The sequence below is a fragment of the Quercus robur genome, chromosome 1 (genome assembly GCF_932294415.1).
Source record: "Quercus robur chromosome 1, dhQueRobu3.1, whole genome shotgun sequence".
Classification (NCBI taxonomy): domain Eukaryota; kingdom Viridiplantae; phylum Streptophyta; class Magnoliopsida; order Fagales; family Fagaceae; genus Quercus; species Quercus robur.
The window spans coordinates 17,690,100-17,762,188 of NC_065534.1; the positions used below are offsets into that span (position 1 = coordinate 17,690,100).

Genomic DNA, 72,089 nt, shown 5'->3' on the forward strand with positions numbered 1-72,089 from the left:
CCATACAGATTTCCAAGAAAAGCTGTAAACGATATAGTGTCTGTTCAACTCCCCAATGTCATCTGTAACTGTTAGATTTGATTGGCCTCGTAAAAGAAATTTATTAAAGACGCGCCCCGTGCACTGAAACGGCAGGGGCGCATCGTGTGTAAATCTAGAAGAAAGTCTCGTAACCCGGCGCATTTCCTAAGCAGATGAAGAGACACCAACATTAATGAAGGGTAGAGCTAAGCGAACTGCAATAAAGGCTTGGCATCACCAAAACCCTCCTCTCCGACCAAGAGGTCGGACAGCAGGATTTTGAGGGGCTATATTGGGGCCCAATAATTAGTGGCCCTGGCTCATTTTTACATTGGGGCCCAAGACCCGAGCCGAGGAGGGGTATAGCCGAGGACGTGTAATAAAAGTCCAAGTAGTCCTGAGACATAACTGAGGATAATTATGTCCTCGGCATATCCGAGGTCCCCCTGAAAGAAAGGGAAAAGAACGGTATAGGAACAGTTTTGGAAAATACCTAAAATATCTGCGTTGATAGAGAAAGGACCGCTGGACAGTATGACAACCAACGACAAAGGGAAAGCTGCCATTACTGCCATTGAATACTCTGCACCTGACAGAACCATACTCTTCAGCTTTTACAACCACCCCCAACCACTTTGGGTATGGGCTGATGGGACAAGTATCAGTCTTGGAAAGTCGAATCTACACGTGGACGCTGGATGAGGGATACAGGCTAGTATAAAAGGAAAAGTAAGCAATCCAGGGAAAGAGGCTGGGAAAAAAGGCCAAGAACCAGGGCCTCTCAGACCGTCTCAAGGAGAAAGACTCCTCGAAGCGAACATGGCTTACTTTTGTATGAACACCACGACTAACCACTGCCCGGTGACCAAGACCTAGCCTTTTCAAACCCACGCTCTACAAATGATATTGTTAGGGCCCTCTTTACGTACGAGCCCAATATCATCTTGGGGTCGTCACAAATTGAGTCCTTACAATTATTAAGAATACTTTTATTGACTCTAAAAAAAAAAAAAAAAAAATGCTTTTGTTAACGGCTATCATCACTTTCGTTTTAAATAAAAAATTTATTGAGTCTCATTGCATTAAAAAGTAATAAAAACGAATAAACAACTCACACATTATTAAACCAAAAAAACGAAAAAAGAAACTAATGGATTACAACAAAAGAAACCCATCTTTAACTACTACTTTCTTTAAAGAAAAGAAAAATAACAAGCTCCCATAAAAATTAAAAAGAAAAGAAAAAACAGAAGCTCGTTGGGTTTCCACACTTTTACCTGCCCTAGGAAGAGGAAAAAAAAAAAAAAAAAAGAAAAAAAGAAAAAGAAAAAGAAAAAGAAAAAGGAACTGAGGTCATTTTAAAATTTTAAAGATAGGAAAAGCAAAAGAGAGCATAAATATTAAAATAATACCACTGGGCGCGTGAACATCTTCCCCAACACCTAAAAAAAAATGAAAAATAAAATTCTATACTCATTAATGTATTAATTTATTTATATACTAGCACTAATTTAAACTTTTGAGCATACATTTTAGACGACAATTATAAAATAACTTTTATATATAAATTTATTTAACATACATAGTATTACAAATGTTCCTTTGAGATACTACAGATGGCAATAGGTTCAATAAATTTATTCATAAAAGAAAAAAAAAGGTTCAATATATTTAAAGGACACATATTAAATTTTAATATCTCAATTTCATCAATTATATTATTTTTTGAAATTGTTAGAAATTATTACATTCCAATTTAGCCTTTGTTGCTAGATCGGACAGTACACCCTTACATGGGAGGTACTAATTGGATTTAAAGTACTACACTCACAATAGTTTCACAACAAAGTATAAATAGTAAATTATTACTGATTATAATTTGAATTTGTTATGAAAATTTAGTAAAAATGTTGTGAACATAACATTTTTCATATATAGTATTAATAAATGAGATTTTCAAAGTGCAATACATAAGTAAGAGTTATTTATTTTATTATTATTTTAAAGCAAAGCATTAGAAAAAATTAAGGGTCTTAATTTTGATTGGATAGAGATTGTAGCACAAATTAAGGGTCTTTAACCCAAAAAAAAAAAAACAAGGAACTGTAAAACGGCGTCGTTAAATTCGTCGCCGCCTGTGACAACCCTATTGCTAAGTAATGCGTGTGCGTATATGTAATAAAGAGAGAGAAAGAAAAAAGAAAACACATTGAAATTGTAAATCTCATCATCTCTCCTGTTTCCTATTACCAAACCCACCACCACCTCTCTCTCTCTCTCTCTCTCTCTCATTCTCTTTCACTTTCTCTCTCTAACCCAAACCCTAACAAAGACTTTTGGTCTTCTTCTTCTTCTTCTTCACAATCCGATGCTCTGATCCCCTCAAATCTCACACCGTGGATCCGATTCGCTAGGTCAGTTTTCCATTCAATTAATTTATTGAATTTTTTTATTTATTTTTATATATAGCTTTTTGGTTTTGGATTCTGAAAATCGTATTATTCTCTGGAAAATTTTGGGGATCTTGTTTTATTTCTCTTTACTTTTATCTTTTCTTGCTGAAAATATTTTTGTTTTTTTACTATTTTTATTTACCCTTTAGTTTGGATGCCGAGAAAATCGAAGACCAAAAAAGAAAGGGTCAAAGGATTTGGAATATTAATTTGTCTAATTAAGTCGAGCATTGAATGTCAGGTTCAAACAGTTTGCTATTTGTTTAGGGGTTCAGGTAAAAGAAATCATATAAATCCTTGGATTTCTTTGATTTTCCCACATTTTCCTGGCAGCCAAACGGTGGGTTTGTGTGGGAAAAATGGTGGAAGAGGTTTCTGGAGTTACATCCCGTGCTAGATTGAATTGGGGTTTGTTTGAAAACTTATTGTTGACTTTTTTTTGATGTCTCTAGGTTTGTGGACTTGTTGGGTTAGGTGTAATAAATGGTATAAAATATATATGATGTAGCTGTAAACATGTTGCTAAGAGTTTTTTTTTAGCTTGTTTGTGTTCTACATTTTGGGTATGGCTTTGATTTTGCATGTAAAAAGTAATTCTGTTGTTTATGTTTTCGGATGATTTTTATTTAGAAACGATGTGGAGGTCAAACTAGATTTAGTTTTCTTGCTATTGCAGAGTACGAGACAAATTTTGGCCGCGTTGGGTGTCTGAAGTGTTATGAAATTGAAATTTTGCCAATGATGTTTATGAAACTTTTAGAAAGTTAGGAATTAGGAACCATTTGTTGCAGCTTTAGATATTTCAAGGAGTAAAATCTATAAAATCTTCAAGAAAAAGAAAAGAAAATGATATACGTGTAATCTACTAATCCGAATTGGGATTTTTTGTTACCTGAAGGAGCTTTAAGAGGCCGTGGTTTTAGTAAGAAAGATGTTAGCTTGCAGTTTTGCAATTCTACTTGTTGAACTGGACCAGACAAAACGGGGAAAAAGTGTCATGAACAATTTGTGCATGTGCTCAAGTATCTTTGAATGAGGAATTGGTTAAAATTTGATTTTGTTTGTTATTGATGTTGTTGGCTAGTTATAAACTTTTTTTACACGATTGATTTGATGTGGATTGTTTCACTTGGGAATGCACTGTTATTCTTCTCTTTCCTCTTCATCTCTTTATTGTAAAGGTTAATTGTTTTCTTGTTTGTCTTCAAGTTGATGATTGTGTACCTGTAAAAATTTACAGATTAATGCCTTTTGGAATTACAAGAGCATATTAAATGGATGATGATTGTACAGATGGATAAAATGTCTGCCCCTCCATCAAGGGAGCGTGCCCAACGTCTTTATGAGAAGGTATCTACTTTTCCTGTTGTTTTGGGACTTGACTTATTATCTGTCTTAACTTCAACTAATTTATGCTCTTAAAATTTTTAATAGAATTTTCACTTCCAGGTCTCTGTGTGTGTGTGTGTGTGTGTGTGTGTGTGATTTATGTCTTCTTTAAAATCACACTTGTCCTTTATACAGAATATTGAATTGGAGAATAAGCGTCGGAGGTCTGCCCAGGCACGAATCCCATCAGATCCCAATGCATGGCAACAGATTCGTGAGAATTATGAGTCAATAATTCTCGAGGATCATGGTTTCTCTGAGCAGCACAACATTGAATATGCTCTATGGCAGCTACATTACAAGCGAATTGAGGAACTGAGAGGACACTTTAGTTCTGCTCTAGCTTCTGCAGGCTCAAACACATCTCAGGGTGTGAAAGGCCCTGCACGGCCAGACCGAATTACAAAAATAAGATTGCAGTTTAAAACCTTTCTTTCAGAAGCAACTGGGTTTTACCATGAACTCATTTTGAAAATCAGAGACAAGTATGGGCTTCCTCTGGGTTATTTCTCTGAGGAGTCAGAGAATCGAATTGTTATGGAGAAAGATGGGAAGAAATCTGCTGAAATGAAGAAAGGTCTGATATCTTGTCATCGTTGTCTGATATACTTGGGTGACCTTGCACGTTACAAAGGATTATATGGGGAGGGTGACTCCAAAAGTAGGGAGTTTGCAGCAGCTTCAAGTTATTACTTGCAAGCTGCATCTCTTTGGCCATCAAGTGGAAATCCCCATCATCAGGTTTTGCCCTTTACTACCATTTTATCATTGATCCAATCTATTCTTTTATATACAGCGGATTTGTTTTTCTGTTTTGTGTTTTGAATGTTGATCTTTTGGTGTGACAAATTCTCTGGTTGTTATCTCAGCTTGCTATATTGGCTTCCTATTCGGGGGATGAGCTGGCGGCTGTTTATCGATATTTCCGGAGTTTGGCAGTGGATAGTCCATTTTCAACTGCAAGGGATAACTTGATTGTTGCATTTGAGAAGGTGTGATGCTTGTATTTATTGGTCTAGAATATATATATTATTTCCCTGAGAATGTGGCCTTTTTTTCTCAAAATGTTTCATGGTATATATAAGGGTTTATCATATTTTTCTTAATGAAAGCTTTCTTTCTAACTGCAACTCATTATGTTGCGGTTCAAGATCATCCATGTATTTTTTGTTTAGATGACTCATTAAATCATCTAAAACATGTGACTAAAAGTACAAGGGTATGCTCATTTGAGTCGCCGCATAGTAATTTAGAAGAACTTTCTTCCAAAATGATTTTGGAGGAAAATTCTGTCCTTTTTTAGTCTTATATGTGTAGAATTGTCTATTGTGTCAATATGCATTTTTACTCATTCTTTAGTTTTTTAGATGAGGTACTGTTTTGTTATGTGAAATGCTTCCCTGGTTATAAATCCTAAAAGTTGACCGATTAGTATAGAGATAGGAAGTAAGGAAAGTAAGGCTATTTTCATTTTCTGTTTAGAAGTTATTGAAATGTAGACAACGTAAAACCAGTTAGATAATTAATAACATGATTGTTGGTTTGGAATCCAATTCACTGTCTTCATTTGAAAGAAATAGACATAGTAAAACATTTTATTTTGGGATAATATTATTACATAAGATATAACTCAAATAAACTAAACTAGGCCTTAGTACCACGTAATTGGGGTTGATTATATGGATCCTTTTCCCTCACATAAGATCCATGTTCTTAGGATCTGCCGCTAATGTATGACACATGCAGGGTTATCATGACTTGAAAACTGAACACATATGTATTTTGGCATGGAAACCACATGAAATGATCTTTCAACTGCAATGATACTAATTTCTCAATAAAATAGTCAATTTTTTTTTAATAATCAAAATAAATCTGGAGAATGTGCTTCTTTGAAGTACTAAATAGTTGTTGACTCTTACATGATCAAAGTTTATTCACAGTTTGACATCTTTTGGATCTCCACACATGGAATGAATAGATTAGAAGAATAGTAATGACTGCTTAGAGATTTGCCTTTATTGGGTTTGGTCATGCCAATTGGTGGTTAAACAAATTGTTTGATGAAATTGTTGAAGTTTAGAGTAGTGAACTCTCAAGCAAACCTGTATGTTTGGTTATGTTGTTGCAAACTAAAGGCTACTTTCTGTGTGATGCCTGTGTCTTGACCATAGGGTCATCATCTCTGATCCCATAAGAAAGTTTGTTTTAATGTTTGACTATGCTTTTTATTATTATTATTATTCTTGCCAGAATCGTCAGACTTACTCTCAACTACCTGAGGATGTTAAAGCTTCTGTCGTTAAGGGGTCACCTGTGCGGGTGACTGGCAAAGGAAGAGGGAAAGGGGATGCAAAACTTGCATCAAAAGATATCAACTCAGAAAGTAGCCAGGTTAAGGAGAGAGCATCTGCTGTGCCTGAGACGTATAAATCCTTTTGCATCCGATTTGTTCGTCTAAATGGCATTCTTTTCACACGTACAAGGTATCAAGTGGAATCTTTACTAATTGGATTTTATAATTGACCACGCTTTTTGGACTGACTGTTTCTCATCTTCTATGGATAATGACATTAATTCTGACTTTGTAATTTACTATTTTTAGCCTGGAGACATTTGCGGAAGTTCTTTCTTTGGTTAGCAGTGGTTTATGTGAGCTTCTGTCTTCTGGGCCCGAAGAAGATCTGAATTTTGGTGTGGATGCTCGTGAGAATGGACTTCTCATTGTTAGACTTATTGCCATCCTTGTATTTACAGTTCACAATGTAAGAAAAGAGGCTGAAGGTCAGACTTACGCGGAAATTGTACAGCGTGCTGTTCTACTCCAAAATGCATTTACTGCAGTTTTTGAGCTGATGGGACGCATATTGGAGAGATGTGTGCAGCTACGTGAACCTTCTTCAAGTTGCCTCTTACCTGGCATTCTGGTGTTTGTAGAATGGTTGGCGTGTTGCCCGGATATTGCAGCAGGCAGTGATGCAGATGAAAAACAGGCAACGATTAGATCAAAATTTTGGAACCATTGCATTTCTTTCTTAAACAAGCTCTTGTCCAATGGGCCAATGTCCATAGATGATGATGAAGATGAGAGTTGCTTTAATAACATGAGCAGGTATGAAGAAGATGAAACAGAAAACAGGCTTGCTTTGTGGGAGGACCTTGAGTTAAGAGGTTTCTTGCCACTAATTCCAGCTCAAACCATTTTGGATTTTTCAAGGAAGCATTCCTTTGGAGGAGATGGTAACAAGGAAAAAATGGCTCGTATTAAAAGGATTCTAGCTGCAGGGAAGGCTCTAGCAAATGTGGTTAAGGTTGATCAAGAAACAATACATTTTGATTCGAAAGTGAAGAAATTTGTTATTGGTGTTGAGCCTCAAGTCTTGGATGATTTTATGCTTCCAACCACTTATTCAGGCATCCCTAATACAAACAGTATCATGATTGAAAAACAAACGGAGACATCAAAGAATTTGGGTGTCCTGCAGCCAAATCCTGAGCTACTTATGGAAGAGGAAGAGGAGGATGAAGTTATTGTTTTTAAACCAACAGTGGCTGAGAGGCGGACTGATGTGGTTGGTTTAAAATGGGATCAGTATGGGGGCCTGGAGCCTGGTCAAAATGCTTCTGTGGGTGATCTAAATTTTCTTGGTAATTCTGTTTCAGCTCCTCTAGGTAATCTTCAGCAGCAGATTGCTCTTGATGTGGGTTCACAAGTGCCTACATCCTTTGGTAATATGGTCCCCCAGCATTTTCAATCAGCTCAGTCTCATGCTTTGAAGTGGCCACTGGAAGGCGAAGCTCTTCTTGCTAATGGTTTCAAAGGTCTAAGCTTTGTGGAGAATGGCCATATAATGAAATCCGAGCAACAAGATTTTGGCATGTCCACTCCTGCTGCGTTTTCGGCTTCCATCCAGCAAGCTATCGGTCCTAATACTTCTGGTATGTCTTACAGTCTTGCAAAAGTCCCAGAAACTGTGATACCATCTAAGATTGATGCTTTTGCATCTTCTGGAGCCATGTCTGACAATTTGTCTGTAAAGACATCATCAGCATTGCCAGTAGGTTTGAGAAAAAGTCCAGTTAGTCGGCCTGTTAGACACATTGGGCCTCCACCTGGTTTCAGCCCTGTTCCTTCTAAACAAGTGAATGAACCCATTTCTGGTTCAGATTTGGTGAATGAGAGTCCATTGATGGATGATTATAGCTGGTTGGATGGATATCAGTTGCCAGCATCAGCTAAAGGCTCTATGTCAAATAGTTCGGTCAATTACCCATCTTATTCAAACCCCCAGCCCATCAGTATCAGCAATGGCATGAATGGGACTGTCAGTTTTCCATTTCCTGGAAAACAAGTTCCAGCCATGCCATTCTCAGTAGAAAATCAAAAAGGCTGGCAAGAATACCAGATGCTTGAGCAGCTAAATCTACACCATGAACAGCAGTTGCAGTTGCAGCAGCAGCAGCATCAACTTGTTAATGGAAATCAGCACTTTACTCCACTGCCTGAACAATATAAAGGACAGTCTGTTTGGACAGGTCGTTACTTCGTGTGATGTCGGTACGAGAGTATAGGTGGTAAGATCAATTTATTTATTCTTTGAAGTCATGGTTGGTAAATATTTGTTATTCTTATTATTATTAGGAGAAACTGGTTCTGATCTGACATTCTGACATTCCTCAGGTCCTCAAGAATGATTCTGGTGAATGTACTGCATCCTTTTGCTACCAAATTTGAACTCCAACTTTGCAGCCTTGTCAATGTTGAATTTTTGTTGGAGCTTGGGTGGCATTGGCTTTGTTGCAGGCACTTGCCATTACACAAGTGAGTATTTATATATTTAAGTATTTTTCACATATGCCATTGTGTTTGGTTTTCTCATTCCTTCTCTTCAATATGTCTGGGTATTTGTGGTGCATGTTTCCTACTAGTTGTGGTTTTCCATTATTTGGATTGAATCCCCAATATCAATGAGTACGAACCCCTTTCTGGTTCAGAATATATATATACAAGGACAAAGGTTTCCTCCAACTTTGGGGAATATCCTCCAACCCATATCATTGCAGTTTATAAGACCTTTAATGTGTATTGATTCACTTAAACAAAGTCACATGACATTAGTACACATAATCTTTTGAGTTGCCATGTAGTGGGTTGGAGGAACTTTTTGGAGGAAAACTGCATCCAATACGTACGCTCACACATATTATTTGAACAGATGCTTTATTATATTTTCTTACTTGGAAATTAGACATTGCAATGGTTTTGGTTAGAGTTGGGTCATTTTGTCTGATTCTAAATTATCTGTTCTGAGTCTAATGTGGTTGTGGAAATATGTAACTGATTTAGAATACTTAAAAAAAGTTTGAACTAATAAATTTTATTTTGTTCAGTAGTATATCTGAGCCTAAATTGAACCAAAACTTCCTTGTTGGGTTGGATTCGGGTTTCCACAAATTGGTTGTGTAATGGTTCACCCCAACTTGAATGCTTTCTTTTCTTAGGTGGTACTACTGGGTGGGTCAAAATTTGCTTGCCCATGAGCGAGCAGTTTTGTTGAGATCAGTGTGTTACATTTTGATGTATTGGTGGACTTGTAAGGCATAGTTACATAGGCTATCTTTTAGCTCTTTCCAATTGACTTGCTAAATGTATAAAAGATGTATTAATTTGCAAAGAAACTGGCTAGGGATAGAATGAAAGATTGTTTTGGTCTCTCTCTCTCTCTCTCTCTCTCTCTCTGGTTTAGAACCATATCCATCTGATAACTTTCATGGATGGCTCTCTCGCTCTCTCTCTGCTTCAGCCACATTTGTGACTGTATATTGCAGTAACCTGTGATGTGTTTCTACCCCACAATCAAAATCAACAGTAAGGAAATTTTTAGAGTAGTGTCAATTGAATTTATTTATGGGGATGTGGAGCTTGACCACTTCCATCTTATCCATATACATCATGCACACAAAGACAGACTAATAAACGGTTCCATGCAATGTACATGCATAGTTTATTGTTTGTTTGGGGCCAGAATCAGAATTCGTGGCTTTCTTTTTCTAATTTTCTTTGTTTGGGAGTGAAGTGTGGTGTTAATTGTATATTGATTGCCTTAATTTTTAACAGATTTCGTCAAGCTCTCCAGCCCGGAGGAAGAGAAATATGGAAACATCTAATATGATGCGAAGTTCATATGAAGTAAATGCCTTGTCTGGTTACTTGGGATGAATAGAACGTGTTAATAAGATCTTCTGTTGGCGTTGGGACTTATGTCTCAGTCGTCTAACTGGTGGAATAAAGATGTGCTCCTCATTATACTTAACTGTTATGACAGTCTAGCTGTCAAAAATCACTGTAACGGTCTTTCAGCTAGCTGCTGATAATAAATAATGCTACTCCGATTTCTTCACTTGTGAAGCTTTGGAGAGCTCCAGTGGTTGCTGGTTATGATCTTTGTTTTGGTATCAGCAAGTTGGATAGTGCGATCTGGTAATGACGACAAGAAGAGTCATTTGGGTGAGTGCCGGTGTGATGTCTATGGTCGTTGTTTAAAGATCTTTTATGTTATATTTATCTTCTACTGGGTTTGAGTATATGATAGGGTCATAATTCAATAACACTTTGGTGTTGAAGTCGGGATTGTCTCGAACTTTTTTTTATTATGAAAATAATCTGTGGAATATACCTCCCATGTTAAAGTGATTATATCTCATGGTATATTGGCTTTTCGTTGCTTTGATTTCTTACTATTACTTTTACTTTCTTTTTTTCCCCAGCCATTTTTGTTGGGGAGTTGGACTTGTGGCTTTTATTCTAAGCGTGAGTTTGGCATTCTCAATTTTTGGTAGCTTATTTGCTAAAAAATGAGACAAAAAGAAGTAAGTTGGTATATATATATATGTATATATATATATATATATATATTTTTTTTTTTTTAACTAAAAAAATATTTATTTGTTTGTTTGGGGGGAAAAAGAAGTGAGACAAAAAGTACTGAAAGCGAGCAAAAAAGACAAGTCATCAAACGGACGCCAAAACTTGTTGGGCCTGGTGCAGTGGTGCTACACACAAACGTATGCGGTCCTTAAACAAGAGTAATTATGCAACATTTTGGGTGCAAACGTTGCTTAATTATGAATTTAACTAATTAAATCAACAGTAAGACCTACTGTTTATGTGAGAGGAGGGAGAGGGAGTATTGCTTCAGAGTCTGAGTGATTTTGCCTTTACACAAATGATTTGGCACCTTTGGTGACACACAGATGTACTTGCTTCTAAATAAGAGTAATTATTCAATATTCTAGTAGTAAGAGCAAGTGTTGTTTCATTTTACAAAATAGTTACTTTGACTAATTAAATTTATGGTGAGACTTACTATTTATGTGAGAGGAAGTATTGCTTCAAAGTATTAAATAATTTGTTTCTCAAAAAAAAAAAAAAGTATTAAATAATTTGCCTTGTAGTTTGAGAGAGAGAGAGAGAGAGAGAGAGAGAGAGAGAGAGAGAGAGAGAATTGTTTTGATGGCATTTAATAGCCAAATTAGCGATGGAGATAAATGGAATGACCATTTTGAAAATATTATTAAACTTATGGGAAAAAATGAAGAGTCCAAAACTTAAGGAATTAAATGAAAATAATCATGAACTTTAAGGTTTACAAGTGTAATTTGGTTAAAAAAATTGGGAAAAATGTTCATACACCCCCTAAACTTTCAACCACTGGCCAAAAGACCCCCTCAACTTTTATAATAGCCAATTTACTCCTTAAACTATTCACACTTGCCAAATTAATACATCTGTTAGTTTGGTGTTAGAAAACTAACGTTTAAATCACGTGAGAAGCACACAAAAATTACAAAGGTGAATCAGCTTAGTTGGGAGGGAAATAAAAAGCCAATTTAGAGAGAGAAAGACGATAGACTGTGGAACCAAAATCTTGAACTGCCATGATAGCCTTCTCTCCAGTGTTAGAGTTTTTGTCCTGCAATCTCCTTGCCACTGGTATGCTTTTTTTTTTTTTTTCCTACTCTCTGCTTTTCTAATCTCAATCTCCCTGTGCGAATTTTTCCAATTTTTTTTGTTTGGTTTAATATTCGGGCTTACCCTTTGCAGTTTACACTTATCCAAGTGTTTCAAGATCTGCATTTTCTTGCTCATCACGATCATATAGCGTCCTAGGCAATTGTTGCAAAGTTTCTTCAATCTCATTTTCATAGAGGTAAGACACCCAAGTGCTGGAGTCTATCAATCAAGTTTAGTTTTTGTGAGGGCTTCTCAACTGTTGATATTAGCATTCTCCTCACCTCTTCCTTTATTTCCTGAACTTGTAGCTTTAAAATGTCCTCAATTTCCTACAAAAACAATTAAATCAATAAATATCATGCACACATTCAAAGGGACAACTTAATGAACTCAGAAGCATATGTGTGGAAACGGTCACCCCAAATGCTGGGATAAAAACAAGAAGTTTGGCAGTACCCGTGGCTAGGCCACACATCCATATTTCATTTTCATCCTTCCAGAAAATATATACATACGCAGATAAAAATTTAATAATTTTAAGTTTCGGAAGGTAAATGAACTGAATAGCTCGAAGTCATGTCCTTCGAAAAAAATCATATTTATCTATCGGACCTATTGGTTATTGCTTCTTGATGGGATTTGTGTAAACTGCAAAGGGTAAGCCCGAATATTAAACCAAACAAAAAAAATTGGAAAAATTCGTACATGGAGATTGAGATTAGAAAAGCAGAGAGTAGGAAAAAAAAAAAAAAAAAAAAAAAACATACCAGTGGCAAGGCGATTGCAGGACAAAAACTTCGACACTGGAGAGAAGGCTATCATGGCAGTTCAAGATTTTGGTTCCACAGTCTATCATCTTCCTCTCTCTAAACTGGCTTTTTATTTCCCTCCCGACTAAGCTGATTCACCTTTGTAATTTTTGTGTGCTTCTCACGTGATTTAAACGTTAGTTTTCTAACACCAAACTAACAGATGTATTAATTTGGCAAGTGTGAATAGTTTAAGGAGTAAATTGGCCATTATAAAAGTTGAGGGGGTCTTTTGGTCAGTGGTTGAAAGTTTAGGGGGTGTATGAGCATTTTTCCCAAAAAAAATTTGTCTAAACATGCATGTTGATAATTAGCAAAGACTTGCTAATAAGCAAAAAAATTACAAGGAGCATATACTTTGACTGGCTTGGTAAGGGATCAGACATTGCTTATGAGGGTGAATTATTCTATTTCAATATTCTCTCTCATTAATTCTATCATCAGTATACATACCTAACTCGTGAGATTTAGGCTCCGTTTGGGAGTTCATAAAGGAATGGAATGGAATAGAATGGAATGATCATAAAGGAATGGAAAGGAACGGAACGGAATGGAATGTATTTAAGCAAGAGAAAGGAATGGAAAAGAATGGAATGTAATGGAATTAAGTAACCTTGATTGGATGTTTTAAAATGAAGGAATGGAAAGGAATGGAATGTAAGTAATTTTGTTTGGGAGCAACATGGAGGGAATGGAATGGATTCATTTTATAACAATATTACTATTAGACCCTTATTTTAAAATAAATAATTGAATATACAGGGGTATTTTGGGAGTTTTAGTAAAAAAATCATTAAATCTAATTCCATTCCCTCCCATTCCTCCCAATTTCGGGGGGAATGAAAATTTGAGGTTTTAAGGGAATAGAGAGGAATGAGTGTTCCCTCCTACTCATTCTATTCCCTTCTATTTAAACTCCCAAACAAGGGAATGAGCTTTCTATTCCTTCCATTAAAACTCCCAAACAAGGGGAAGGGAAGAATATTCTAAAATTATTCTTTTTATTCCTTTCCATTCCATTCCATTCCCTCCTCCCAAACGAGGCCTTAAGAGAGGTGCGTGAGATTTGAACGTAAAATCTTTTTTTAATATAAAGATAATTTGTCCCAAATATTTGAAGCCTTAAAAACAAAGAAGGCAGCGTTTGTTTAACGATAGTAATCGCTTGCAAATGCCAAAGTCTTTCACATTGTTGCAAACTTCCATCTCTAATTATTTTTTACATAATACAAGAGCAAATAGTTTTTTTCCCCCCTAAACTACAAGAGCAGATAGTTGACTATTATACTAGGAAAGAAATATATAAGTAGTTAAATATTACACATTTGAAGTTGGCACATAGGACTAATATACAAGAAAGAAATATAATTACATTTACATGGCTCAAATCTCAATGTTAATCTTGCAGAAGAGATATATCTACGGACACTAATTTGTCTCCACTTGAATTTTTATTTTGTGTAGTCGATATATATAACATCTGTCTCTTGTGGCGTGAATCTCACAATTGTAGAACCTATTCCCGTATAAGAGAAGATGTCATATATTCCTTTACATCAAATACCGCCACCACTTAGACCACTTGGTTATATTTTACCATCAAGTCAAAACTAGTCATTGGCCACTTAGTTGTATTTTACCATCAAGTTAAAACGTGTGGATTTTTAATCATCTCATCCGACATAAAAAGAGTTATTGCCAATAATAACAAAAGCAGATATAAAAAGGGAGGAATAAAGCATAGAGGATAGAACATGCCACTCCAAATTAGTAGTATGATATAACACCCAGCAAGCCAAAGTATCAAGTTAATTTAATTAATCAAAATCCTTGTTTGAGCTCGGACTCCAACTCGTATGAACATGAAGAAAACATAAGTTTAGAGTAACGTGGAAGATGAAAGCTGGGTCGCAATCAGATTGGCTGCATTTATAAATTGTCGCACTCAGCAATCAGCATGCCTTATGGGGAGCATGTGCCTTTAACTTTCATTGACATTGATGTAGTAATATCTTTTTAACAATTTGCTTATGTGGTTGTTAGTTGTTAGTTGTTTCCAGCTAATCTTCAAGCAAGTGCGTGGCAGCAAAGGACATAATCTACCTTTATTTCAACATTTTCTACTTTGTCTTTGAACTTTAAATTTGTCAACTTCTGTCCGTTAAAAGAGAAGAAGAAAAGAAACAGGATAGAGAGCCTAAGGATTAACATCCGCAATGCAAATTATTTTATCATTTTATTTTACAACTCATCTAATATCTTAGTTTCTATTTTTACATACAATTATTAAAATAAAAGTAAATTACACTCCTAAAGTTTAGTAGTTTTTAGATTTTACATCCTAGAATTTCAGAATATGAAATTTACCTTCTGAAATATAGGAGTTTTTGAATTTTACACTTTGACGTTTTAGACTTTAGATTTAACCTCCTAAAGTTTGGGAGTGTTTGGATTTTATACCTTCAAATTTTGAAACTTTAGGGTGTAAAATCTAAACACCCTCAAACTTTAAGGAGTAAAATCCAAAAACTCCCAAAATTAAGGGGGTAAAATCTAAATTTTAAAACGTTAGGGTGTAAAATCCAAATATCACCAAATTTCAGGGGGTAAAATCCAAATTCTGAAATTTCAAGGTATAAAATTCAAACACTCCCAAAATTTAGGGGTGTAATTTGTAATTTACCCTTAAAAAAAAAAACTATACTAACAAATAATATAAACAAATCAATTCTCTCTCTTCTCCCTTTTCTGCTCTTCCTCTCTCACTCCATTAAAACATGTGTTTTTATTTTTACAACCCATAAATAGTAGGGTTGTATATATACAACCTTATTTTTCACAGTTGGCAAAATATTTTAGGTATCCATACCCGAGTAAAGCCCTCTTCTAGTGTCTTGGTTGGTAAAATAACCATTGGGGTGACGGGAGGGGGGAAGGGGGGGGGGGGGGGTTTACAACCCCCAATGCTAATATTTAATAGAGTTTAGTCTTTAGAATTAATAGAGTTTTATTTTTGATAATTTAATGCTTGGAAATGAGAGGGATTTGAACCTCAAATATGCTTCTATTTAGATTAAAAATAGGTGTCAGTTGGGCTGTAAGGCTCTTGACAAAATTAATAGAGTTTATATAATTTATCTTGTTAAAAAAAATGGAAAGTGATAAATTAAATTTAAGTGGCTGCATATTCTGTTGTTTGAAAAAATAAATGGTGGAATATGCTTTGCTATTGTTGACAAATAAATGAAATGGTACACAAAATGTTCATAGATAGAGCCTAAATGGAGATTAATTTCAAGTACCCGAAATTGGATTAAGTTGTATTTAATATTTATTCACCTATACAGGCTATACTAGATATTTATCTCTTAAATCAATATAGGTTGTCAAATAAAAAATATAACTTGTCACTAAGTTAGTATGTGTTGGTTTTCTCAAAAAAAGAAAAGAATAAAAGAAGTTATTATGTGCTGGTACTTGTTATTAATACAACTGAAAATTGAATTATGGCTCGTATTAAATCTAGTATCAAGTTACTATTTAAAATTTGTTATGAAAATGTTGTAAACATATCATTTTTCATAATATTAATAATAAAGAAATACTTTATTATTATTATTAATAAATAAAAAGAGAAATAATCATGGAAGGAAGGAGCTCGGCTTCTAAGTTCTAACTAGACAACTAATTATGGGTTCTAGTTAGCTTAACTGGTAAAGTCTCTGATGATTGAATAATAGATCTGAGGTTCAATCCCTAGCTATCATCAGGAGTTAGCGGATATTATAGATTGAAACTCTCCTTAAAAAAAGAAAAAAAGAAAAAAAAAAAACCTAGACAACTAGTGAGTAGAGACCATTTTCCGGTTCAATGCAACAATGATAAATTATGTTAGGTGGGATTATCTTCTACCATGACATCTCTGCATTTGTTGTGCTGCCACAATTTAGAATTTAGGCAAAAATACAATTTTGGTCTTTACATTCTGGAGTCATAGTTAATTTGGTCCCCACGTTTTGATAGCAGTTAATTTGGTCCCTGTTATTTTCAACTTGCAATCAATTAGTCCCTACCGTTAAGTCATTAACGAAAAATTTCTACATGGCAAACAGTTTACATTGTTAGCATGCATAATATTAAAAAATTAAATAAGATGCTGACTTGTTTAAATTTTATGGCCATATTAGCACTTAGATGGCAAAAAAAGCCACATCATCTTTTAAAAATAATTTTTTTTACCAATTTTTTTTCTTTTCTTTTTTTTTTTCTTTTATTTTTCTCACAATTTCTTTAAAATTTTATTTTATTTTCTCACATTCTTCACTGTTCTTCTCCGAACCCAGATAAGGCTACCGTCTCTCTCATTAATTGCATGCACTTATACTCTTCTTCGTACAGAGATGATTTGGTTGAGAAAGCAATCAAACCTCTACAAAAGTTTCTCTAGCATACCAAGTCAAATTACTCAGTGAACCCAACTCCAAATTTCTCTTCTTTATCTTATAAAAATGTGAGTTTGGTGTCTTATCACTTTAGAGTCCATGAGAAAGCTTGGACTTTTTGAGCTAAAAAATTTCAATGCATTAGCCAATAGTCTAGAAGAGAAAAAACCCATAAGCACAAGAAACTATCTTTCATGGAGTCCAAGCTTTGTAGCTCCTTTGCCAACAAGGCCAACCCCATTACCATAAATTGCTCAACCCCCACTTCACTCTTTTGTTGGTTACTCTGCTCCTGCCATTGTCACATCCCCCACTTGTCCAAAAAATTTACAGATTTGGGTTCTAATACCCTAGTGCATAGTAGATCCTATCCCACTCCTCTCAAAGCACAAAACCTAAGTGGGTCACAATTTTATGCTGATCTAATAAGTCCACCCTGTGAATCCTATCATCACTAATGCAAAGAAAAAATTGGTAAATAAGAGAAAATTATTTTTAAAAGATGATGTGGCTTTTTTACCATCTCAGTGCTGATGTGGCCATGAAATTTAAATAGGTTAGTGTGGGGGCCAGTCAATCAATAATTATTAAAACCGTGTTAACTGGGCCTGTGGCCCATTCGAGGACGTTAAACCATCCGAAAAGGCTCACATAAGGTTATAAGGGGAACCAAATGAAAAGAGGAGTAGATATCACATGAGATGGGTCCAGTATTCGTCCGAGGACAAAATCATTCTTGGCAATATGTGTCCGAGGACGACCTGAATGCCGTCTTGTTACAAACACACTTTGAAGCTACATTACCACTAAAGGTGGGACATGGGGCCAAGGATAAGAAAGAAAAGATAAATAAATATCTTTAACAACTGCTGTCTTCGCATTAATTATCTCTCAACCAACTCTCTGGCCACATTAATGTGGAGGTGATGCTTGAACAATGATGAAGCAGCCTTACAGCTGCTGGTTGGAGGTTCCAAGAGGTGTTGGATGGGACAGGAAGGGATCTCCCGAATCCAACCTACACGTGTGTGGTGAAGATGACACCAAGAGGGCAGTATATAACAGGGAAGAATGCATTAAGGAAAGGAGGATCAGAACTTCTAAACAATTGATGCTTAGAAGAAAATCTTACGAAATAAAGAACTTAGCTTGTTTTAAGGATAAATTGATTGTAATATCTGTATTAATCCATCTAGAAACGTTAAGTTTAATCGTTTTTATTCTGAAGTTAATCTAGTTCTTTTATATCCACGCTCTACAAATTTATTATTTGGGCCTTTAGCGTTCGAACCCAATACGAGTTTGGGATCAACACAAATTGAGTCCTTACAGTTAGCATCTTATATAATTTTTTTAATATTAAGCATGCCAACAATACAAGTTGTTTGCCACGTAAACATTTTCCATCAGTGACTTAACGGTAAGGACCAAAATGATTGCAAGCAGAAAATAATATGGACCAAATTGATTACTATCAAAATGTAGGGATTAAATTGACTATAATCCCAAAATTTAAGGACCAAAATAGTGTTTTCGCCTAGAATTTATTTCCTTACCAAAAAAAGAGAGTCTATTACTCCTAAAACAGTGCTCTAAAATAATTTGTTAATTAACAAAAAATGTTTCAATTATAATAAGTAATTTTGTGGTAAAAACAAAAACGTCAAGAAGGGATTTTGCTAGATAGTAACCAAAGTATGAAACTTAAAAGGTTAAAAGAAAATATATTTGATTTCTCGAAAAAGAAAAGAAAAGAGAACATATCTGAAAAGGACTTATTACTAGTATTTAGTACAATGAAAATATTTTAAAATATAATTGTTTAAATAATATAAAAATAATTTCTTATTTGAATTTAAAATTTTCAATTGTGGGCTATGTCCAGGATTTGGATACCGTTGAAGTTATGGCTGTGAGGTGAGCTATCAATTTAGCAATTGAGAATTTGAGACAAGATTCAAGGAATGTCAATTGTCATCATATATGGAGAGAGTGATTCATTAGGTGTTTTTCCTTTTAGATATTGGCAACAAAACAAAAAAAGAAGGAAAAATATCCATAAAATTTTGGAACTAGATTTTGGCAACTTACAAAAACAATGTAGTCATGTACTCATTATGCCTTTTTTTTTAAGCAAATCATCAAGCTTTCTTTGTCCACACAAAAAAGGGTAAAATTATATTAAATCTCTAATGGAATTTTTACTTGTTCGTGGCCTCATATATAATTCCCTTTCAAGTTCATGAACGTTTCATTATCAACACTGCCCATACAATCAGGACAAACAAAAATACAAGAGTACTGTGTATCTTCCTTGTCGCATGTACCATGCCACGTTTCGTATAACAATTTTTTAAGCAAGTAATGCAATAAAATATTTATACTTCTTTTATTTCGGAAAATCTAGTAAAGGTAGTTTATTTGTGTTTTTCTGTTTTTGAATATAAAAAAACAATTGGGTGAAAGGAAAACTATTTCTTGACTTTTATTATTTAACTTAGCATGGGATAAAGTTATTTTTTATTAAAATTTTCTATAAAACAACTTTATCTTACACAAAGACAAATAAGAAATCCATAAAATAATATTTCAATTCATTTTAAGGTTGCTACTAAATATAGAAAAATGAGATAGTTTTCTAAAAATTTCATTTTGAAAAGTGATTCATTTTTTAGAAAAATGTTAATATTTTAACTCTTATGCTCTACTAGACACATAATATATGCCGACACCTTTTACTCTCTTGGCTTTTATATATTGGCTATTAGTACTTTCTTGCCATTTACACATTATTTTGAGTCTTTTCTCTTTCTTCCCCATATATATAAAAAATATTTTATTATAAATTTTATTAAATTTAAATGGTAATTAAGAAAATAAAAAAATTTATTGTAAAATTACATAGATCATTTAAATCCATGCTTAGATAGAAGTTTAAATGGATATACATTGAGTAAAAACTTTACTTAGGTGAAAGGTTAAAGAGTGACACATGGTGGTAATTAGAAGATGATAAAGTTGAAGGCTAAATGAAAAAAATTCTCTAAAAATGTGCCATATGACAACACTTCATGTTCTCATAGATGAGGTTTCTATTTATGTAAGGTTTCTTACATGTTTTTTTATTTTTATTTTTATTAACTTTCCTTGTAAAGTAAGTTTTTTTATTTTTATTTTTTTATACACTTATAATTAAAGTAAGTTTAAAATGGAAAGTAATTAATACATGATATATTACATTTGGTGAACCATAAAATAAAAGGTCTGGTTAACGAGTGTCTTTAAGGCATTTTTTAATGGATTATTTTATTAAAGTTTTGATACCATTTTTATGAAAAATATATAAACTGTAAAAAAAAAAAAAATCAGTTATTACTTTTTTTTTTTAAATTTTTTCATAAAAAGTGTAGGGGCACGATTTGGAGCCCAAGCCCAAATGTATGGAATCTTGGTCTAATGAGCTCAATACAATGAATTTGTAGAGTATGGGTCAAAGAGCTAGGTCTTAATGAGTTGGGCAACAGTTAATGTTGAATTAAAAGACAAAGCACAAATAAGAGACATTGGTGTTAATGGATTTTTGGTCCGAGGAGGCCAAAGTTCATGTATACTGATCACAGTTGGATATTAAGATAGTTTAGTATGCTACAGTATTCTCTCTCTATTTTTCACCGCCCCCTCTTATGGGGGTTCTTCCACATTATATAGCTCCTTTCTAATCATCTAGACCCTACACTTGTTGATCATCTGGATCCCCACTTGAGTACCAATCCCATCAGACACTTCTTTCAACCTTTTGTGAGTTGTGGTAGTCAAGGCAGCACTGTTCAGAGGTCTTTTCCACATTAATGCGGCTAGAAAAGTAGCTGCAGTGCACTTAATGCAGTGGTAGCAGTTTTTCCTTAGATATTTCAAGTTTCCTTTCATCTCACATATTCATGGGGCGCATTTCAATTGCTAGAGTACGTACTTGGACTGCATTTGTCATGTCCGATGATGAATTCCTCATCGGACCTCCTTCCCTTCATCTCCCATTGATGAGACTTTTGTTAGAAGTTATTTAATAGTTATCTCCTCCTTCTCGGACTTGTTAGTGTTCTCGGACAAGGCCCAATGCCTAATACATTATTTTAGGCCCTAGTCCCTACAAAAAGTTTTTAAAAATATTTATAAGCTAATGCTCTTAGAGTATTTATTAATTTTTTCTTAAAATAAAACATGCAATGAATCTATAGATAAACCCAATTTTATATGAATCCTTTGCTTTTTTCGCACCATTTACAATCCACAATTTCAACACTTTGTCAAATTAGAATTAGACTTGTTTATAAAATTGTTGTAAAACAATAAGACACATGATTTTTTTATTTAAAAGGAATTGAATAATACTAGGACAACTTGTCACATGATAAATTATGAATAATAAATCTATGGACCTATTATTTTTTTCCAATCACTTATAACTCGTACGTGGCAATTTGTGGTAGAAGTCGTGAACTTTGATACGATTCTATCATTTTTCAAAGAATTTCGATGGTCACTAGTGTCCACTAGTTGTCCTTAAAAGGAGCTCACAAGTGCCGCAAGACAAGCTCACGGGCTCTATCTCTCTTTCTTGGATTTAGCTTAGTCCCACATAAACATACACACACAGTACTGTTCTCTCTCTCTCTAAAAAAATGGGTACCAAAAGAACTACTCCAATGGCTACCAAAATGTTTTGCATTTTCTCACTCATGCTCCTCCACAGCCCAATTCATGCAAGACCCATCAAAACCATTGTTGTCCTTGTGATGGAGAACAGGTCCTTTGATCACATGCTGGGTTGGATGAAGAAACTGAACCCAGAAATCAATGGTGTCACTGGCTCTGAATGGAATGCACTATCTGTCACTGACCCAAACTCCAAGCGATTCTACTTCAACAACCGGTCCCGATACGTGGACCCTGACCCAGGCCACTCTTTCCAAGCCATACGTGAACAAGTGTTTGGGTCTAATGACACCTCAGCTAACCCACCTCCCATGAATGGCTTTGTTCAACAAGCTTTCTCTATGGATAACACTACCACCATGTCTCAAGATGTCATGAATGGCTTTGACCCCGACACCGTTCCTGTCTACAAAGCTCTCGTCTCTGAATTTGCAGTGTTTGACAGGTAATTGATTTTTTTTTTTTTAAATTTTTTTTATGGGACAAAATTAAAAGAAATTCTAAATGTTCACATGCCTGGTTTGCTTTCAAATTTCAAATCAAGCTTCTTACTTTTTTATTCATTATTGATCATGATCACCTCCACATAATTAATCACACATGCATAACCATTTAGCTTCCTCAATTTTATTTTTCGAACTTTTGGACTTCTAGATCCATTTAATTTTCTGAATTAATTGAATTTTAGTGAAATGAATTCTTTCAAATTAGCGGAACAAGTCCACTCAACCTTATTAACTGACCTTGTGTTTGGACTTTGGATAGAGGATTTGGAGCGGAATTTAGGGAGGAACTAGAATTTAAAGATGTCATTTAACAAGTCCTAGATTTGGATAACTATTTGAGGAAATTTCAAGTTTCTGCTTAGGACTTTTATCTAGAATTTAGCATTTATTCACAACAAGAAACTAATTTAATTTTGACATATGCCAAAGAAAAAAAAACTTTTGAGAGAAATTTATTTATTGATTTTTATGAAAAAAAAAAAACATTTTCTTCCATGTCCCTTTCCTTCCAAAAAAATTCTGGTTAAAAAAAAAGAGAGAAAAGAATAATTCCGTATTTTTTGTCAATGTGCCATATATGATAACTTCTTAAGTTCAATTATAACCTAATCTCTTTTCACCGGTCACACTCACATATTAATTTGGACAAAACTTATATACAATATCTTAGGTACTGTTTTTTAGGTTCATTTTTAAAGATTCTGCCATATGGCTATTTAACTAAAAAAAATATATTTTTATTTCATGAGAAAAACACCTTAGTACTATGCTTGAGGAACTTAAGAGGAGAATTTAAGGAATAATACCTAAGTACTATGTCTAAGTCTTGCTCTATTAATTTATTCATAAATTATTTCTTAATTATTGTATAAAGTAATATAATAGAAATATTACAAATTTGACCATGTAACCTTAATAAACCAATCACAGCAAAGTACATGAAACATTTGTTTATTATTATCGACATAGATATCAATTATATTCATTATTACATCAATTTGTATGCATCTTAGGTGGTTTGCTTCAATACCCACCTCGACACAGCCGAACAGGCTTTACGTGCATTCAGGAACTTCAGCTGGATTAACAACCAACATCGCCGCAGAACTATCAAAGGGACTCCCACAAAGAACAACGTTTGAAGACCTTGCCGATGCCGGAATATCCTTCGGCATATACTACCAGTCTCTACCCACAACCCTTTTCTACAAAAACCTAAGGAAGCTCAAGTACGTGGGCAACTTCCATGAATACGACTTGTCGTTTAAGAATGATGCAAAAAAAGGCAAGCTCCCAGGTTATGTTGTGGTGGAACAGCGTTACTTTGACAATAAATTGTCCCCAGCCAATGATGATCATCCATCACATGATGTGTACAACGGTCAAATGTTTGTGAAGGAGGTGTATGAGACACTGAGGGCTAGCCCACAGTGGAATGAAACCCTTTTGGTGATCACGTATGATGAGCATGGTGGGTTCTATGATCATGTGCCTACACCAGTGAGTGGGGTCCCTAACCCTGATGGGATTGTGGGACCTGAACCTTTTCATTTCAAGTTTGATCGATTGGGTGTTAGGGTCCCTACCATTGTCATCTCTCCTTGGATTAAAAAGGGCACTGGTAAGTAATTAAAGTCTTACCCATTTTTGCTTTGTTTATGTCTAAATCTTTAACGGTAAATCTTGTTGCACACGAATTATCACACGTACATACAATAAGGTACATGTTTTCTTGAATTTTCAAAATACAATTTTAGCTTGCGTGGCACACTCATTGTGTGATAATCATTACCCAATTTTTAATTTTTTTAAAAATATAATTATACTTTAAAAATTTCAATAAAAACTAATCTAAATGCACCCTTTTTATTAATAAAATGACAGTTAATCCAAATGTACCTTAATCAAGATAAGACTAATCTATTATGAACTTTACAATCGCATCCATGTTTTGTGCAAAAGTCATTTTAGTAGAAATAATTAACTTGACACTCTTTTTTTAATAAAAAAAAGACACATTTGGTTTTTGTGTTTTACTAGGAAATGGGAGGAAAGTCATGCCTCTTCTAGATGAAAAATATCTTAATGTTCTTGTATATGATTTGGCACTCTTTGTTTTAGAAGTTTATTTACGTACTTGTTAAGAGTTAATAAAGTACGAATATACTTAAAAAAATTTGAGGCTTTAATAATTGTACACGAACAAATAATATAGTAATATTTATATATATAAAAAAATAATATAGTAAGATATTTTTAGGCATAAAATGTCTTTTCCCCCATGGATAAAAGTCTCTTTATTTTGTTGTTATATATAATGGTTGTCAACATCACCATCCACAATCATATCTATACCAAAGCATAAGTCTTATCTAAGGTAAGTGAAATATTGGACCACTCACCAATCACCAATATGAAATAAAGAACGCATGCAACTCTCACCAATCACCAATATGAAATAAAGAATGTATGCAACTCTCTAACAATATATCGTCCTTTACTTTACAACCCTTTTAATTACGCATCTCCAAGTAATAATTTCTGATTGCAACAGGTTTTAAGAATCACTTTTGGGGTTTCAATCTGAATATTTTGGGTGTAAATAAGTTGATACTTTGAGTTGTTATATACTATTTGTCTTGTATTATTTGTATTTTATTCTTGTTTGTAAGAGTTTATGTGAAACACAATTTTTAATTCACATACTGTATATATTATTCATGGTCCTCTGACAAAAATCATGTATCTTTTCCAATTTGTATTACTTCAACATATTATATAATTATATATTTGTAAGCATTAGATTGATCAATTTCATGATGAACCTCACTTTCTTGGCACTATCTTTAAGATCTTCTGGTTACCATTATGTCTTGCTTTCAGCTAGGCCCCAAGTCATATATTGAAGCTTCCATTTTCACACTGCTTTTTAAGAATAGTATAAATGGCAGACATTGGAATAATGGGAACCTCACCCATTACTTTTTCGTTCTTATCTGTTTTGTCCAAAAGCATGGTGGGAAACCCTAGTCATTATTATAATACTGATATTTTTGGTTTATAGTTTATAACTTGTGATGGTGGTAATGATACAGTTGTCCATGGGCCCAATGGTTCACCATTTCCAACATCAGAATATGAACACTCATCCATTCCAGCAACAGTGAAGAAGCTTTTCAACTTGTCCTCACCCTTTCTAACCAAGAGGGTTGAATGGGCTGGCTCCTTTGAAGGACTTGTCCAAACAAGAAAAGAACCCAGAACTGACTGCCCAGGTTAGTCATTTTAAGAGCACCTCAGCACATGTAAACTTTTGTAAATTTAAATGGTTGCTACAGTATATATAATTACTATTATACATATAAATCTATTTTTAATACTTTTTTTACCTATATATAGATAAAAATGATTTGAGACAAAAATAAAAAAATTGATAAAAAAATTATTTTAGTGAAATTTAGTGTAAAATAGATAATATAAAGTAAATATTTTTGAAAAGCAATTATATATAAAAAAAAAACAAGTTCTTATGTTAAAATAGACATGAATTTTTGCATGAGCTGATGTGAATGCTAAATAAACTAATTAGAGAAACATTGTGATGCATAGTGAAAAAAACCCACAATTGTAAATGCTAGTGAGTAGTGACGCGATATTTTTCACATTTTGTTTTTTCAAAATTGCTGACATAACATATTGTAAAATTTTAATTAGAGTAACATCACATTTACCTGACAATCTAGTGCTGTTAGTACTTTTATTATGTACCAATTACGATAGGTCATGTTGATAGTCGTGAAAATTATTGTTTCCTTAGACTTATTGTTGTAAATTTCTTGACCTATCGTGGTCTCTTTGAATTAATCACAATATTTTCTCCTGCTATTTCAATAGTTAAACTTCCTACTCCAGTGAAGATTAGGAGTACTGAGGCTAATGAAGAGGCCAAGGTGACTGAATTCCAGCAAGAGCTATTGCAGCTAGCGGCTGTCCTAAAAGGAGAAAATGTCTTCACAAGTTTCCCAGACAAAATAGGGAAGGGAATGAATGTTAGGCAAGGGAAGGAGTATGTAGATGATGCTGTAAAACGCTTCTTTGAGGCTGGGCTATACGCCAAGAAAATGGGAGTTGATGGAGAACAAATTGTCCAAATGAGGCCCTCTCTCACTACAAGGCCATCAAAATCTCCAAGCAAAAATCCATAAAGAGGATGATGCTAAATGAAAAAAAGTGATAGAAATATTTGTTGAGAAAACTGGTAGTGTATCACTAGGTACATATGTACAAAACTACTACTAGTTCTTTGTATCTATTCAAATTGAAAGAAAGGTGAAAAAAATGATAAGGTAAAAGATAGATTACTGAATAAAACTATTTATTCTTTACAAGGCATGGTTCAGTGGTGCTAAGTTGTTAAACGATTGATTGTGTGCATAGACCTTACAAAGATTAGCACTTCTAATTTTTTTATGAGGTGAATTAGTAATTGTCTACTTGAGCCAACTACATTTGGGCAAGGGGCACTAGTGAGTTATAGCTATAGGTACTGGTCCTTAAGCCCAATTTGCATTTTTATCTAGATCCTATTACTTACGTGTTAGAGAACACAAGCCCAGAAGAGTTTGAAAGGGCATCCAGCCTTTTTATAGCTCAATGTGCATCCAATAATTTGACCAATAAATCTATTGTCATTAGTCTCCAAATGTCAGTGAACAGAACGATTTAAACGTCATATTCTTGACCAAAGCAAACAAAGTTCCAGCAAGTTACAATCAATAAAAGTAGTCACATAAAGAATTTAAAAAATTGAAATGTCATGGTTCAAAATAGACCCTTTGGTTTCCTTTTTGAGCTTGTAGGAAAATACCAGCCTATATAGTACTGTATGTGTGTGTGAAACCATTCATAGTGTTGAAATATTTTTTGAGGAACAAAGTGTTGAAACTTGAAACTAGTCAAATCGAAATTATGGAATGTGTATGTCATTTTGACAATTTCATCTAACTATGAAATCATCTCTACTTTTAACATAGAGGATCTTGCATCTCATAAAGGTCCACTTTTGATGGATCTTCACATGACTATTGCCAACCAAGTATTTGATCCAGCACTACCAATCCTTTAGCCAGCACGTAAAGAATATATTGGTGCTATTTTAGATGAATAGATTGTTCCGCTAGAGATAGAGAAGTTCAATGCTTTTTAGTTGGTTGGAGGTGATGACCATAGTTAGGGTATGTTTGGATGGGGGGAGATGAAAAAAGAGAAGAGGGGAGAGGTAGGGTGGTTGGAATATTCACCATCCAAACCACACGTGAATCACTCAAGATGAGCTGTAATGGCTTGACCAAGACCTACTATAAACTATTTAGAGCTAGTGAGCTATCAAGAATCCAATGAGTGAATATCATATGGGAATTTATAAACCAATTCTGGCAAAAGAATATAAAATTAAGGCTAAATTACAGTGTTGATCTCTCAAGTTTACTTTGTGTTGATACCCATTTTCGCGACACATTCTTTAGAAGCCCAACTCAATCGAGCCCAACCTCATTATGGGCCCAATTCATGTATTATATTATTTTTTATTCTTTTAAGCATGACTCAAGCCCATGCAATATATGAGGAAAATTGAGGAAGTGTGGTTTGGAGGGTATGAGTTAGTTCCTTTCGGACTTTTTGCATGAACTCAACCCATTCGTGCTACTAAGTGGGCAAGGGACACTGGTAGCACCTCAGGCTCATGGAGGAGGTCTTGTACTCAAAATTTCCACCTCAAAAGAGCTTTTATGCTTTGGGTGACTGTGCCCCTAATTTTCAACCCAGCTCCATTTTCCACACCAATACACAACTGACTCTAAACTAATTAGCTAGTCTATTGTAGCCACCAAATGCAGTTATCAAAAGCCTACAATGACAAGGAAACAATAGCTAATGGAGTCAACCATTTTATTTCCAAAATCATGCTAAAAGTATGCTAAACTCTTCCCTAAACAAAAGCAACCTAAGCTAAAACACCAAATTAGTATCATGAGGGATAAAAGTCTCTTCCACTACTCAAAAACAAGTCATTAGCAACACCCTAAATTCTATATAAAACTCTCTCTTCAGCTTAAAAAAGGACTAACCACATTCTACCCACATACCAGAAACTTCAAAGTAAAAGCCCATTCAACCAATCAACATTCTCACAATTTTGAACCTTAGGGGTGGAAATATGGGTACATGGGAACCTTCCTTCTCTTCCTCACAACCTCTCTCAATTTTCTTTTCTCGGTGAATGTGGGTCGAAATTTCAGACTTGTTGAACCACGTTCTACTCACATACCAGAAACTTCAGAGCAAAAACCCATTCAACCAGTCAACATTCTCACAATTCTAAGCCTTAGGGGTGGAAATATGGGTACAGGGGAACCTTCCCTCCTTTCCTTACAACCTCTCTCAATTTCCTCTTCTCGGTGACTGTGGGTTGAAGTTTCAGACTTGTTGAACCACGTTTTTCCCATAGAGTTGAAACTTGAAAGTTAAAACCCATTGAACCAGGAAACATTCTTACAATTCTAAACCTTAAGGGTGGAAATATGGGTACAGGGGAACCTTCTTTTTCTTCCTCACAACCTCTCTCAATTTACTCTTCTCAATGACTGTGGGTCAAAGTTTCAGACCTATTATGTTTTTATGAATTTTCTGCACTTTTGTTATTAGTATTTTGATTCTCTCTTGTCAAAGCACCATTAACCTTTGTTTTATATACATTGTGAATTCTAGGCTTGATTCTCCCTAAATAAACATTTCTAAAGAACCCAAGGGGAGATTTGGGCCGTTTTCACATTTTCGGCCCTTGTCGCAAAGACGTCCCCGATACTTTGCAAGTGCAAATGGTCCCTCAAGTTTCAAGTGAGCGCAATTGGTCCCTCATGTTTTCAAATGAGTTAACAAAATGACTTATATTGGTCAATTTGAAAACTTGAGAGACTAATTGTGCTTAGTTAAAACTTGAGGGACCAATTCTGCTCACATGGTAAATTTGAGGGACTAACATTGTAGTTTCAACTAAAATTAAATCACAAAACATTCACTCAATAGATTGTTATATGGTTGACTTGGTATATATATTATAAGATATATATGTATATATATATCCCAAGATTCAACACTCCTGTTTGATTTGATTAATAAATTACCATTGGATTTTTTTTAGGTGGGTATACTTATTTCAATCAACTCTAATTGCTAGGTGTGTGTATATAAAAAACTTATGAAAATAAAAAAGTGTGTGTATAATAAAAAAAACGTTTGTGTGCATATATAGACATGTGTAAGGGGTTGTTTTAATAAATATATTAGCACCAAACTTTGCCCCAAACAAAAATTCCTGTTGCCCCTGTCCAAGTAATAATTGCTGATTGCAACAGGTTTTAAGAATCACTTTTGGGGTTTTAATCTGAATATTTTGGGTGTAATTGTGTTGGTATTTTGAGTTGTTATATACTATTTGTCTTGTACTATGTATATTTTATTCTTGTTTGTAAGAGTTTCTGTGAAATAAAATTTTTAATTCACATACTATATATTAGTCATAGTCCTCTGACAACAATCATATATCATTTCCAATTTGTATTACTTCAACATATTATATAATCACATATTTGTACTATAGTTAGCAGCATTAGATTAATCAATTTCATGATGAATCTCATTTTCTTGGCACTATCTTTAAGATCTTCTGGTTACCATTATGTCTTGCTTTTAGCTAGGCCCAAGTCATATATAGAAGCTTCCATTTTCACACTACTTTTTAAGAATAGTATAAATGGCAGACATTGGAATAATGGGAACCTCACTCATTACTTTTTCGTTTTTATCTCTTTTGTCCAAAAGCATGGTGTTATGGCTGCGCACCAGCTCTCTGACATGACTTTGAAAGGATGGCTTCCGCGCACCCTTACAATTCCACACAATGATATTCATGATAAAAAAAATAGCTTGGGGTGGGGCACTCATCAAAAGGCGGCAGCAGCTTCGCCTCTACCTTCAAGTTCCATCCCATCACAGGCCTTGGAGAAATTTGAAGAATTGTTCCCCACACCATTCGTCTCTTCTCCCTTGCCGTCGGCGTGTCTGCCAAGAACACCCACCATGGGTTCCTCGCCTCCATCCACGTCAACAGGAGGATGCACTTCCACGCCTTCCTCCATTTTTCGTTGACCCAACCCATGACCATTGTTGCTTGCACTTCTAGGATCACCACTGCCACTCTGGCCATAAAGATCGCCCACCTCTGCCCTAGGCTTGCCTGTGAATTGAAACTTCGTAGTTCGTGGCTTACGGTCTCCATTAACGCTTAAGAAGGATTTTGATCCAAATGAAAGCTTCTCGTGTGTTCTAACTTTCAGCTGAGTGTGTTGCACTTTATTGTCTCCTTCAACGGCGTCAGAGGCACTAAAGGTTGAAACCCTATTACGTGCAAGGTCTTTCTTGCCCCTTATAGAGGCTTTGTTGTTGGGTTTTTGGCTAATCACATCTTGCCTAGGCCGAAACACATGAGCCTCCAACCCGCCTGGCCTTGGCCTCTCATTATGCGTGTTGTGGGCCTGTGGGTTGGTTTCTTCACTTGAACCCACATTTAAAACACCTGACTGGGCTCCACTAATGATCCTAGCAGGAGAATGTTTCCTTTTTGCCTCCCTAGGTGACCCAATATTAGAATCACCTAAACTTGCCCCCACATTTGTATCATGCTGGCCATCCTGCTTTTGTCGTTGAGTGGCATTACCTTGCTTGGTGTAGGTCCCACCACTTCTGTGGCTTCTTGTCCTGTTCTTCCTGCGTGTAACCATGACCCATGGTCTGTATGCCCCCTCTACTTCCTCCTCATGCACAAGATCAAGCGCACTACTTGCGGGCCCCTCCATATTCCTAGCCATGTCAATAGCATGCATGCTGCATGACCCCGATGCTCCCTCACTATGAATCTCCGTACTTGTCGTCTTTAGGTGTGGGTCTTGCCGGATGGTTAAAGGACAATTTTCTTTATGGTGTCCCAACCTTCCACAGCTGAAACAAAGATGTTGAATCCCCTCATAACAGACCGGCTGCTCAACCTTACCAATTAAAATGGCTGTCACAAGTGGTTTAGTTACATCAACTTGAACACACATCCTAGCAAACCTACCTCTAGCTTCAAAGGCCGTATGAGTGTCTACCCGAAGCACACAAGTGGTTTATCTCTTTCAATTTGATGTTCCTGCAGAGATAAAGGCCATGATTCAAGCAACTCCAGTTTCAATCACAAACCGGGGAGGTGATAAGCTAGTCTGGAGTGGCAATCCTAGAGGGTCATTTGACTTGAAGAGTGCTTATTCCATCACATTAGATGTTGAATCTACTTCCCCAGTTAAATGTGGCTGGATATGGAAAATTGATTCGCTTCCTAGAATCAAAACTTTCCTATGGCAATGTGCCCATGATAGTATAGGTGTCAAAGACTGTTTGGTGAGAAGAGGAGTAGGGGAAGATGATAAATGTCTTTTTTTGCCACTTAGAATCTGAATCAGTTCTTCATGCCCTTAGGGATTGTCCAAGGGTCATGGCTGTGTGGATTTAGCTAGGGGTGGAGGCTCGGAACCAGGAATTTTGGAATTCCAATCTCCAAGACTGGCTGAGCACAAATGGGAAAGCAAACAACAATTCTATTCGGGGCAAGCCTCATTGGAGGTTACTTTTCCCCTTTGCCGTATGGTTAATATGGAAGAGTAGGAACCAATTGGTTTTTAATGGGATAAACCCAAATCCAAATTTGCCATCAGTCATTAACAGTCAAGTTGTGGAGTTCATGCATTGTGTTCCGTCACCTAGGCAGCCCACTCAAAGCGTAATAGGGAGGGTTCGTTGGGAGAGACCTCCAAGTGGTTGGAGAAAATTGAATACTGATGGTTCTTGTATTGGCAACTCGAGGAGATCCGGATGTGGAGGAGCTGTGAGGGATGAACATGGAGAATGGATTGCTGGTTTCTCCAGGTATATTGGGACTTCAAGTAGCATTGTAGCAGAAATGTGGGGGCTGAGGGATGGGCTAGTCTTATGTAAAAATCTGAATATTCAATGCTTGGTAGTGGAGCTGGATGCTAGTATGATTGTGGAGGTCTTGACAAAACCAGATTATGCAAACAATATAATCTCCCCTATCCTTGATGACTGTAAGCAGATGTTGACTTAGTTCCAGCAAGTTCAGATTTGTCATTGCTTTCGACAAGCTAATTGTTGCGCAGACATGATGGCAAGGAAGGGAGTTGATCAGCAATTAGATTATTGTGCTTTTAGTAGTCCGCCTGTGGACGTGTTAGAAATCTTTAGGAAAGACTTGGATGGCAGGTATTGTAATAGGCTCTGTCCTGAGGGAGTTGTGTGTGTTTAGTTTGTTTTAATGAATCATCTTTTAACCAAAAAAATAAACCCTACTTATTATTATACTGATATTTTTGGTATATGGTTTATAACTTGAGATGGTGGTAATGATATAGTTGTCCATGGGCCTAATGGTTCACCATTGCCAACATCAGAATATGAACACTCATCCATCCCAGCAACAGTGAAGAAGCTTTTCAACTTGTCCTCACCCTTTCTAACCAAGAGGGTTGAATGGGCTGGCTCCTTTGAAGGACTTGTCCAAACAAAAAAAGAACCTAGAACTGACTGCCCAGGTTAGTCATTTTCAAAGCACGTTAGCAAACAACCAAAGTTAGGGTATGGTTGGATGGAGGGAGATAAAGGGAGAGGAGAGGTGGCTGAAATATTCACTATCCAAACATAGTGTTAAAATGCACGTGATTCACTGAGATAAGTTGTAACAATTTAACCAAGACCCTTTTTTTTTTTTGAGGAACACTTAACCAAGACCTACTAGAAACTATTTAGAGCTAGTGAGCTATCAAGAATCCAATGAGTGAATATCATATGAAAAATCGATAAACTAATTCTGACAAGAGTATAAAATTGAATTACAAAACATTCACTTATTAAATTGTTACATAGCTGACTTGGTATACATATTATAAGATATATATATATCCCAAGATTCAGCACTAGTTTGTTTGATTTGATTAATATTTTTTCATTGGAATTTTTTTCCAATGGGTGGGAGACTTATTTCAATCAACTCTAATTGCTAACTTCTAGGTTTTTATCCATTTTTTTACTAATTTATTTTGTCACCAATTGGTGTTTACTACTAGGTTTATCATTTTTTTTTGTTCTTTTCTTTTTAATTTTTTTTTTTAAATTTTTAATCCCCTTCTTTTTTTGGTTCTTTTATCAGTTTCCTACAAGTTTAGCGTCCCCAAAATTGCTCTGTGCTGCATCAAAGAAATATAAGAATATGTTTAGTAATTATTTTTTCCTCTTATTTTCTGTTTTCAAAAACAATTTTTTATTTTTTAAACTAAAAAACTTGTTTGGCAATTTAAAATGGACAGAAAATAAAAACTATTCTCAAAACTCAATTTGTGAAGGAAACTGGAAACATGCAAAATGCTATTTTTAGTTTCTAGTTTTCAAAAGTAAAAGAAAATACACATTTGATTTAATGAATCTGTCTTATTTAATGAACTAGCATTAGAATTCAAATCCTAAAAACAACATATTTTAGTATTTTATATTTTTTTCTTCAAAAAACTTTTTTCTTTTTTATAATTTCAATTAACCAAACATGTTTTTAGTTTCAAAAATACAAAAAAAAAATTTGTTTTTTTATTTTTTATATTTTCAAATACAAGTTTTTAAAAATAGAAAACAAAAACTGTTACCAAACATAACCTAAGGATATGTTTAGTAATTGTTTTTCCTCTTTTATTTTCAGTTTCCAAAAACAATTTTCTATTTTTGAAACTAAAAAACTTGTTTGGCAATTCAAAATGAACAGAAAACAAAAACTGTTCTCAAAACTCAATTTGTAAAGGAAACTAAAAACATGCAAAATACTGTTTTCAGTTTCTAATTTTCAAAAATTAATGAAAACACGCATTTAATTTAATAAATCTCTCTCATTTAATGAATTAGCATTAGAATTCAAATCCAAGTAACAACATATTTTAGTATTTTATATATTTTTCTTCAAAAAACTTTTTTTTTCTTTTTTAATTTCAACTAACTAAATATGTTTTGATTTCAAAAATATTTAAAAAAAAATTGTTTTTTCTTTAATTCAAAATGAACAGAAAACAAAAACTGTTCTCAAAACTCAATTTGTAAAGGAAATTAAAAACATGCAAAATGCTATTTTCAGTTTCTAATTTTCAAAAATTAATGAAAATACGCATTTAATTTAATAAATCTATCTCATTTAATGAATTAGCATTAGAGTTCAAATCCTAGTAACAACATATTTTAATATTTTATATTTTTTTCTTCAAAAAACCTTTTTTTTTTTTTTTTTTTTAATTTCAACTAACTAAACAAGTTTTTTGATTTCAAAAATATTAAAATTTTTTTTTTCTTTATATTCCTAAAAAACATGTTTTGATTTCAAAAATATAAAAAAAAATTATTTTTTCTTTATATTCCTAAAAACAAGATTTTGAAAATAAAAAACAGATACGATTACCAAATATCACCTAATATTCTGGTCCATTTAAGTGGTCAAATTATACTTGTTCACAGGGTACAAGCTTCCTGAAATTTTATTATCATTGTTATACACATTGGAAATCATTACTATGTTTTTTTTCTTTAACAAAGTATACTGTTCTGCATCAATGTAGAGGTTTTAGCATTTTATACTTTTTGCGTGCTTATTATAGGGTTCTTCCAATAAGGCAAAACTGAGTTCTCAACACCCAATAAATTAAAACATCAACCTAAAATTATGACAACATTGGCTAACAAGGCTGATTTGTTTAAAAATTGTTTCTTGAACGCCAATGGCACACAAAATTCTGAATGCTGAAAACTTTCAATGTAGAAATCAAAACTCATCTAGTAATCTAACATATATGTATACAAAAGAATTAGTGCCCTTCATGCTTATACTTCATTGCTAAAGAAAGATCTGTTATTTAATTCATCCAGACATTCCTTTTCTTTACCTATACTGTTCGTTTTGTAAAGTGTAATTTGTATTGATGGTTTTCTTCAGGTGGCCACAGGCTTATTGTGTTATTCTTGGCCTGAGCCACTCGTTAACGTGTCCCACCCAGGAATATTTGCTGTAGCCTCATTCACCATCTTCACAAGTCTAACCTGCAAAAAGAATAGTGAAGGATCCATGAGAGAGAAAGAGGGATCACACGTTGCATTCAAATCGATAATGTGCAAATGGAAATGGTAGAAAGGCTATGTAGCATGCTAATATCAGTCATCAACAAATGCAAGAGTAAATTCATAAATCATATACATTAGTAACAAGGTGTCATAGTCAAAGCACTAGGTAGGCAAATCACAATGATGATCAGGGCTAGAAAAGACATTCTTTGAAGATACAAGGCAATGACATCCCAAGAATAGACAATGAGCCATGTGGATCCCAAAAGATCAGATAGTAATGCACCACATATATGAGTGCAAAGAGATACTTGGCTTGGGTATCATAGAATTCTATATAGGTATGTAGACATTTTTGTCTGTAGAAGTTTGAATATATTAAAAAAGAAAAAGTGGTTCAACTGAAAGGAAAGAAAAGAAATCAGACAAATACAAGGGCTACCTCCTAAAATTTAAAATACTCAAGATAAAATGATGAGAAAGAAAAGCCAGCTGATTTAGGCATCAAATCCAAAAGCAAAAACATGAGCTTATATGTAGGAAGCTCAATGGAACTCATATCGTTCCTCTTTTTTTCTTTTTTATAAGTAAATAAGTAATAAATCTTATTAGAAAAATTAATTCAACAAGTACACCAGGAGTATACTAGCTGAGAGTTAAATGAAAGTTCTAAAATTACATTGATCAATAACCTCAAACAAGTTTGAAAGAAAAAACCTCCCTCAAGCTCTCACCCACTCTAGCAAAGTCTTCAAAAAAATAAAAAAAAATAAAAAACACTCTTTTAGTTCTAATAATGCCCATTCACACCCTTCAAAACTCCTAGCATTTCTTTCCTGGTAACTCCTATTGTTCCTCTCCCACCATGGACACTGTGATAAGAAGAAGCACAAGACACAATCCTCTCACACCCTTCCAAACCTTCCTTTCTTACTACCTAATCAATACCTCAACCACTGATATTGTCATTACCCCAGAGATCCCAAAAATAGAGAAAACCAGTCCCTAGTAACAAAGCAAGGTATCTGCTCCTCTCCACACTCACGTATAACATTATTTCACTATGAAATTGACAGCTTTAACATGATTTACGTTGAAAGATATTGGCATCCCAAAACTCTTCCATGGAAATGCGTAATCCCTTTTAACATCTGATTGTCAGGGTTATCCTCAGCTCCCACCCTTAGAAAACCTGTTTTCCATCCTATTGTTATCTACATAAGGGATCTTCACTAATGCAATAAAGGCAAAGAGAGAAATATGGCAATGTAGCTAAGTCTGCATCAACCCCATTGGAGTTCTTAGAATGTAGACCCTCTTATGAGTTATTATTAATTTATTGTATATTCTAAAACAAAGAAGTCCCATCCTTTCTTTCACAAATCTTGTCAATAGCACTTTTATATTCAAAGCAACCACGTCGTCAGAAATATTTCCTTTCTCTAATTTCTTAATGGTTAGTCCTAGCAGTTGACAGTTTTGGGAGGCATATTTTGAAAATTCTTGGTCTATTTTGCTGGCATGATATCCTTATAATTTTAATAAAATAGATAATCGAGTTTCTTTCAGAAAAAAAGGGTGTAGCCCTGGAGGCATGCAGGAGATATGCAAAAGAAATGAACAAAACAAAATCCTAGATTCTATGATTACAAAGATCTAAGAACTCCAAAAGAACTGAACCCCCTATGGCCCTCATCCAACTGAAAAGGAGATGAGAAACAAAGACTTCAACCCCCTGACTGTGAGCTTCAACCTTCAAGAGTAACCTTATTATTATAAAAAAAGCTATGTTGATGCCACCAAAAATTTTATATATGGGGATTCTTTGTTGGCTTTTTAACAGGAACAACTAGACAGCAGTTGCTACTAACAAAGGAATTCTCTTTTTTGATAGGTAAACACAACTCATGCACCCAGACAGGAATGAATTTGTGAGCTCAACATTCACCTCTATTTATAAATGGAGGATCCAAAGACATTGGCTTAATAACGAAAGAATTCCTCTCAATGAATCTAGCTAGTTAACTATCAAAAACTGTAACTTGTCCTTGCCATCTCCAATTTTGCAAGTTGCATCCCCATCATTCAGCAAGAAAAAGTTGGAATCTCCATCACTTTCAAAGTCCAAAAAACTGAGTTTGTCTCAGCCTCTAGCAATGAAAAGGGGAGTCGTATTTTAGTATTTTGAGAGGTGTAGAGTCAATTTTGAGACAAACTGAACAGTTACTGATCACAAGTAGCTCACCACACTTTGTGGCTCAATAGTCGTGATTTGTGGTGTAAATCAGTAAATGATACATTCAATATGCTTCTTGTTTTCATCCCTTTCAATCTGAGAGTTTGTTAAAAACAAAAAATATTTTGAGGTTAACAGTGACACCATACTGTGGTGTACCAAAAACAAAACTGAAGTTTCCCTAGCTTCAGACAAAATTAGATCTAATAAAGATACTATTAGGATTATTCAATTATATAATAAAGTAGGGTTCCAGATTATAACCTATATAAATACAATTTTGGTTCAAGTTATTAAAATTCAATTTTGCTTCTGAAACTTGCAAAAACTCAAAATGACCCTTTCAGATTTTCATTGTTTTATTTTATAGGCAGTAACAGGTATTAAAGCAAAGAGTGACAATAGACACCTCTATGCTGAAAAAAGAGTAAATTTTTGGAGCAACTAGAACATGAATCCATAATTACAGTTGTTGAATTTGACAAAAATACATGGGACTCAAGATTTAGGCTTGCACAAATAACACCGACAACATTTTCGTTTGATGCGTGTATTCATCAGAGCCATAAAATTAAGTTATGGAGCATGTGTTAAAACATATGGACTTTTTGTATAAATATCCAACATCTTAAGCTTAGCACTTTGTAATATTGTAACGCATGATCAATAACTTCATTTAAAACTTCATTGCATTTCTTAAAACACCATCATTGTGATAACTAAGGGGTATGCCTTTTGAAATAAAGGAACTTGCCAATTGAATATGTCTTTGACTGAACTGGCTTTATTTTCCTGTTTCTCAAATTGACAATTAAAAGATAAAAGTTACTAATGAACTTACCACAGTTTCAGGAACCCCTGGAGGGGGTAAGGAGAGATTTCTTGGTGGGGGAGCACTAAGAAATGATCTCTTGTCAAAACGCCATTCTCCTATCTTTCCATATGTTAGTTCTCCCTGGATGATTACCAACTTGGAATAAATGACTTAAAAAATAATGACCAACTGAGCAAGATTTTGTTAGAAGAAATGAATAAACAAATAAATATAAAGTTTCAGAACCATAAGTCCTTCTATTTGAGTGTGAGGGGGAGAGAGAGAGAGAGAGATCTGTTCACCTTTAAATTATAATCACATCCATAAGTATAATGGATAATGAAACTCTTTCCCACTTCCAAATCCCACGGAGGCTGGAAACTCAAAATGATGCATGTTAATGCGTATCTATGAGTTCATGAAATAGTGAATATGAAAAGGATCATATAGTATCATTCACACCTGCAGCATAAAGTCTTTGCGAAGAATATGCCGCACACCATGCAATGCAGATGCTACAGCATATGCATACCTTAATTTGACAAAGAAATGGAAAAAAAAAAAAAAAATCACAAGATACATCAGATGTCATAATTTGTTACCATCCACTAAATAAAACTAGCATACTGAGATCTTCTCGAATAATACTTACATTTCAAGCACCCATCCAAAAGTCTTATCGGTCTCTGGATCATCTTTCATTCTCAAGGAAATATTCACCCATGTGGGAGCAATATCTTCCAGCATGGACTGAAGAAGAAAATTTAGTGATTACCACATCATAAGGCAATCACAGTAAAAGCAAAAAGGTCAGCCCAATGACAACACAATTATAACTCTGATGATGATGACCACAAAGTCATTTTTTAGTACTACTGCTGGAACTCATTCTTCTTTTTCTTCTATTACTACTACTTTGTAACAATAATTTGCACCTTCTAAATTTTCTACTCCTATGAAAAACCTACTATGAATTGCTGAAAATTCAAATAAATATAGTTGTAAATCACTTAATATAAATGCGTTAACAATCAATGTCAGGTCATTACACATGCTACAACAGTAATAAAAGATTTTACCCTTCTGATGATTACAGGAGAATTTCCTATTGGATCAATATCAGTCACAGGACCACTTTCTTCAGGATAAAATTTCCTAATTATTTTCTCATGCTCAGTTGGTTTAATGTAGAAAAAAGGATATCCTGCTGGTTGGCTTCCATATGCCAAGTTAGGTATAGGTTTTACAAATAGGTGGTCAGGCTCTGCCATTAGAATGTATCTGCATCAACCACAAAATGCGCTAACTTTTGGATTTCCATCAAGGAAGAGAGCAAACAATCTTGTAAGAAATCAAAGTTTTTATTCTTACTCTTCTTCAATTGTTGCTTTCTCCAGCCATTGCACAAACGCCCATGGTCTATTTAGAACAACATAACCCTGCATAAGACATTAAATTTAAACATGAATAATTTTATATTTAGTCAAACAGGATTTTGTGATTGATAAAATATTCAAACTAGAATAGGACAAAAATAAATAAAAAAAGCAAGAAGAAGATAAAGAAGAAATGGTGCCGAAACTGATAAGTATTAGCTTTATACTACTGGTGATGTGAATACTATCCCAATGAAAAAAACTGATGGAGATCTATTAAACTTACAACACCAGTTGGCCTTTGGTGAGTTCTATTATGTTAGATGCTACTCTGATGTTGATGTTAGATTACAAAACCAATATATGTACTTTATAAACACAATCTAAACTTCGTATTTTGTTCACCACCAGTACCAGCAATCCACAACCTATAAGATCATCTAAGAGAGCTGATACCCAGCCTATATCACTATAAGCAAATTTCCACAAAATGGTTTCAATTCTTTTGAACCATGCAAAATTATTTTTTTAGCAGTATAGAAACAGAGCAATAGTGGCTTTATTTTGAAATCTACATGGCATGTTCATCAAAGCAACCCAAGGAAAATCTAAATTACTGAAGACCTGGCCAGATCAACACATGTAGAGGCATGGATACATGTATAACACAGGGAGACTGTGCGGCCCCATTTCATTGGATGAAATAGAAAGAAACTAAATATTTTTGTCATTTGCATGAAACCTGAAAATTTTATGAAATTCAGAGGATGTTATTACATGAGAAAATGACTCAAAATTTTGTAGAATGCTTTAATGGTCATGATATTCAAACACAAGTATAATGTCTATTTGACCCAAAAAATTGCAATTTAGCAACTACCTCTACTTCTCATCATAATCAAATGAAGCCTAAGAAAAATTTTCTCCTTCATTTTGAAAAGTTAGAGTCTATATTAGTTTGGGAAGACTGGATGCAAATTGTTAAAGACACTTTTTCTCTCCAAACTCTGGTTTCCATAAAACAAATGAAGAAATAGACAAGTGTTGTATACAAGACATTAATTCCCTCCTCCAAAGACAGGCTGTATACTTCATTGGACTTTCTAACTATGAATTTAAAGGAAATTCATGAAAGCATTTGAATCTACTATATATTTTTTGGAAAAAAAAAATTTATGATGAATTGACAAAATCAACAAAAATAATCAATGCAAATGAATTGAAGAATACAACAAAAGATATGAGAAACCATGATACAGCAGCAATAAGATTCTCACCCTATCCAAGCCCTCAGGAAGAGGATCAACCACAAAACTTGGAATCTCCTTCATCAACTTGTCTGGAGCCCCAGAATGCAAAATCCGGGTAAACTTTCCCATGTCTGATCCAGGCATGTCTTTTGTCTTCTTATACCAGTAGTACATAATCCTACACTGCCATTGGCTATAAGGAGCATCTGTTGCTGTAAGAGCAACATGGTATTTCGGTTTCAAATCCCCTGAAGAGTCCAATCCATTCGACTCCCAACTCCCCAAATTGGAAGCTTTGTTGTGTATTATCATAGTCAACAAATTATATGTTGCAAAGAAAAACCCAAATGACAAAAGCGCCAAAAGTATTGGAGACACACGCCCCATGTTTTTCCTTTCAATCATGCCTATGTCTTATTACAGGAAGATCAAATTACAAATCTTTATAACTCAACTCAACCCAATTCCCCTATCTACAACAGTTTTTGAATGCAACCCACTAAATCCCTTCAACACCCTTCCAAGTCACAGCTCCAACACACAATTCTAAGAAATAAACAATACCCTTTTATAATTTCTTAGTGATTGAGTGAATCACAATCCACAAACCCAGACAATTGCAACAACCTATTCTGCATTACAATTATAAGAAAGCCATTATAAGTCAATGTGATATGAGTGAGCCTAGCTACTACTGTTCTAACAAACCAAATAAATGAGTATAAATATTGAGAAGGATGCTTTATTTTTTATTTCCCAACAAAAAAAAAAGTCCCACAAAACAATCCCATTAATTCATAAGAACCGAGAAAAATGAATCATACATAGATCTGAGTCTCTACTTCAAAAAAACCAAATGGGCACACCTAAAACTCATTTCAGAACAGAAACATAACAACCAAGTTAAGCGAGAGAGAGAGAGAGAGACAAGAGGCAGTTATATAAGATATAAATTGCACACACACAACAACAACTGACAAAATTAAAAGCCAAAATAAATGTTCATAAAAAAAATAAAAAAAGCAATACCTGAAAAGATAAAAAAGGTGCACAACAAAGAGTGTGAGAGAGAGAGAGAGAGAGAGAGAGAGATTTTGGGTTGGGACTTGGGATCGTTAACGCTTACTTGAAAACGCGGAGGTTGGTTTGTTTATACAAGTTGGAATATTGAATATTTTGGAAGATTTGAATCTTTGTGAACATTTTTGATTGTTGAATGACAAAAAAGAATATCTTTTTGAACGCTGGACTGAGTGTACTTTGGTGGAAACTGATGTGTGAATACTATGAAATAGACAGAGAGAGCAACATGAACAAATGGGGACCACATTTTGGTTAAAGACATGTTGCTTTTTTATCTTCTTTTTTTGTCTAATCCTACATCATCTACCATTGCCAAAGCCAATTGCAATGTATATTCCTTTCTTCCAGGCCATTCATGCTTTTTTTTGTTCTTATCTATTTGGTTTATTATATGAAAAAAGTTTGAGCCAATTGCAAACTAAAATAGGACTTCCATTTTGATTGAACAATCATACTTCACCAACCAAAAAAAAAAATCAGCTTCCTTTTCATCGAATCTTCTTACATCCAGATCTACACTTGTAGCCTTTTCGGCTTTTTGGCTTAGTGACATTATTGTACATATTAAATAGTGCTGCACATATTAAACTATAATATCAAACATCAATAATTACCTGCCTTTTATTTCCCAATCAAGATAAATGAACTTCTTTTTTGGCAAAGGAGACATGTTAAATTTATAAATTATACATTACCCAACTAAAGGAGTGCGCAACATATGGTGAGCTTATTTGATTAGCAACAATTTTTTTAAATCTCATATTTAAGTACAATAATATTTTTTTGTAGATTTGTTTTTAAATTAAATTAACCAAGAGAGTAAAAGATTTCAAGCACACATTATATCGTATACAACTATTATATAATACTGGTACACTTACAAAAATCCCATAGGAGATCATAATACAAAAGGTTAGGACAATGACACTATGTGCAACAAATCTTTATATTCTATACATAAAGGCAAGAAACTTAGTTGTAGTAGGCCAAGGTTTATGTGGCTCAATTATTATTATTTTTTTTAAATGAAGGAGAATTCTCTTTATTTAGCCTTCCACCTCATCAAGACTTTGTATTTTATATCAAAACATTAATTAATTATCATGTATCAACTGCTTCAAAAATTCTTATAAAATAAATGTTTCAAAAATAAATGGTCATGCATTAATGGGATAGTTGCGTTTATTTTTATGTATTAATTATCTATAGATGGTGTAGTAAGTTTTTTTTTTTTTTTTTGAGGAATCAATGGTGTAGTAAGTAGTAACTACATTTATATATATATATATATATATGTGTGTGTGTGGAAGGATTTTGTTTTGAGAATCATATATGAGGAATTCATATGGTTATTTTTATAAAAAAATTGTATAATAAACAATTTATTTGAAATAATTATTATTAAAAATTGATTAGAAATATGACATTTTTTCTTGTGTTTATTTGCTTTGACAACCGTCAAAACAAAAACTAGTAAAACGAAAACAAACTTAATAGCACATGCAAACAATAGTATTAAAAAAAATGCTTAAATTTAGATGATTGATGGATGCTCTAAGGGCACCCGTTAACCTGACTTTTATATATATATATATATATATAGAGTCCAACTTTCATGTATGGTAGATGTGATGGATGCATGGTGTGATATACCCTCACAAGTCACAATGTATCAGCTTCATTTGAGTTTCAGGTTACAGGGTTTTTCACTTTTTCTTAAATTGGGCAACATATATAAATTATTGAGTGTAAAGGTTTTTTTGTTTTTTTTTTTTTATAAATAACATGAGACAATATTAGTTTTGTTCTTTTGAGTCATATTTCTCTAATGTAGCTTGTCGTGTTTTAGAATGCAGGGATGACTGATGAGGGATCTAGAACCATTTCATAAGATTGAGACAATTTGACAAATACAATTTTGGACTAAACTTACATGAATTGTCCAATGGTCCACACATTCTAGATTAATCTTTGTCTTTACTTCGGATATGCGTGAACTTAACTGCAGAAGTGACTTTATGTTATGTCCTTAAGTTAGGATGCTTTACGTCAGCTCATCTTAGACTTTTATTTTTATTTTTATTTTACATATATACAATATAGAAATTATACTTAAATTTAATAAGTGTATATGTGTGTGAAACTCTCTCCTAAAGACTTGAACTCCAATCCTTGCCTCCCATCCCAAAAGAATTTTGTACTTGTGGAGTGACCATCACGTCAATGGTGCTCATTAGTCATCTTAGACTTAGGTACAAAAATAATCAATAGTTTGATCGTAATAATTATTCTTGTGATTAGTCTTAACGGATTGGTTCAGTGGTTTCTTATTAGTCTGCCCTAATTAGACTTGATTATTGTGTTTTTTACTAGCTTATATTTTGGTAACTTATTAACTTAAAGATAAGGGGAAAAAAAAAGATTAAAAAACTAACTTTTTTGCGTAAAATCATTTTCTACCTTACTTTTAAGTTAATAAGCTATTTTTGAGTCCTTGTTGTATTGTCATGTGTAGATCTTGATTCTCGATTGATGAGTTCTTGGAATCGAGTTTGTGATAACAGAGAAATGAGTGTAAGTAATAGTTTGCATAAGAGGATTATAAGTTCATAACCAAGAGAAGGCAAAAGTTTGGTGAAGAGAGAGAGAGAGAGGAAAAAGGGAGTTTCAATTGACTAGTAATTAAAAGAGGACTTGATGCTGGACCTTTTGAATGTGAAAAAACGGAGTATTTGTGTTGGAAATTAATAGAGGAAGAGAATTTTTGGTAAGAAGTTACCTGTTGAAGACTGGTTAGCTTTGCTTCTTATAATGATTTTATGAAAAAGTCCTTGTGAATGAAGAGGAAACTTGTTAGAAAAAAGGGGTATTGGCAGAACTTGTACGTTGAGCAAAAAAAAAACATAAAACATAATATTCTAATATAAAACATAATTTCAAATAACACATATTGACTTTTAAAAATATACAATCTAATATATTAATTCTATAATTATCTAATAAAACATTATCATGTCAAATTTTCTTGCGTATCGCGTGAATCTGTGACTAGTTTTATTAGAAGATGATTACTTTTTTTTGATAGGTACTAAATGATGTGCTTTTCCTACCCCAATGGAAAGAAAAAGAAAAAGTTGCAACTGGGATTAGCTTGACTCAAATCCCTAATAATTTATTGAAGGTTGTGACTATTCTCAAATCAGTAGCACAATCATCAACTCGAACTGAGTACCCATGTGAGAAGAAGATTATTGGGAGTAGACGTATGTTGTATGAGTGCAAGTCTTAGATAGAGAAGAAGTAAAAAAGTTAAGGAACTAATATAACATAATTGATTCTAAATCCATATCCTTAAGTTTTTAGGTTAAATAATGCCCCTATATTTTATATAGAGCCCATTATATGATATATGTGAGGAAATATTTCATACTTTCTTTTGGCATGAGATAGTATAAAATATTTTCTTGGGAGGGAGGTAGTATCAGGTAAGTATACAAAAAATCATTTTTATATATTGTCATATTTTTGCAGCTATTGGTCTGAAAATACTTTCCACATAAGTTGCATTAAGGAAGCTGATCATTGATTCTAAGAAAAAAAAAGAAAAAAGGACGCTGATCATTATACCGGATATATAATAATTAACTAATTTTCTTCCTTTTAATAATTTATAATGGACCTTTTAGGCTTTAGTAGTGCAAGTAGCAATCATAGGCGTTAGTAACTGTAGGGCTACAGAACCTTAATTTTCTAGCATATTATAATTTTTTTTGTAGCTAGCATATTGCCAATATAACATTGCCAAATAAGTAAAATTTTATTGAATATGAGAACCTGGGAAACCTTATAAATTAAGGGCATGTTCAATCCTTACTTTCACACGCCAGTCACAGTTTACAAACAAAAAATATCAGTTCATTGGAAAGAAATTAATTTTGGCTTGTGCTGTTAAATACTCGTCATTTCGGCATGTAATCTCTATTTAGTGTATCAAACGTGTCCTATTCCAATCGATTGGACTTACGGTTTGCATTGATTTTTTTTTTTTTTTTTTTTTTTTTCCTTTCAAATGGAATTGAATATATCACTTGCCAGTTAACTTCATTACACAAAAACATCTTGGAATGTTTCAAAGTACTATTAGTATGTTTTTGCAGAACAAGAAGATGTCATTCCCCTTATAGAAATGAAACATACCAAATTGAACCAGATTAACCTACCTGTCAGATGCTACACAAAAAGAAACCAAGTCAATCTTCTATAGATTGCATTGCTCAACGTACAAGTTCTGCCAATACCCCTTTTTTCTAACAAGTTTCCTCTTCATTCACAAGGACTTTTTCATAAAATCATTATAAGAAGCAAAGCTAACCAGTCTTCAACAGGTAACTTCTTACCAAAAAGTCTCTTCCTCTATTAATTTCCAACACAAATACTCCGTTTTTTCACATTCAAAAGGTCCAGCATCAAGTCCTCTTTTAATTACTAGTCAATTGAAACTCCCTTTTTCCTCTCTCTCTCTTCACCAAACTTTTGCCTTCTCTTGGTTATGAACTTATAATCCTCTTATGCAAACTATTACTTACACTCATTTCTCTGTTATCACAAACTCGATTCCAAGAACTCATCAATCGAGAATCAAGATCTACACATGACAATACAACAAGGACTCAAAAATAGCTTATTAACTTAAAAGTAAGGTAGAAAATGATTTTACGCAAAAAAGTTAGTTTTTTAATCTTTTTTTTTCCCCTTATCTTTAAGTTAATAAGTTACCAAAATATAAGCTAGTAAAAAACACAATAATCAAGTCTAATTAGGGCAGACTAATAAGAAACCACTGAACCAATCCGTTAAGACTAATCACAAGAATAATTATTACGATCAAACTATTGATTATTTTTGTACCTAAGTCTAAGATGACTAATGAGCACCATTGACGTGATGGTCACTCCACAAGTACAAAATTCTTTTGGGATGGAAGGCAAGGGTTGGAGTTCAAGTCTTTAGGAGTTCAAGTTTGTTAGGTTCTAAAGACTTAGGAACTTATGTATTTAGAACTCTAATGTTTATTGTTGGCAAACCATGATCAAAACAAGTTGTTTAGTCTTGTTTAGACTTGCTCAAAGTTGTGTATTTTTTTGTAAAGTTGGATTTAAGTTGATGCAGATTTAATTAAGCATTTCGGCTTGGTTCGATCGATCGAAACTTAGACTCGATCAATCGAAATTCGGGCAGAATACGTTTTTCTGCAGAATTCCAACTTAGCCCTAGTTCATTTAAAATGTTTAGGGTTTTGTATTTTTGCCCTAGGTATATAAGGCAAACCCTAGCCACGTTTTAGTATGGCTCATATTGCTGTTTGTGTAAATCTCTTGTGAGATCTGTGAGGAGCTTTCCTTTACACAAGCTTAGGATTATCAAGAGGAGATTCGTTCAAGAACTTGATGATCATTCAGTTGCTGCCATAAGAACTTAAAGAAACACAAGCGGGTATGCTTGTACTTGCTGGAGAATCCAAGAAAGAAGGAGTCTGTGATCTCGGAGCTTGCACGTGGTTGTGTCAGTAAGTTTCTACTAGTGGGTAGCAATATGATGTTAGCGGTCTAAGTCCTATTGTAAAACTTCGATTCTTTCATAGTGGATTCAGGTTTACCTTGATGATAGCTAGGTTAAATCCTCCCCAGATTTTTACCGATTTGGTTTCCTAGGTGATCATATCATACTGTTTTTTATCTTTCCGCTGCTTTGCATGATATGATTGTTTGATTGTGATAACCTAGATTTGGAATTTGGACTAAGTAATAACTTGGCTAATTAACTAGGTTAATCCAATTGTGTTTTAAGTGGTCTAAAAACCATCATTTTTTTATTAAAAAAAAAATTACAGTGTGAGAACTATTAGACCAAGTTCTAACCATGTATACTTTGTTCATTACTATATAGATGTATGCGATTCAACATTTATAGGTATATTTTTCTCCAAAACATAGATCCACGTCTCTTTCTTCCATACAATTGAAACTAAGTGAAAAAGTATATAAAGATAACTATGCAATAGATCATATTCAATAAATCGTATATCATAAAGTGGAAATATAAAATAAAATAAAATGCAAAGAGCAAATTTTATTTCATCATATGAACATATGAATAAATCTCACAATATATAACTCTTCAAATTCATAAACCACATGCTTACTTAGATTTTATAGTAAAATAAGACCAATCCATCCATCATGATATTGCAGTATAGTCTAGATATAATTATGTAAAAATCACGTTTTGTTGATCATGTTTCATAAACCAAAAGTGTCATCTATATATCTAATAAAATCTATAAAGAGTAACACATGAGAATTCTTAATTTGAATAGCCGATTATATATATATATATATATATATATATATATAGAGAGAGAGAGAGAGAGAGAGAGAGAGAGAGAGAGAGAGAGAGAGAGAGAGAGAGAGATATGTAGACGGTAGTGGAGGGGGGATGGTGGGGTTTGAACCACAAATAGGGGACACCATAAAGAATGTTGCTAGGCTATCACTTGAACCTCCCAAAAATTAATCTAAAAGGCTAGACATAAGGATAATAGGAATTCTAAGAAAAAATTAATCAAGTTCCTTAAGTATCTATACATAAAAAAAATTAATAGCATAATGATACTCTAGAGTAAATTATATTTTGTCTTATTCTCTTTTTGGTCTTTTTCCTTAAAGATGATCAACTAAACAAAGTAAAAACTTACCAAGAAAGCTTAAATTAGCTAAATATTTAATGGTGGAGATGTCTATTATTTGTAGTAGAATGAACAAAATAAAAATCACAAACAGATTTGAGAAAGACGTATAAGATTTCTAAAAGAAAATTTACCAAACACATGGGATGCAACAATAACAAAATTACTACACTGAATACTTTTTGACTTTTTGACACTCTACAAATAAGCACAAAAAATGTTCATTATTAATACGTTTCATGTCAACATTAGGAATTTCCACAACAATGATAGGCCAAATAAAACTGCATTAACAATTCTAAGTTGATTAAAAATAACAAAAGTCAATATCATTGAAAATTTTGGAAAGGAAAACAATAGAATCACTTCTGAAAATGCAAGAATACTAAAAAGAAAAAAAGAAAAAGAAAAAAAAAGAGATCATTTTTTATTGTGTGTTTTGTTTACCTCAATGGTTATCCTAATGTTGCCTTAACTTTGAAAGTTTCAGACAAATATAATTGATGTCTTCTCAAAATGGTGAAAACTAAAACTTGATTGAAAAATATGGAAAACAATTAGTATTGTGCTAATTTTTGTTGTTGTAGATGATGGGTGATTGTATCTAGAATGTGCATTGGTATATATAACATTGTAAAACTTAAATAAATAATCAATGTATGAGTGAGAGAGAGAGATAAGATTGTGAAAAACCAAAATTTTGGAAGAAAAAACACTATAACGGTAGATAAACAAAAAGACACTTCATGCTTGATGTCTTCTCAAAATGGTGAAAACTAAAGCTTGATTAAAAAATATGGAAAACAATTAGTATTGTGCTAAATATTTTTTGTTAGATGATGGGTTATTGTATCTAAAATGTGTATTGGTATATATAACATTATAAAACTTAAATAAATAATCAATGTATGAGTGAGAAAGAGATAAAGTTGTAAAAAACTGAAATTTTGGAAGAGGAAACACTATAACGGTAGATAAATGAAGGGACACTTGAAATGTTAATTTTTCCACTAAAAAGATAATGAATTATTCAATTTTAAAAATTACTTGAAATTAGAAAGAAGAAAACGAAAAGTTGAAATCAATTTAGGTAGCTAAATAGTCAAATATTTGTATTTAATTATTTTATATAAAAAAAAAATTAAAAAATCATAAAGAGAAAAATGATTTAAAAAGAAAAAGAAAAAAAAGTATGATGTGGCGGATGAGGTGGCTCAATAGGAGTATAGCAACATTAAATGTTACGTCTCAACTTTTAGATATATATAGATATAGACTACAAAGTTAGTTACTAATTTTTGTCTTCCAAAATTGATATCAAAACTGGAATGTGATACTGTTATTTCTAGATGAAGCTTACAAGTTTGCTGGATTACAATTTCATCAGTATTTCTAATATTTTCTTACAAACATTACAAGTTGATAATTGGGAATTACATGAATTAAAGTTCATTAGTTAATTTGCTAGATGCATCATTTATATGAATAAGAGAAAAACAGCTATCTCCACTGTAAAAAAGTTCATGTGCCAGTTTTTGTAGTGAATATATGGTAACTAGCAATGCTGTGTTGATGATGATTCAAGATACAAACTCATTCATTATATTGTCGTTTTGGAAGCTCTTCGAGAAAGAATGATCCAACAAAGCACACGATAGAACACAAAGAAGCAAAACATGATCCCCACATTCATCCACCTAGTGTCCTTGTCGAGTCCTCTACTCTTCAACACATCCAATCCTGTCAGCAAACACTGGGAATGATCTTGATCCTGCCAAGAAAAACACTCACTTCTCACACTCCAGTATTCATTTATGAGAAGTGAATCCAATGGGTACCTATAAAGGGACACATAGTACATAAAGAGCCAATATTTTGGGATGATTTCTTTTGGAATGAAGTAGCCAGAGAAGAGGAAGTAGGCTCCAAGAACTGTGCAGATGAGAGAATTCCCAGAAATGAAATCCGGTGAGACTGCACTTAAGAAGAGCACTAGGGAGCTAGCCATCAACAAAATAAGCCAGACAATAAAGGTGAAAAACGCAAAAGCAGTGATGGATGAATTAAGTCCTACAAGCCAATATATTGGAACAGCAAAAAGAAGAGCTACCACAAATAAGAAGGGCAGAAAGACAATAGTATTTGCAATCAAGTAGGATGATATTCTATAGGCGCCTCTTGAGGCTTCCTTCATCAAAACACGCCGCTCTTGAAGGTATATCGGGAGAGCTTCAACTGTGGAAGAAAGAAGAAAACTAAGACTGAATGCAAATAGTCCCAATCGTTCTGTAACACCTCCTTCATCTTTTCTCACTTTCAAGTATACGCTTCCCAAACCAAATCCCCCCACAATAGCTTGCATTGTTCTTGCCAAGAACAGCTGCTTTGTTCTATAAATAATCTTCCAAAATCTTGAGCACAAAAACATGATCTCAAAAAAAAAGGAAAAATAACAATTACCCATTTGTCCGCCATCTTTGTATTGTGGAACTCTGCCTAATGCCCCTGCTGGCCACATCAAGAAGGAATACTGCCCCTCCTCTTCTACAGTAGACATGATTGCTTTGGAATATGAATCCTCTAGTGTAGATATAATTTCCATGGCAAATTCTAAAGCATTGAGTTGCATTGGAATTTGATAGCCCAGTTCATTTATAATTCCCTCAAGTGATTCAAGGCTACCATTATGGACAACCGAGCCACGAGAGAGGATCAAAAAGTTGGAAATGTATTGAAGAATTCTATAGCTTGGTTGGTGAATAGAAAAAACCACTGTCCTTTCCTTCCCTTTTGCAATTGAAGAGAGCAGCTCAATTACTTGTAGCGCTGACTTGCTGTCTAGGCCTGAAGTTGGCTCATCCAGGAGCAAAATTGGAGGGTCATGAATCATGTCAACTCCAATAGATACCCTTTTCCTTTCTCCACCAGATATCCCTCTATTCTCTTCATCTCCAACAAAACTATCCGCAACATGCAAAAGACCAAGCTCTTGCATTAAGCTCTCCACCCTTAATTCTCTCTCTTTAGCATTCATTTCTTTGAGCCTAAACTTGGCACCGAACATCAGAGTTTCCTTTACAGTGAGTAATGGAAGTAGATTATCTTCCTGTGCCACAAAGCCACATATCTTTCTCAACTGAGCTGGACTACTCATACGCTGATCATTGATTGAGATAGTTTTAGGATCAAAATATTTTTCCTTAACCCTTCCTGATATTACTTGGAGCAAAGTAGATTTCCCAGTGCCACTTGGGCCAACAATGGCTAGAATCTCTGAACTCCTGGCAACAAAGGAGACTGACTTGAGTATGTTGATGGGCTTAGGCTTTTGTACCAAGTGACAAAATGAAGTGGCTAGTGACCCATGTGGGTGAATAGTGTAGGAAAGATTTCTCACAGCTAGTTTGTAAGTTGTTTTGGAATTTTGAGGTGCTGCACTTGGTGAGTGATAGAAGGAAGAGGAAGGGCTAGCACTGGATTCTTCTGGGGAATTAGAAGTTGAGAAGAGTATCACAGAGTCATCTTCGATGGGCATCTGCCTAAGGCAAGAAGGCATTGTTTCGAGCTTAATTCTGTGTAGGAATTAAGTGCATGGGAAAAAAGAGGTGGTGGATGAGTCTTTCAAGTGGGATTGTTCAAGTTGAGAAGAAATGGTGGTTAAAACAACCAAGTTGATAGCTTAAAAAGGTTCCTTATTTTCCATCCAGTTGACACACCTACAAACGCCTTTGGAATCATTGTGGCAACTTCTAATAGGTTCATTTCCATGAAAAAAAAAACTTGGTGAAACATCTAGACTAGAATGAACCAAACATGCGCTTTGTCAAATTTTAACTTAGTCAAATTTCTCAGATCACCAAACGCTGCCAACCACTTACCACCCTCACCAACACTGTTGTATTCTTTTGATTCTGGCATTGACTATCATGATGGTAGACACCATTCTATAAGCATCACCTCCACTGAACCTGCCACATAACCTTGCAACATTTTTCCCCATGCCATAGCCTCAGAACCGTTGCAATAAAGATCACATTGAGTCAGTGACTACTATAGCAGAATTGCCACAGCCACAAACACAACCTCATTGTAACAATAAAGACCTCATTGTTTTTTTGGACATCAGACCAGCTCCCATTCAATTTTAGCACATGTGGCTGGACTATCATTGCCTGAAATCCAAGGGAAAATATTGAACTTTAATTTTTTGCTCACCAGTTTTAACAACCTTATTGAATATGAAGGTTGGTCTAATACACCTGGAGGCTATACAATACCGATTGAAGTTGAACCAACCTATCTTCCAACAAATGAGATGCTTAAACTATTGATAGAGTGGAGCCTTTTCTGTTTGGGCCTAAATGACAAATCTTTTAAACCTACCAAAAGGCTTGAATTTACTCAATCTATTACAATGGGCCTATAAAACAAATGTTAACCAATTCTGACCTCAAACCTTACAAAAAGGCACGATATTTACCAAATCCATTGCAAATTCACAATGGCCTAAAATTCATAAATCTCCATTACAAAAAATGGCCTAAAAATAAAATTCACAAATCTTGTTAGTTTAGTTAGCTCAACTAGTAAAAATTGTTATCTGCGAATAAGATATTTAGGATTCAAACCCATCTACACTTAAAATTGATTAATATTTTAGCCTAATAAGAGCAATTATCATGAAGTGTATGCCATAATTTGAAATTCTAGTATTTATATATATAAATATTCACAAATCTAATTAAGAAGCTTTAATACAATAGTACAATACAATTAAGAAGCAAAAATAACAATATTCTCTACGATGAGCCTAAAATTAAACTTCAACAAATATAAAAAAAATACAAATCCATTAAAAAAATACAAAGTGCACTAAAAGGATAAAAAGTCTACGACTAAAATTTAATAAGTCCTTTACACCTATAAGTACAAACCAGTTAAAAATATAACTTGAAGGTCCCAACATTACATAGTCCAAATAAAAACATCAATGTCCAAGTACAAAGTCTAAATATCAATAGTCAATACATTAGTGCCATTAAAAAAAATACAAAGTGCACTAAAAGGATAAAAAGTCTACGACTAAAATTTAATAAGTCCTTTACACCTATAAGTACAAACCAGTTAAAAATATAACTTGAAGGTCCCAACATTACATAGTCCAAATAAAAACATCAATGTCCAAGTACAAAGTCTAAATATCATTAGTCAATACATTAGTGTTTCAAAAACATATAATACTTCACATAATAATGTTTAACATATAAATTACAATTCCCTAAAATATAGAACTCCATAAATACAAATGTCTATTGATAATCCTTAATCATCATCTCAATAAGTATGGGTGTGGTCGAATCCATTGAACTTGCAACTTTTCATTCATAAGTTTTATACATAAAAATGAAAAGGCACATAGACACTGATTTCAATCATTTATTTTTATTCTTTTAAAAAAAAAAAGACATATTCCAAGATATATATAAGTAAATCGCATCTATTGGATTCTCATCATTCGTACACTTTGGAAGGGACGTTTTGTAGCATCCATTTAAAAGAAATCAAGAGTACATTAATGATCATGAATTCACATGGTGCAAACATGTCTCTAATTTTACACATACGGAAACAAGTTTGATTCATTGTACCATACAACCTAAATATGTTAAACACATTCAAGCAAGTTGGGCACTAGGGCTTCAAATAGAATTTGGGTTTTGATGATTCGTGTCGATCGATGGTTCAACCTCATTAATATAGACACCTGTAAAAGGAAAAACAAAATACTAGAGATTTAAGAGAGTTATATCGACAGAACACTCTCCGATACTTAAAACAATAAAGAATCCATTCTTGAATGGATAAGAATAAACTAAAAGGACAATTTGTCGTATTTTTTCTCTAAAGACTTTACCTCATATTATGTTCCATCATCCATCAAAAATTAAACGGATTCCTCCTCATCATCACAATGCCATTCATGTGGAGCAAATTCAGAGAGCAAGAATTGATGAATGTGACCAAGAAACACTGTGACCCCACGATAATCAGGCCGTTAATAATTTAGGTGGATAATGCAAAAATGAACAAACAAAAGAACGTACAATTGTTGTTTTTTTTTAAAGATATCTTCGTTCCTAAAGTGGAGGGACAGAAAAGACAAAAGAGTCCTTGGATCACTGCATGTGCACCACGTGTCCATACTTGTTTGTTTGGTAGTGCTGCTAGTAATTGTACCATTGTCTGCTTCGACTCCGTACATGTTTCCCCCACAGATATAATCAATGCTCTCACTGTTCCAAAAGATAAGGACCTTTATGTACACTTACCTGTTTGATGCCGGTAAGTTTGAATAATGGTATTTGTAACTTTTTGAAATAAGTGCTGATGAAAAAATGTACGAAAATATATGTAGGATTGTTTAAAATTTAAAAATGTGAGTTTGAACTTATCTAACAAATAGGCTCTTAGATCATTCACAGTAGAGGAATTAAAAATTTAACTATTTAGTTTCACCAAAAGTTACTTTATTTATTTTACCTATATACATACTGCAGTAATGAATCTATTTTAGCTTTCAACATAATAAAATAATATAAACATCACAATAAAATAATATATCTATTATAATAAAATAATTCATCTCACTATAATAAAATAATATATTCACTACACACAACTATCATAGCCACACACACAACCACAACCACAACCACCGCCACCACCACCACAGCCCACAACAAAGAAAAAAAAATTAACCAAGTTCACACCCACTAGACCCACCAGGCAACAACCACATCCACCACCGCGAAACCCACCCGAGCCACCACTACGAACACACCGATCTACCCATAAACCTAACCACAACCCAGCCACCCACAGAGAAGTCTGAACTCATACATGGTGGGAGAGATGGCTTGAGTTGACGATGAAGCTTGGATTGGCAATGGAGCTTGGATCAGCGATGAAGCTTGGGTTGGCGATGGAGCTTGGGTTGGCAATGGAGCTTGGATCAGCGTTGGGTGAGCGGTGAGATGGAGGATTGGGCAAGATGGGTCGGCGGCGTGGGGAGGTGGGTTGGCAGCGTGGAGGATTAGGCGAGATGGATTCAAGGGCGGCGACAAGGGCGTGACTTGCGGAGATAAGGGCGTGACTGGCGGCGACAAGGGCAAGACCTGATCTATGAGATGAGAGAGAGAGGAGCTTTGGTCTGAGAAAGCGGAGCGAAGTAACGTGAGAGAGAGAGAGAGAGAGAGAGAGAGAGAGAGAGAGAGAGATGAGCTGTGAAACGGGAATAGAAAAGGAAAGCGAAAAGAAATATTATTTTAATGAAAAGGGGAGTAAATTTTTTTTTTTTTTTTAGCTCTCATGAACAGTGCACATCTATCTATAGATGTGCACTGTAGCAATGGAGTTAAAAAAAAAAAAGATTTAGCTCCACTGCTAGAGCATGCTTTTTGGTGTTTGATGAGCTAAAAAATACAAATATACTAATATAGCACCACTGCTGTGAGTGCTCTTAGAGTTTATTTCTGGACAATGTGCATTGAATTAGCTAAAGTCTAATTGTGTTTTCTAAATTTTAGATCATTTTAATTTTAACCTTTATCTTTAAAAATATAAAGCTTTTATCCCAAAGGTTATATAACTTTTTATTCAAATGGTGGAAAGAAATTGAGTTAGATTTTTTTTTTTATGAGCAAGATTTAGGTACATTATTTAAGTGTTGTTCCTTAAATTTTCCTTTTAAGATTTTGTCATGTGAATTTTTTCTCATGGGATGGAAGTGTATTTTTTAATTAAATAACAACATTGCTGAATTTTAAGAGGGGAATATAAAGAATAACACTTAAGGTACTGTACCTAAGTTTTGTTCTTTTTTTATATAGTCTTTGGATTTTAGATCATTGTTTCAATTTTAAATCTTTTGAAAGTATATAATTGATTTAAAATAATTAAATTGACGTAACATTATTTGATTAGAATAGCTAGCACTCGTAATTGGCTACGCTTAAGATGGGAAGGCTCGAATTAAAGCATAATAAAAACGTTAGAGATGACCATCCAAAATTTTAAATATAAGGGAGCAAAATCAAAATGAATTCAATTAAATGATGTAATTTACAATTTAATATAAAAAAAAGGAAGAAATTTGAGAAAAATTGTGGTGATTATAATCACTAACACAAGGTTTGACTTGGTGGAAATAAGACGGAAAAAATAGGAGATCAGCTAGGTAAAGAAAAACTTATTGTTATTAATTCGATTGGTTGAGGTAAAGAAAATCTGAATGGAAGCGATGGGGAGCGAAGCAACATAAGGAAAAATAACATTTACGTTGTTTGGTTGAATAGAGAAAATGGACTGAAAGTGATGTGGAGGAAAGCAAAGTAATTAAGAGGACAGAATGCGATGGATTATGGAAAAAAATCTTAACCTGTTGGTTGTAATAAAGTGAAATTACTTTATCGCATTGCAATTTGCACTTTGCACATATTCCTTTACTAGTATGTAGCTTTGTGCTTATGCACAGGTACAATTAAAAACAATCACAATTATACGGTTCAAATTATACATTTTTTTTAGAAGAAGTTCAAATTATACACGGTATTAGCTTAAACTTTTTTAAAACTATAAAATTTTAAAATATGTATTGGTTTCTCATTATACATATGATTTAGAATTTAATCGGATTTAGATTTTTTAGTTTTTGCATCCAATAATTCACTCACCATAAAAATTTAAAACTTAGATGGACACGTGGCGGAAAATTAGACTCTAATTGAAATCCAATTTAGAATCTAATTGAATTTGAACTTTTATATTTTTACACTCAATAATTTACTTGACATAAAATTAAAAATTAAACAGGACACATGACACAAAATTGAAAATCCAATTTAAATCTAATTGAATTTTCTCTGAATTTTGGATATATATATATATATATATATATACTAGCATGTAACACGTGCTTACACACGAAAACATTGAATAGTAGTGAAAACAAATTTTTTTTTTTGAAAACGACGGTGGTGAAAACAAAATTTGATTGCTATTACTAATGTTAATATTTTTATACTAAGCTTGTCCACATTTTATTGTGAAGATTGACAGATACAACCACTAATGAGACGTAATCTCATGTTTGCAATATTAAATTTTCTTCGAATCTCATAACATCTATAATATTAGTATGTAATGAATGAATTATTGTCAACAATCCTAAAATCTATAATTTGCTAGCTTGAGTCTAGAACTTTACTATCTCATTAAACGCCGAATATCCATAGTAATATGTAATAAATGAATTATTATCAACGATCGGAGGGCAAACAATATTAATTAATTTTTGGGTAAACTACGTATTTGGTCCCTATTCTATACACCATATTTCAATTTGGTCTCTAACTTTTCAATTGTGTTAATTTGGTCTCTAACCTTTCAGTACCGTGTTAATTTAGTCCTTACTATTATTTTTTGGATGAAAATTGATAACACGTCTAATGGTCAAAATAAAAAATTAGCTTTCGTTGATGTGACAATACGCTATAATTTTATTTTAACCGTTTGACATGTCATCAATTTTCATCCAAAATATAACAATAATGACTAAATTGACGCGACACTAAAAGGTTAGGGATCAAATTGACACAATTGAAAGGTTAAGGACTAAATTGAAATATGCTATAAAGGATAGAGACCAAATATGTAGTTTACCTTTAATTTTTCCTACAATATCTCTTTTTAAGTTTTATTTTTCCCTTCTTCCCCCCCCCCCCCCTCCCCCAAAAAAAAAAAAGTTTTATTTTCCCCCATTGTTTGGACTTTGGAGGGGGAGGGGGGAGATGCAATTTAAATAATAAAAAATGTCTGGATCTTTTTATTTGACAAAAATTCTAGAAATTTTTTTTTACTCAAATAAAGTTGTGCTTTTCACACTTTTAACGTCTTACTATCTAGCAAACTACCCCATGATCTACTATTCCTAAGCTTTAATGTTCTTTAATTTTTCATGTTGAGATAATAATTTTAATGATAATCGTGATAGTCACAATTGAATGATATTATAACTCATCAAAACTAATTACTAAATATGGATCTATACAAACTTTAAGAGTATCATCATATTATGTTCAATAACAAATATTTAATAAAAAAATCTATGAATTACCAAATCCAAATCCAAAAAAATAAAAATAAAAATCTTTGAATTACAAAGGGATGCCCACGGGTCTAAAAATGTTATAAATAAGGCAAGCACATCTCTTGTGTAATCAATTGACCTCTTGTTTTTGTAGCATATTATCATCTAAATAGCTCCAAAAAATTTGTATTTTATAACCTGCATTTGAATCTAAATTATTATAGAAAATTTTCTATGAACAAAAAAGGAGAAAACACCTTAAGGTGAAAATTTTCATTATTTTCAAGTAAATGTACTGAACATCTAAAACAAACTCTAGTGAAAACATTTAAAAAAAACTTTGATACTGCAATAATTTCAAGTGCAAAAGCTCAAAGAAAAAGGGAAAGAAATTCTACAATTGACTTTTAATAAATCCAAATTTTAGTGACAAAGGTGATGATCCAAAGAAGCCAAATACCTACTGCTTCCAAAATAAACTCTATTTTTTTTTATAGCATTTATGAAGTAAATCATCATATGTTGTTGTAAGGGCAGATTTTGGGGCCCAGGCCCAGCAAGTAAGTGGTTCTGGCCCAAAAGACCCTAGACAATGAATTTGTAGAGAGTGAGTTACAGAACTAGGGCTGGACGAAGTGAACGTTAATTAGTTGTATGCCATGCAACAGTCTGAACGTGAGAATGTTTCATTTATGTTCACAGAATACTGGTCTGGGGAGACATATGAGTGCATCTCTTGCTCTGATTACAGAATTCTTTAATCTCTCTCTCTCTCTCTCTTTTTCTGTGAATTTTTCCAATCCCTTCTTCATGGGGATTTCCTTCTCTTATATAGCCTCCTTAAATTGATAAGAGCCTTACACTTGTTAATCATCTGGACCTTCACTTGAGTGCCTGTCCCATCGGACATCCACCTTATCTTTCTGTGAGTTGCTCTGGCCAATGTAACACTGTTCGCCTGTCTTCTCCACATTAATGCGGTTGAAAAAGTAGCTTCCTTACATTTAATGCGGTAGTTGTGGCTTCTCCCTGGACGTCTTACATTTTCCTCTTTCCTGCTGTGTGAGGCTCATTCTACTACTCACGTTTGTCTGGGATGGTTCTTCACTGTGGAGGGGGCGCACATTTGGGCCCCTATTTGTGTGTCCGAGGAGACATTCCTCCTCGGACGTCCTTTAAATAAACTGGGCTCAACAGGATTGGGCTAGCAGTCTTTTGGTCCCCCTTTCCCCTTTTGGTCATGGTTGGGCTCCGTGCGAGGCCCAAGGCCCGTTGTTGACTTTGGGAATTTCACCCCTACAGTTGTAATGATGTTCATCATATGTGGTTCAAAACACCCAAAGGCACCCACCCAAAGCAGATTAGTTGCAAATTAAAGCCTTTCATGATGGGCTAGTGAAGTTTTTTAAGCCTTGGGTTTATAAACAAAATATAGCCTAAATTTCAATAGGTGTTAAGTAAGCATTGCATTTTTTTCACCCTTCAATTTCTAATGAAAAGCTGTGTTGTTTTTCAAAATAAAAAATGTCAACCTTGTCATGCCAACACTTATGCGAACCAAGCTCATCCAAGTAAAGAAACTTCAAATTGTTAGCTACCTATGGACAGAGTTAGGACAAGTGGACTTAATGCCAAAAGTGAACTCTAGGACTAATATGAACTACCTATGCAGACTAATATAAACCACCAATGCAAATGAACCAACTGGTAACTTAAGCAAATGAATCAATAGGAAGTCTGAATTTGAAGCACAAATCTAGCAATAATAACTTCAAAACCAACCCAAAAACTCAATCCACAATGTAGTAAATAACAGTTGCTGATATGATAATGGGAACCAATCTATACATGCAAATATTAATAGATATATAGGAGATTAGAAATATAGTAATATACTACCTAACACCAGCATCACAAACACAATCAATTGCCATACCAGCAGTGAGCCCTGCAAAATCACAAGCAGGACCAAAAGATATATGTGCATAATCATCAAAATGTACTTTTACTTGGCCTTTGGGTTAAATTATGTACAAATGATAACATCAATAGTGAGGCTGTAAATAGTAAATAACAACACTCCAGCCATAATCTGAACAATGACTTTCATCTCCAACTCAAGCCTCATCACACCCATCAATGCCATTCCCAACCTACATGCTCACCAAAGATTAAAAAGCTAAATTAAAAAATCCAAAATAATAAGAAGCTACTTATTTTTATTTCTCCCCAAATCTTATAATTTTGTTGTACAACCTAAGAATGAGAATCTATAACACAAAATGAGGAAATTAGCAGAGGGGAAAAAAAAAAAAAACAGCAACTAAACTAATTTATAAAATTTACCAATGAAAATTTTCTCTGAGCCCAAATAGAAATTCTCCATATGAATAATATCCTCTGTTCTTCCGCACTCCTACACCAAAATTAGAATTAAGAAGCAATTGATGACAAAAAAGTCAATTCAAGGAATTCTTCAAATACTTTGAGAGGAATTGAAAAACCCATAGGAAAAAATTGACTTGAAAGCATGGAAAATTCAAGAGAGAGTGAAGAGAAGGTACCTGTGAGGAGATCGTCGAAAACTTGCATACAACCTATTTGTTATTCTCCTTTTTCTCCGTTTGCTTTACTCCATCTCAGTTTGTTCGTCCATCTTCACTTTCTCTTAGTGATTGAGTTTGATTGGACTCTGGGGTAGAGGTTCTGTATCTTGGAGTTCCAAAAGCTGAGGTTTTTCTAGGGATTATGGGAGCAAAGATGTGGATTATGAACGTAAAGGACATTGATGATTTTTTTTTTAATGCTCTTCGTTTTTTTTTTTTTTTTTTTTCTTTCATATTTTGAAATGAGAGGTTTGTTGATTTTGCCTCTTTGATTTTAGCAGTAACTCAATTGGCATACTATTCATTGTTTTTTTTTTTTTTTTGAAATTAGAGGTTCATTGATTTTGGACTCTTTGATTTTAGCAGCCTATTAACTCAATTGGCATCAAAAAATAAAAAATTTAAATGGAACACATGGCATAAAACACATGGCACAAATTAGAACTTTAACTTGAAATTCTAATTTGAGTTTCTCTCTACTTCACCTATTATTATTACTAGTATGTAGCCCCATGCTACCGCACAAGAATGGATATATTATTAATCATGAGTTTATTCATATTTAAAAGGCTCAGTTAAGTCTAAATTCATATTATTAATTAGAAAATTTCATTAACAAAACTTAGCAGTATATATATTTTACATAGAAAGATGAACCTTGGTGACAATGTTTATCCAAAAGATCCATTCATGCTTTTGAATCTTCAATCTTTATTGGTGATTGAAATTTTCGCATCTTAAAAAATTTAAAATTAAAAAAAAAAAAAAAAAAGCCCTCAGAGTTGTACTCATTTTATAGTTTTACGATGGGTCATTTTGTAACATGATGGGCATTTGTGTGAAGAAAAAACTCTGAAGTTCCATGGCTGATAAAAGAAATTCTCTCCAATCTCTTTTTATAGAGAGAGGGGTTTGTGCGTGTTTTTATACATCCTTCATAGTTGTATTATCACGAAGCAAGTCCAATGGATTTAGATTGGTACTACCGATTCCCAAAGCATGAGTGTTTAATGTGTTATTAATTTCATCTCATTGGCTTCTGCAAATGACAGCAAAATTAAAAATAATTAGATTGTACACGTGAATAGTAAAATTGGACTCCAATTTCAGATTCTAATTGAACAATTGGAATGATAATATATGATAGTAACAACAATAGGAAAATTCAAATAAAATTTCAAATTAAATTGTAAGAATCTGAATAAAAAATTCCAGTAGAAAGACAAGGTGGAGTGATCCACTCCAAGAAGGCAACCAAACTTGCGTAAATATAGAATAATAAATCTCTCTCCAGAAAATTTACATTGTTCATAACCTTTACCTTCACTGAACATTTTAAAAACATAGTGACTCACATCTACCATCCAGACATCTACAGCCGGGTCCTCTCCAATTCGCATGAGATTCCATTGATCACTAAGTTCCTTTGCAGCCTGCAAAAAGTATCATCCATCGGTCCACAGAAGTGCTTTCTTCATTGTTATAGGTGTCAAACCTGAACAAAAAGCCAAATATAAGGATAGTGAATTTTAGGCATAATGTGCATCTAATCACATATTAGCAATTTATAACAAATGTAAAGATGCAAACTTTGTAAGTGAATAGTAAACAAAACTCAGTGTTAGAACCAAAAAGAAAGCACTTTAATCCGAAACTCAGTGCAAATGTAAAGATGCAAACTTTGTAAGAAATTTATAACAAAGATGCAAACTCTAGCTTTGCTATCTTTTTGGAAATTATGCAATGTACCCAAACCAAGTTCTTATCACCGATATTAATCTCTTTGGTTTTCACGTTTGACTACAAAATCAAGAAAAAACTTAATTAGCACAGTAACTCACTTGACCCGATACATAGAAGTGGTTTTGATGAGAATGAGCCCACATACATTTAGCCACATGATGCAAAATTCAACTTCAATTTCAGATTCTAGACACATGGTACAAAATTAGAGTTCTAATTTGGAATTCAATTTCACACTCTCTCTTCTTCACCTATTATTTTATATATAGATTATTATTATTATTATATATAGATTTGTTAAAATTTGTCAATTGCATTTGTAAGGTTGAATTTATTCAACCATCTAATTGGCTTTATTCCGTGCCAAATTTGCTTGTAATTCAGCATTTAGTAACCCTGTATTTAGGTGGGATTGTTGTAAGGGTAGTGAGTGAGATAGTGTGAAAATTGCTCAAGAGTGTGCAAGAAAACAGAGTGTCGCGGCTGGTACTCGCGACTGGACTCGCGGCTTCAACCCGCCAGAAGATGCACACGTGCCAAGCATGCTGGAAGATGAACAGTCATGCTAGCTGGAGCACTACAGGACAAAACAGGACAACTGGCCATACGGTTAACTCGCGACTGGAACTCGCGACTCAGTCAAGCCGCGAGCCACCCCTGTTTTGGAAAAACCTGACGTTTCGCATTCCACTCCTCTTCAGTATAAATACCCTTTTAACCCACGATTGAAAGAGAGCTTCCAGAGAGAATTTTGAGAGAGAAACCCTAAAGAAAAACCAGATTGTTTCACCCACAATCTCTACCTTAGAGTCTCATCAAATTCCCTCACTCTCTTCCTCTCCATTGTCAAATCCTTGAGAGGCCATTATACCAAACCTGGTTCTCACCATTATCATCCCTGTGAGACAGTCGTTTGGAGTTCTGGGAAGCAGTTAGGAAGGAGCCAATCTTCATTGGTTGATGCTACGGTGAAGTAGCGGAATCCGGAAAGCTAGAAAAGAAAAAGGTTCGACGCAACCTCGTTGGAGCAAGAAGCTTGGAGGGCTTAGGTGCACTGGGTAGATTAGGCTTGGAGGGTCTATTGCTGTCCTTGTATCCCAACTGTATTTTCTAGTGGATTGATTACCGCTTGGAGGGCGGCGGAGAGGTTTTTCGCCGAGGTCTTCGGTTTCCTCTTCGATAACATATCTGGTGTTATCGCTGTGTTTGCATCTTCCTTCCTCTCTATCTCTGCCTTTACATTATCTGCTGTGGTTTATTTTGTTGTGGCTTAGATAGTTGTTTAATCAATTCCATGTTATAGCATATGTTAAGTTTCCGCACACTAGTTGTTTAACATATTGCGTGTGTTGATTAAATTGGTTTTTGGGGGTCTAAACGTTCAAAAGTGTTTTTGTACACGTTTTTGAACTTTCAGCATTGAAATAAGTGTGCCTAATTGTTTTTCAAGTGTTTCAAGGAGTCATATTAAGGATATAAAAACTTTACAATATTTTTCACAACTTTTTACCGTACTTTAATTACTTTATGTGGTGTCCTTATAGTCTAATTCTATAATGCATGAGAAAACTAACAATCCATTAGTACATGGATTAGAATTTTTAAATTACATCCTTTCTTGGAAAGCACTTCTGTTAATGGCACATTATCAAGCATATGCATAGCGAAAAGAAATTCTTCATCCGAAGGATGGCTTCAATTTTCCCATAGTAACATCTTGTGAAACTGATCCTTAGTAGCACAATGTTGCTGTGGAAAAATTAATATTGTGTTATAAATTATAATGAGTCTATTAAGGGCATATATATAGAGGAAGGATTAGCCCTAGGATGTAATACAAATTAGAATGTGCAGTATAACTATTGTAGTTCTACAATCAAAGTCAAACTCAAAGCAGAACCTTGTTACACCTTAATTTGGAATGTAAGATGTGGAATGGAACAAGTGAGATATATGTTGGTTACACCAAACAACAAAGTGATGGACAACGATTGAAGGACATGTTATGATCAAATAATAGTTACGTCTCCATTTGGAAATAACTTATTTAGCTGAAACTGAAAATTTTTTGCTAAAAATACTGTAGATAAAGTTAAAAGTCAGCTGAAATAATATAATGAGACTCACAAATGATACCAAAAAGTATAATGAGACCCATGAATAGTAGCAAAAATAAACTAAATAAAAATAAAAAACTGCATTTTTCAGCTAATGCCAAACGCAGCCGTAATAATAACCATAATAATGACATCAACAAATGAAAGAACCATGAGTTATGGGCGACATTATTGATGATTGGTCGACAACTAGTGTGGAAAATATGTTTACCCTTATGAGGACCGACATAATTGATGCCATATTAGAAATTTAGAACGGTTACTAGGATTGAGAAAGTGAGAGAGGAAAATAGAGAGAATAAAAGTAAACATTAACATAATTTGGCTTAACAACCTACGTTCTGAACTAAAAAGTCTACATTTTTACTATACAATTAATATAAAATTGTTGTGTTGCAATAGATTAATTGGGTTTGTATAAAGAAAGACTAACCATAGATTAATGATAAACTAACTTTAGGATGTAATACAAGTTATGGATTTTATGCAGTACTTTGTAGAGATAGAGATACATTGATTCCCATTTATTTTATTTTATTGAAAACAGATACATTAAAGATTAAACGTAAAATGACTATCCTTAACAATGAAAAAGAATTTTCATATGCAGGAAAATTCAACTTTGAGAACTAAAACAAATAAATAATTAGGAGCAACATCAACGACGAGAAGATGAAATCACGTGCATGGGAAGAATTTCACTTTTCATCATTATCATGTTTTTGTTAGGTGACCAAATCCTGTGCAGAGTGCAGACAATCAAAGATATGTGTGGCCCTTAGCTCACCACGCGTCCCACACTATTTTGTTACCAAAAATGGTCATTGCTGAGTTGAGAAACTCCAATGCTTCGTGTATAACATGCTAAAATTGCATACAATGGCTCAACTTTTACTCGTGTAAGTTATGTAATTCATCAAAATGATTGACCTCAATGATGAGACTAGAGTGGGTGCATTTAAGTTTTTACGTTCAATGTTTTTGGTCCGATAATGTGACTGTAATTTTTTTTTTTTTTTTTTTGAGAAGCTATGTGACTGTAAAATTGATTTAAAAAGATGTGATGGTGATTATCGAAAATAGTAAATAAATAGACGTGATAGTTATTGTGATTGATGATGATGTTGTTGTTATGTTATACTTTGATTTTTTTTGAGAAATGTTATACTTTGATTTTGATATTAGTTTTTTTAGGTTTGAGTTCATTGACCGGAGTATTTCAATATCTAAGATGTTGTGTCAAGCTCTCACCCAAATACTAATAATATTGTATCCAAAAAACTCCAACAAAATGGTATCAAAAGACGATCCAAAAAATTAAGTGTGTGATACAATTGTACTTTATTATTGGTGGCTAGTGACAAGAGGGAATACTTTCTTAGGTCCAAACTCATTAACTTTGAAATTTTGGGATGAAGTTGTATTCTAACCCTATATTTGAGAGTTTATAAAGAAAATTAATATATCAAATTTATACAAAAAGAATATTGATGTTATCATGTTATCCCAACACATACCATACATTAATACCACGTAAAATTGGTGAATGCATTTATATAAATATGACATGCCTAGTAGGAGTGTGAAGGTTCTCTAATCTTTTCAATATTTTAAATTCTTTGGATTGGATTATCATCTATATTAGTGACGTAATTACAACAATTTTTGGCTAAGGTGATAGCTTCAATTTTTTAAGGTGTATTTGAACTAAAAGAAAAATATACATCTTTGCAATTTGTTCTAATTTGAACTCACATTTGAAATTATATTTTTGCTTACTAAAAACAACCAATAACAACTTGTCACTTAGAATTTGTTGTGAAAGTATTGTGAAAAAAATTATGAACATAACATTTCTCAAATTTTAAAGGTACTACAAATTTTACTACATAAACTTTATAAACTAATATGCCAATGAGTTTAATTGGTGAGCTTCAATCAAATCATAATTGAATATTTAAATTATTTCTTTATAATTTTTTCAATGAAAATTATGTTTTTATATTAGTTACACATTGACTTGTAAAATGAATATAGTAAAATTTGTACCTTGTAGTATTTATGACACTACTTTCTCTTTTAATTCAAACGGTAAATTTTGTGAATCATTTATCATAAATAATAATAATAATAATAACAACAAACAAACAAACAGAACAAAACAAAATATCAACATTAGAAATTTGATTTACATTAAATATATTTGACCACTCACTACAAAGTGGGCAGTGTATGGCCAATGCCATCACTTCCTTCCACACTTCTTGTAGACACAATAGCACCCCCACATCCTAATAAATTCATCAAACACCATAACTTTCACTTCACTGCCTTCAAAACTCTCTCTCTCTCTCTCTCTCTCTCTCACAAAGACTAGCAACAGCAACAAACCCATGTCCCGTCATCGCCGCCAAGCCTCTCAAGTCCTCCCGCCGGAGCTAATAGTCGGCAACGACGAGGCACTAAAGCCATCAGATCACATGGGCCAAGCCACTGCAGCTGGTCATGGTGGTGCAAGTTCCACTGTCACTGGAAAGTCCAAAGATTCTCACACAGCTACTCATCAAGATGCCTCTGTCTCTACTCATTGCCCAGCCACCCCAAAGAAGCCACCAGCTGTGAAACCTGCCTCTGCCTGCAAAGCTGAAGATCAATGTTGAATCCATGAAATTTGCACTTTGGAACTTTTGAGTACTGTCTTTTTCTTGCTGTTGAATGTTTGATTATGCTTTTCTTCTTTTGTCCTGCTTTGTCAGTGCTACCTGTTGTTTAAGATGGTTTCTTCCTTTTTTTTTCTTTCCTGCGTTTGTAGAATTTCCTCTCTCTCTCTCTCTCTCTCTATGTATACAAAAATAAATTGAGAAAATTACCAAAAAATAAAATAAATTGAGAAAATGTGAGAGAAACTAAGTCCGTTTGGTAGAAGAGTTTAAGTAATGTTATTTGAGTATTTTTGATATATGTCTGAGTGAAAAAGTGTGCTGAAATGTGTATAAAATTGTTTAAAATATGATAATGTGTGTTTGATACACCCAACCAGACAGGGAGGTGCACGGCTTGGATATTTGTGCACAAATGAGGAGAAAAAATTTGAACTCGGATTCTTCTCCGGCAGAGAGAACCAAGCAATAACACTGTTCTTGATGAGATTTTAATCAATATCCTAAGTAATGAATTTTCAACATCAATTTTTCTTTTAACTTCTACACACCCATAGATTCATTAAAAAATTAAATATATATTAAGCATTAGTGTCTAAGTTCAACACTATCAATTTTTGCTTTTTAATTTTGGGAAAACTTTGGCTTCAAACATGTTTATAGCTTTGGAATTTTTTTTTTTAAAGGTAAATTTTTACTTATTTATTAATTTAGTTTTTTATTTTTTATATTTTTTATGATTAATTACAATGTGTCCCTTAAACTCCATATCCTCCCTATATTAAATTGAGCAATGTACCCTTAGTTAATTGGAAGTATGCAAAACCGTCCTTGTCTTACTAACTTCTGGTTTCTTTTTTTGAGAAAAGATACTGACTTCTGTTAAATTCAAAAAAATTAACAATTTTTTTTTTTTAAAATAAATAAAATTATGTCAAGTCTTAAAAAAATGTGGGATGGGCTTCATGGTATGGACATCCAGTGAAGGCATAGGAGTTTCGATGGCAAAGCTGTTCGTTAATGGATTAATGTCAAGCTTGGAAGCGATTGTGTTATGGGTATTTGGCATGGTGACTAGCTATTACGAACATCATTCATATGGTTCTTATTAGTTCCTTCTTACACAACATTTGGGTCCCAAATTTTACTTAAAGAGATAGTTTTGGAACCATACGCAATTTTGAAGAGGGACACTTTCACACCCTGTTTCGAGCCTGTGTATAGCTTCAAAATGCTTCCTTCTAGTCCCTCAAGTTGAACTCCAAAGAGCTAACTTCTAGTTCTATGGAACTTTTATGAACCCTTTCCCATTCTAGAAGATTTTCTATCACTTCTTAACTTTGGATACCTGGATTTTAGGACTTTCAGACATGATATCCTTCATTCACCCTACCAAGGAGTTGGATACTTTGGGCCTATTTGGTAGCGGAGTTAATTCATTGTTTAAGTGCTAAAAACTATGGGCTCAAAAAATTAAAACACATTATTTTATAACAATTATTAACAAATAGTATTTGAATCACAATTATCAATTTAGAGTGTTTAAATACTATATTTTGAGCACATCTAATAGGGTGTTTTTAATTTTTAAGTAATAATTTTGAATGATATTGTTGTAATTATTTTGAAAACCGTGGGATCCTCACATGATGTTTTTACAACAAATAAAACACATTTTTTTTCTTCTTTTTAAAAACACATATTCATACCAAACACTCAATGGTGTGTTTTCATTTTGAAAAAGTGTAATAGAAACATGGTACTTCTTACTTTTTCATTTTTTTCTTTTTACATTATGATCACTCAAAGTCAAAGTATACTTTTTTAGATCACAGATTTCACTAAATCCGGCTTAGATTTTACTTGAGCAAACAAACATTCTACAATTGAAGTTGGAGTTGCACATCCCATCCACAATAACTTTGTCGGCTTGACTGTCTCAAACATGAAACCCAAAATCATGTCCATTATTAATGAGGGTGAACATCACCTGCTACACTAGAAAGTCAAACATCTAACTTCTCTGTAAGCCAAGGCCTTCAATTCACCACTACTCAGAGCCCATCTCTCTAATCCATTCCCAATATAGCCCAACAAATCCCTATTCAAAAGCCTAGATAAGAAGGGTTTCTCGAGTGATTTTAACTCACTTAGGAACTAGGAAAATTATATAGATTAGAGTTTGGCTCTAACCACCACCGATTGGAATACAATATTTGTACTTGTTATACACAATGCATATAACTCATTTAACCCAATTAACCAAATAAATTATGTGCATTACACATAACGAATACGTGTAATCTTTCTATTGATGGTTAGAATTAAAGGCTCTAAACATTTTTGAAGTCAAACTCGGTCTTATATTATATACAAGTATGCACCTAACTTGCAAATTTTTCATGAAAGCCAAATCTTCAACTTTGCAACATATAAAACACATTTTTTTCTTCCTCTTAAAAACACATATTCATACCAAACACTCAATTGTGTGTTTTCAGTTTTGAAAAACATAGTACTTCTTTCTTCTTCTTTTTCCTTTTGCATTATGAGTACTCAAAGTATACTTTTTTTAGATGACAGATTTCATGCCATTTAAAAACCAATACCTAAACAATACTACCAAATCCGACTTAGATTTCACTGGAGCAAACAAACATTCTACAATTGAACTTGGAGCTGCACATCCCATCCACAATAACTCTGTCGACTCGACGGTCTCCAAACATGAAACCCAAATCATATCCATTATTAATGAGGGTGAAGATCACCTGCCAGACTAGAACGTCAAACATCCAACATCTCCATAAGCCAAGGCCTTCAATTCACCACTACTCAGAGCCCATCTCTCTAACCCATTCCCAATATAGCCCAACAAATCCCAGGACCATATTGACCTTTGCAACTAACAGCCCATTCAACCTGCTTAGTCTATTAAAAGCCTTCAACTTAGCACTTGCCTCTTCTGACTTCCCTATTCAAAAGCCTAGATAGGAAGGATTTCTCGAGTGGTTTTAACTCACTTAAGAACTAGGTATATTATATAGGGTAGAGTTTGACTCCAACCACTATTGGAATATGATATTTGTACTTGTTATGTGTAATGTATATATTTCACTTAACTCAATTAACCAAGTGAATTATGTACATTACACAAAACGGGTACGTGTAATCTTTCTATTGATGGTTAGAGCCAAAGGTTCTAAACATATTTGAAGTCAAACTTTGTCTTATATTATATACAAGTATGCACCTAACTTACAAATTTTTCATGAAAGCTAAATCTTCTCAAGATAGTTTACTAGGAAATTCCATTCCACTTTGTCTTAGCTTCTATAGATTGATTTTAACACTCCTCAGCTACTATCCTTGATTTTTCTTATGTTGAAAACTGTGCAGTAGCTCTTGAGCAAACAACTATGTTCTCCACAATACATCATCCAAACACAAATACAACTTAAGCCGGATCAATTAACATTGAGAGAAGGGGTTTGAGCTTGGACACTAAAATTGAATTAGTTATATTTTGTTGCAACTTGTTTCAGTTGCTTTCGTTTCGATTTGTTTTGGAGAAGAACTTTTTATTTAAAACAATTTTTTACATTTTCTAATGTTTTGTGAGGTAGAAACGCAAATCAATAGAATGTATTTTATATGGTAAAAGAAAAAAAACGTCCAATAGAGCACGTAATATTTTAAGCTTTTAAG

The 72,089-nt window shown here is 33.7% G+C and overlaps 4 protein-coding genes across 9 annotated transcripts; 2 read left to right on the forward strand and 2 right to left on the reverse strand.

Annotated features, from left to right (window-relative positions):
• The first annotated feature begins 2,228 nt into the window (after positions 1-2,228).
• Positions 2,229-10,583, forward strand: LOC126723829 (nonsense-mediated mRNA decay factor SMG7). 2 transcript variants are annotated; one of them, XR_007654491.1, is made up of 8 exons: positions 2,229-2,435; positions 3,715-3,824; positions 3,999-4,604; positions 4,733-4,855; positions 6,117-6,349; positions 6,469-8,438; positions 8,545-8,685; positions 9,982-10,583. XR_007654491.1 is itself a non-coding variant. In XM_050427748.1 (6 exons), the coding sequence occupies exons 2-6, from the start codon at positions 3,753-3,755 to the stop codon at positions 8,414-8,416; spliced, it is 2,982 nt and encodes a 993-aa protein (XP_050283705.1). In that variant the 5' UTR covers positions 2,229-2,435; positions 3,715-3,752; the 3' UTR covers positions 8,417-8,439. The 2 variants fall into 2 exon arrangements, 1 of the variants encoding a protein (XP_050283705.1); XM_050427748.1 differs by lacking the exons at positions 8,545-8,685; positions 9,982-10,583 and having other exon boundaries at positions 6,469-8,439.
• An 11,117-nt stretch (positions 10,584-21,700) lies between these two features.
• On the forward strand, positions 21,701-26,735 carry LOC126723838 (non-specific phospholipase C2). The gene is made up of 4 exons (XM_050427760.1): positions 21,701-22,286; positions 23,361-23,968; positions 25,443-25,622; positions 26,242-26,735. The coding sequence occupies exons 1-4, from the start codon at positions 21,808-21,810 to the stop codon at positions 26,550-26,552; spliced, it is 1,578 nt and encodes a 525-aa protein (XP_050283717.1). The 5' UTR covers positions 21,701-21,807; the 3' UTR covers positions 26,553-26,735.
• Positions 26,736-35,235: 8,500 nt separating this feature from the next.
• LOC126723847 (hydroxyproline O-arabinosyltransferase NOD3-like) lies at positions 35,236-42,658 on the reverse strand. Of its 5 annotated transcripts, none has more exons than XM_050427809.1 (9): positions 42,407-42,658; positions 41,308-41,907; positions 40,026-40,093; positions 39,734-39,935; positions 39,307-39,404; positions 39,117-39,186; positions 38,957-39,028; positions 38,682-38,795; positions 35,236-35,583 (listed from the first exon to the last, which is right to left on the reverse strand). In XM_050427809.1, the coding sequence occupies exons 2-9, from the start codon at positions 41,683-41,685 to the stop codon at positions 35,500-35,502; spliced, it is 1,086 nt and encodes a 361-aa protein (XP_050283766.1). In that variant the 5' UTR covers positions 41,686-41,907; positions 42,407-42,658; the 3' UTR covers positions 35,236-35,499. The 5 variants fall into 5 exon arrangements, with proteins under 5 accessions (XP_050283766.1, XP_050283744.1, XP_050283755.1 ...); XM_050427787.1 differs by having other exon boundaries at positions 41,308-41,912; XM_050427798.1 differs by having other exon boundaries at positions 42,310-42,658.
• Positions 42,659-50,419: 7,761 nt separating this feature from the next.
• Positions 50,420-52,874, reverse strand: LOC126723861 (ABC transporter G family member 23). The gene has a single exon (XM_050427822.1). It carries the CDS (start codon positions 52,662-52,664, stop codon positions 50,709-50,711), a length of 1,956 nt encoding a protein of 651 aa, XP_050283779.1. The 5' UTR covers positions 52,665-52,874; the 3' UTR covers positions 50,420-50,708.
• Between the last annotated feature and the right edge of the window lie 19,215 nt (positions 52,875-72,089).

Excerpts from the sequence above, each read along its gene's own strand:
- LOC126723838 (XM_050427760.1), top strand. The coding sequence starts at position 21,808 with ATGGGTACCAAAAGAACTACTCCAATGGCTACCAAAATGTTTTGCATT. Across the intron at positions 22,287-23,360 it reads GAATTTGCAGTGTTTGACAG|GTGGTTTGCTTCAATACCCA; the intron begins GTAATTGATTTT and ends TATGCATCTTAG. Across the intron at positions 25,623-26,241 it reads ACCCAGAACTGACTGCCCAG|TTAAACTTCCTACTCCAGTG; the intron begins GTTAGTCATTTT and ends CTATTTCAATAG.
- LOC126723847 (XM_050427809.1), bottom strand. The coding sequence starts at position 41,685 with ATGATTGAAAGGAAAAACATGGGGCGTGTGTCTCCAATACTTTTGGCG. Across the intron at positions 39,936-40,025 it reads AAAGCAACAATTGAAGAAGA|ATACATTCTAATGGCAGAGC; the intron begins GTAAGAATAAAA and ends TGGTTGATGCAG. Across the intron at positions 38,796-38,956 it reads GATGTGATTATAATTTAAAG|GGAGAACTAACATATGGAAA; the intron begins GTGAACAGATCT and ends GTAATCATCCAG.
- LOC126723829 (XM_050427748.1), top strand. The coding sequence starts at position 3,753 with ATGATGATTGTACAGATGGATAAAATGTCTGCCCCTCCATCAAGGGAG. Across the intron at positions 3,825-3,998 it reads CCCAACGTCTTTATGAGAAG|AATATTGAATTGGAGAATAA; the intron begins GTATCTACTTTT and ends TCCTTTATACAG. Across the intron at positions 6,350-6,468 it reads ATTCTTTTCACACGTACAAG|CCTGGAGACATTTGCGGAAG; the intron begins GTATCAAGTGGA and ends TACTATTTTTAG.
- LOC126723861 (XM_050427822.1), bottom strand. The coding sequence starts at position 52,664 with ATGCCTTCTTGCCTTAGGCAGATGCCCATCGAAGATGACTCTGTGATA.